The sequence below is a fragment of the Neltuma alba genome, unplaced genomic scaffold (assembly GCF_004799145.2).
Source record: "Neltuma alba isolate B1F8T4 unplaced genomic scaffold, ASM479914v2 tig00007703_pilon, whole genome shotgun sequence".
Classification (NCBI taxonomy): domain Eukaryota; kingdom Viridiplantae; phylum Streptophyta; class Magnoliopsida; order Fabales; family Fabaceae; genus Neltuma; species Neltuma alba.
Window position 1 is genome coordinate 13,174 of NW_021634849.1, and position 72,089 is coordinate 85,262.

Genomic DNA, 72,089 nt, shown 5'->3' on the forward strand with positions numbered 1-72,089 from the left:
CCAAATTAACAAAATTGTTATTCCTTAAGGATCTCGAATGTCTAAAATTATTGTGAAGGGACATGACCTTGTTTGTGAAAATTAAGTAATACATGAAGATCAAACTGTCCTTATGTTAAAAAAAAAAAAAGGGAAATGGTATATAGAAATTCTTGGCCGAAGCTGGAATTATAAATTTGTGGTAACAGCTTTAGAATCTGCATGATTTAGACCCCCAACTGACAAATTCAGGGTAGCTATGAAATTAAATACTTTATGAAACAGAGCGGGGAGAAAAACACGCACACACACAAACAGCTTTTCACTTGCTTAGGAGCAACTTTCACAAAATGAATTCTCAGTAATCAAAATGCTCTGTTTCTGAATGGAAAAATGAGTAGCTACGGAGCAAATTAAATGAGGTATTTCTCAATTGAGTCTTTTTCAAAACTTCCTTCCTAATTGTATTTGGTACTTCACAAATAAGGAAATTGTCAATTTTGTCACTTACAACATTGTCTTCTCAATTATATTTTCAAGATATAGATATTTTCAATCAAGTCCACCCCAAGTAAAACTATCATAAGTAATGGTCCCTCACATATGAGTACATCTGAATTTGATAGAAAAAAGAGATGTTCAATAATAAATAGGTTTATGTAAAGAACCAATTGAGAAATGATCATAACTGAGAAACACTTTATGCACGAGGTGAGGGTGCTGAATTGAAAAATAAACAAGGAGATGGATTTGACACAGTGATTATATAACAGTATTAATCTTGTACCACTGTACAATAACTTCCTTCGGGGTTGCTTCATTTAAAACGGGGTGTAATGCTTTCATTTAATGAGTTATATTAGGAAATAGCAGAAACATGGACTCGATAAATTATAAAACATTTTAAGTAAAATATAATCTGAACTCCGGTGCCTCAATCAATCTTTTATTTAAAAAAAAAAAAGTTATTATCAAGAAGGTTGCGTCTGGTTCACCGAATACTGCCTACATGTTTTATTTAAAAAAGATAATTATCTAGGACGACCCTACCTCCTCATCACGAAACACGTTTTTTATTTAAAAAAGAAAAAAGAAAAAATAAGCCGTACCAAACGCTATCTCATTAATATTTTTAATGATTAATATAATCTTTGAACATACTTATCCTTTCTTGCATCAAAATTCCCCATTCAATATGTGACAAGGTAGATTCATTATGTGCTAATTTTTTCTGGGATTCGGTAGATACCAAGAAGAGGATGCATCATTGGGCTAGGAATAAACTTTTCCAGCCTGTGGATACGGGTGATTTGGGGTTAAGACCAGCTAAGATTTGTGAACAGAGCCTTTCTTGCCAAGTAAATCTGGCGGGTAATCTCTTCCCAAGATTCTTATTTGCTGGCCATAGTCTTAAAAGTCAAATACTTTAATTTAGATAGCCAGTCAATTATTAAACTTCCATATAACTCATCCTAGATATGGAAGGGCATTGCAGAATATGCTGATATATAGGACGAGCATCCCAATTAACCGCCACCTTTGGTGGCCTATTCAGCAGGATCTGATGCAATATTTGAATATTAAGTTTGTATCGCATCCGTTATTGCATACTCCCCCTTTGTGGAATCCAGTTTCATGGAATTCCTCCCTCATTTTTAAGATTTATCCACCAGATATAGCTCGTTCCAGTCTTGCTCAGTCTATTTCCCTCTTAAATCTTCCTGATCAAATTATCTGGTCTGGCAATAACAAGGACATCTACTAGGTTCGAGATGGAACTTACTTTGGCAAGCTGATTCTCACAATCTGGCTCCAACTGTTGATGATTTCTGGCTACTACTTTGGAGGTTGAAACTTCCTCTCAAACAATTGTTATTCATTAGGAAATTGCTGCATAAGGCCTTACATTCTGTTGATATTCTAAGGCAGCATCATCTTAACATATGAAGCCTCTGTGTATTTGGCTGTGAAGAAGAAGAGAATCTTTTACATCTTTTTTTAACTGTTCTTTTACTTGGGCTCTTTGGTTTGGAAGTTTATCCATCAGAATTTCTTTCAATTCTTCTGAGAAATTTGCTTCTTGACTAAAAGTTACCTTGGCACAATTGTGTCAATATCAATTGCAGGATGTTGCTTATAAAATTACATGTCTGCTCAATATTATCTTGAAGACACGGAATGATATTCTTCATCAAGGCAAAGTGGCCACACTCTTCTCAGTACTTTATGATGTCAAGCAAATTTGTTCCATTTCCAGGTTAGCTTTTCTAAATTACCACAGCACTCAGCATTATCCAAAATAAAATTCAAATTCTCGAGGATTTTTACTTGCATCCTGATGTTCGGAACATAATTCTCTTCAAATATAGAAAAGTCCAATATCATTTTTGCCATGGAATGATTTATCATCAAGCTACATGTTATTATTTGGAGAAGCAATTTATTAGCAGGTCCAGTTTTTCATTCCAAATGCCTTAGAGCCTCAGTCTACTGGATAAAATCTGTTGGCCTATTGGACGGAATTACCAAAACTTCCATTATTTATACATTGTGTGCAGAAGCAGCCCATTCAGCTTTCAGGGACAACTCTTCTTCTTCTTCTATTACTTGGCAAGAGATCCTTGCGCTTCTCTATAATTTTAGTTCTTACGATGTTGATGTTATTTCTAAATATTTCTTTTTTAGGCTTAACTCTTGTAATGTAGGATATCTTAGTTACTTTACTTTGTAACCTTTCATTATTAATTTTATCATTTTTTTGTGTTTCAAAAAAACAAAAATTTGATCCTTCAAGTTTGTCCTCATTTTGATTTTGATCTCTCAAATTTCAAACAATAGGCTTTGGTCCCTTTAAGACAAAATAGTTCAGGTTCTTATTGAATTATAAGAATATTGTTTTAAATGAAAAGAAAATTAAGAGACCAATACATATGGCTTAAAACTTGAGAAATTAAAATTAAAATGAAAACAAATTTGAATGTCTAAAAATTGTACTCCTTTAGTTCTTAATGTAAGACCTATTTAACTAATTTGATTATATTAAGAACTAAATAAGTTAATTAATTATAAAAAATATGACATCATTTCCTTAATATCCTTCCTCGCTTTCTTATTTGGTTATGATTAAGGGAGTATAAATAAAGATAATTTAGGAAAAACTGATATATATGAGAAATAGATCTCATGTTCAAGTCTAAAATTAACTTAACAATTAAGTCCTAAATTAAGAATTGGAAGCGAATTAACCATTTTCTTTATTAAAAAAAATAGCAGAGCACTAAGTGCTGCAGCTTAGCTTAAACAAATTTAATCTTCAAAAAATGCCTTTACCTTACGTTACCTTACATCTAACTAAAAGACAAAAGTCAATGCTAGAAGGAGCCACCAAATACTACGTCATTTTTCTTTTTAACTCTTCATTGTCATCAACTCACCCTTTTAATGAAAGTTTAACTGCCAAAAGCTTGATGAGTCTTTAATAGTTGGAGAAAAACGATTGCTAAAAGATGGAGACAATTGTATTGAATGAGACTAATGCAAATGTAGAAGGTGGAATCACATTCAACCAATTACGAAGGATCAAACGTACTGATATACCAAGCTTTAAGATGTTTTCTTCACAAAGTCACACATTCAAATTCTTAGAATTATAAAAGATAAACATAACTGGATGCCCTGAAATGAAAATATTTTGTCCAAGACTCTTCAAAACAACAGAGTTGTTTAAAGTGAAAATAGAAGAGCATGATGTGGAATGGGAGGATGAACGATGCTCAGCAAAGGTACGATATGATCCCCCTGACAAATATTGTTTAGAAAAATTTATATTCAATGACCAATGAAATAGAAAATTGATTATATCGTGCGCCTATGCCAACGTCGTCTGTCTTCAAAATTTCCCTTTTTCGTGAGGCTGTAACTAATATTATGATTTGGTATTGCAGGATGGCGTTAACATGTGGAAAGATAAGTCCATCATCCATCTTATGATGTTCAGTTTGTTAATTTTAGGATTTTGTTGCTAAAGAATTTTCTCTTTTCTGAAACTGTTTGTATCTTTTACTTACTCTCTCTCTAGTTTTCTCTTGTAGCAAACATAAAAAGAAACCTTGCATTTTATTTTTAGTCTTCTATATGCCAACTTCTCTGCTCTTTAAATTATTTGTATCTTTTTGCAATGTTCGATTGTGCTTTATCACTAAAAAATAGAGTTTCTCATTGGAATTCATTTCAATACTTATTTTCCAGTTGTGGTTATTGTAACACCAACAGAACAACTTCATATATTAAGGGGTGAAACAGGGGAGCTATCTGTGCCTTGCTTCAAATTGATCATACTACTATAGCTAATGACATGGATATACGTAGAACTTAAACATAGTCTTAGTAGTCTTCTTCTTTTCCTTTCTTGATTAATTTAGGTGCTGTTAGCGATGATGTTGACACTTGAAGAATGTATGCAGACGTTGGTTCAATGATGCTTTTGTTCAGTTTTCAAATTATATATTTTAGTAGTTAAATATATGTTTAATTATTTGATAAACGAGATTCTTTTTTATCACAAACAATATTCCTCCCGGTAAATTGGCTGACGGGTGACTTGACCCTGGTGAAAACTTTACTTTAAGGCACGGTTTCTTTTACTGTGTACTACTCTGATGTGTGAAGGCTTTGAAATTGGTGTGCTGTGATTCTGAAGTTCTACATTAAGCTTCCTTGCTATGATTTTATTTGGAGGTGGAAGCGAGAACCTACTAAGGTACAAGTAACGAACTATTTAGTTGTAGTTTTACTTTGAAACTTTTTTATGATATTTCCTATCGGAATAAATATCCGGTTTGAAAGCACGTCGCAGGAGATGTTTATGGTGGTTGGCGAGATATGAAGTTTGATACTCTACGAGAGAGATCAAGGAAAAACACATTAAAAAAAAGAATTCTCAGTAATCAAAATTCTCTGTTTCTGAATGGAGAAACAGAGAAGAACAGAGTGAGTAACTTATTCTACGAGTTTTCATATGAAGTGTACGAGAAAAACAGATATCTGATGATAAATTGGTTTATTTAAAGAACAAAAATTGAGAAACACCTCACGTAGGAGATGAGGGCTGCATTGAACAATAAATAGGGAGATGGATTTTCCATAGTGATTATATAATAGTGATCTTGTACCATTACACAATAATTTCCTTCTGGGTTGCTACATTCAAAATCGATGTAATGCTTTCGTTGAATGAGTTATCATGTATAAGAACTAGCAGACACATGAATTCCCAGAAAGATTTTGACATAAAGCAATATCATATGTGTACACATGCTTCGCCAAAGCATTTTTTTTTTTTTGAATGATACAAGGCAAGTAAACCTGATTTAATAATTGGTAGCTGACATATTGGCTAGGGCCACATCCTCTTGTAGTCGTGAGAGGCACTCCTGTGGGGGTTCCATCCAGTAGACCAATTCCTCATCTATAAACTGGGCCTTTTTTGCCATCAGGTCTGCACATTGGAGTGCATTCCTTGGTGCATATTTGATGCTAATGTCCCAATCTGAGTAAATTAACTCCCGGATCTCCGTTATCTCCGTGTGCAAGGGATGATTAGCACCTCCTTCAGTTTCAATCAGCCTAATAGCTTCTATAGAATCAGTGAAGACATTTATCCTGCTGAATCCTTGCTGTTTACACATCTGCAGACCCGTTCGGAGGGCCATCAGTTCTGCTGCAGTTGGTGGGAAAACTCCTAGTCGTCTCTAAAATCCAATACGCCACCTACCTGCTGTATCTCTGACTAGTCCTCCACATGCTGCCTGCTAGCTCTGATTGACTGAACCATCTACATCGAGCCTCAAGACACCTTCAGGTGGCGGCCTCTAGACTTCCTCTCTATCCACCACAGACCCAAATATTCTATGTTGTAGTCGTCCTCTCTCCGTAGTTTCCATTAGTTGGTGGAGTATCGCGTGTCTAACTTCCTTAGCTGAGTAGCATCGACCTTCAAGAACACCTCTGCATCTGTTCTTCTAAATGAGCCAGCATGTTATGGTAAAGACCTTAGCCCACATCCACTTTGAGAAATATGTATTACCAGCTCTTTTTGAAAGGTTCTCCTTTATCCAGACCTGCAAGTTAGAACGAAAAAAACTAAAGAGAAGGTTAGGGTGTACAATATTAGTCCATACTTCTCTAACAATCTCACAGTCTCTCAGAATATGAAGTGTGTTTTCCTCACTTAAGCACTCAAAAGGAGACTCTTCACTGGTTTGAATGCCTCTCTGTTTTCAAAGTGCATTGGTAGGTAGTCTCTCTTGAATTGCTTGCCACATGAAAAATTTCATTTTCTCCGGCACCGGGAGTTTCCAGATTGCTTTCCATTGAGCTCTAGTGTCTGTGGAAGCTTTCTTGAAAACCATATTGTAAGCCGTCTTGACACTGAAATTCCCATCAGCGGCTGGGCGCCAACTAAACTTGTCTTCCTCACTGCATCTGGGGACTTTTATCTTCTCTAACATTTCGAAAATTTCTTGAGAAAAGAACTCCCTCCATCTATTTGTGTTCCAACATCCATTAGGGTGAATGAATTGGCTCACTTTCTCACCAAGAGTGATGTTTGTTATGTTTCTCTCCGCCAATTGTATTAGCGGTACATCAAGCGGTGTCCAGAGGTCCCACCAGAAATGGGTTTGATTCCCGCTTTTAATGCTCCAACCCACACCTTGATAGAATTGGTTCCACACTTTTGTGATTCTATTCCAAACTGTTGAGGCATTTTGTTTTTTGCAGACCATAGGATACATTCCTTCCCCACATCTATATTTGTTCCTCAAGCATTGCACCCACAGCGCTTCTGGTTTGGTAAGAATTCCCCAACACAGCTTCATAATGAAAGCGATGTTCTGACTTTGGAGATCTTTCAACCCTAACCCTCCATGCATCTTATCCTGCTTTATTTTGTCCCACGAGATTAGGTGCATTTTCCGCCCTGTTGGTGTCTGGTTCCATACGAATTTCCTACTAGCTTTCTCTATTTCTTTGAGGACGCCTTTGGGCAGAAGCATGGTTTGCATATAGTAACTGGGAAGGGCGGAGATGACTGACTTTATAAGAGTTGATCGTCCCGCCATTGAGAGAAGAGTACTCTTCCAGGAATTCAATCGGGCACGAATTCGCTGGATGATAGGGAGATACAAGGCTTTTGTCACCCTTTTATGTAGCAAGGGAATCCTTAGATACTTCCCTAAGTCAGCTGTAATCCCCACTCCCAAGTTGTGGCTGAGCTCTCTAGCTCTATTGAAACAGACATTTCTTGAAAAGTAGACGTTAGACTTGCTAAGACTGACTTTATGCCCCGACACAGCACAGAAAAGACTCATAATGCTACTCATCAATTCAGCTTGTTCAGTAGAAGCTTCACCAAACAACAACAAATCATCCGCAAAGAAAAGATGGGACAGAATAGGTCCTGTAGAAGTGAGGCGCAGTCCTTTCCATCTTCCAGTCTCGACCGCTCTATTAATCATTTGGCTTAGTCTTTCCATACAAAGTACAAACAGGTAAGGGCTAAGAGGGTCCCCTTGTCTCACACTTCGTGACGGGAGAAAAGTGTGAGAGCACTCCCCATTCCAGAGCACTTGCATGGTCGTAGAGGAGATACATGCCATGATCAGATTCACAATAGGTTCTTCTAGTCCAATACTTTGAAGAGTTTCTCTGATGAAGTCCCAATCCAATCGGTCGTAGGCCTTTTCCATATCAATCTTGACTGCTACAAATCCTTTGTGTCCTTTCTTGGTTCTCATGGTGTGGATTGCCTCTTGCGTAATAATAACATTGTCACTACTCTGCCTGCTTGAAATGAAGCTGCACTGTTGGGGAAGTACCAAATACTGCATTGCCTTCCTCATTCGATTTGCAAGAATCTTTGTGACAATCTTAAAGATTACATTGCATAGTGAAATCGGCCGAAAGTCCTTGAGAGTGGTAGGATGGTCCACTTTAGGAATCAACGCTATGTTAGTTTGGTTGACCTCCTTGATTTTATTCGGATTTAACCAAACCTCCTTGATAAAAGAGCAGACCGCAGCACCAATATGTTGCCATTGTGATTGAAAGAAGTGGCCTTGAAGCCCATCTGGTCCAGGTGCTTTGAAAGCCCCCATGACAAACGCTGCATTCTTAATCTCCAGGTCTGTTACTTCACTATGGATACTCAGATGGTCACTAGTTGCAAGTTGGGGAAATTCAGTATCCCAATTATACCTACCTGTTACAGCATTGTCCTTGGTGTAGAGTTTTTTGAAAAAATCACTAGCCATCTTTTTCAACTCTTCTTGGTTAGATATCCAATTTCCATGGGCATCCTGTATAGCTTCCACCCTCTGTTTCCTTCTTTTGATTTTGGTAGAGGCATGAAAGAATTTTGTATTTCTATCTCCCCATTGCAACCATTGGCACCTAGACTTCTGGTACCAAATAAGCTCTTCTTGTGTTGTGAGTTTGTTGTATTCCCTCCATAATTGCTTCTCTAATTTAAAGAGGCCTGAAGAGATTTTGTCACGCCTTGCTCGATCAATTCCTTCTAGCCGCTTCATTACCTCCTGCTTCTTCTTTGGGATACTGCCCAGATTCTCCTCATTCCACTTTGTGACTTTTTCTGTGAAAGTGGCAGCTCCATCACACCAAGTTTTGTCCCCTCAGGAGTCTTGTACCACATTTTAGAAGCTGTCTTCGAGGGCCCACGCTGCATGATATTTAAACTTTCGTGTGGTTCTTCGTGGAACTCCCTGTTCTTGGACTGTTTTGATCACAACTACTCTGTGATCAGACTTCAATTTTAATTGGTGGCAGCATTTACTATTTGGAAATTCGGTCTCCCAGCAAAGGTTTCCAAAAGCCCAATCTAACCTCTCTTTCACATTTCTTTTTTCCCAAGTGAAGTGCTCACCCAAAACTAGAAGTTCAAGAAGCCCCACTAAATTAATACACTTTGCAAAGCTTTCCATTGCACCCAGTTGAGGTGGAGAGCCGCCTATTTTATCGGAGGGAGCTAGGTAAGTGTTAAAGTCTCTAACCACTAGCTAAGCCTTTGAGACTGAATCAGCAATTTCTTTAATGGAGGCCCAGAGAGAAGCCCTTCTAATGCGCGAAGGTTCCCCATATACAAACGTAGTCAGGAAGTCTTCTCCAGTATCCTTATTGGTGATCTGGCAATGTATCAACTGGGTTGTAGAGCAGATATAATTAATAGTGCACTGACTCTCGTCCCACAGAACCCAGATGCCACCAGCAAAACCCGTCGCCTCTAAACGAAGCCAATTATTGAACCCAAGATGGCGGACAACATTATCAGCTCTCTCACCACTGATTCTTGTTTCCAGGAGACAAAGCACGTCAATTCTGTAGATTTTAACTATGTGTTTGACGGTGCTAGGAAAATTCCTATTTCCGCACCCCTACAATTCCATGCAGCAACTATCATTTTTAATAAAAGGATAAAGAAGCAGAGGTACTTACTAGTCAACTGACTCTCCATCTATCCACGTAGGCTCAGGTGGCTCCTCTACAATCTGGTCTTCATTCCTTTTATTCACCACAAAGGGTCCCTCTATCTCTGTTTTCCCAGCCAAGTTCCCTATTTCTGTTTCTGGGTCATCAGACACATTCCGGCTGCAGTAAGGAGTTGTGATTGGTTGGGCGTTTTGGATATTTCCATTATCTTCAGCCACAATAGCCTGTCCGCTTGTCCTCTATAATAAGCCCAGAACGGGCCTTACTTCATGGGAGCCCACTTCCTTCAGGTGTCCACTCACCACCGTGTGTGGTCCCTTTGCTTGATTCTGTTTCCCTCCTTCAAGCCTCTTTTCTGTTTGCCCAGCATTGGTTTGGGCCTTCCCCATATTTTTCTGCCCATTAATTTTAGATCCTCTATTTTCATTCCCTTTAAATCCCACGCTTGGCGCTTCTTTTTGTACTTCTCTCTTACTTTCCCTTTTTTTCGCAACTCTTGTAGTTGCTCCCTGCCCTGCTCCAGATCTCCTTTCTCCATTTGGGGTTTGATTGTGGTCACCAGAAATCATGGGTTCAGAGCTGGCTTTCCCGCCGTCAGTAAACTCTTCTGACATTAGATCATGTTCTTCCATATTTGCCAGTACCTCAAAGCTCGTCTGCAGCCCGCTACTTCTGCTCTGTCTGATATACTTTTGTCCTTTTTCTTGATTAATTCTGCTTATTTTCAGCTCTTCCTTCTTCAAGTTACGCGCTCTGTTACCCCTTGCAATCATCCATGCGCCAAACTCTTCCTCCACTACAGGACTTTTCTTCTCCGGCACCGGCACCGATGAGGATGATGGTTTATTATTTTGCGTTGGTTCTACATAACTCCAGGAGCAGCTCTCTTTTTTGTGCCCGTAGCGCCCACAGGCAAAGCAAATTAAGTTTAGCCCTTCATATTCAACATGGAAGAGCCTGTTCGCAGCCATTACTCTGGGTACCAACCTTTTTTGCAGATCCAGCTCCACGCATATCCTCGTGTAGCGACCCCTTTCCACTTTTGAGTCTTCTGCCGTTGACTGGGTTAATGTGTTCATATCGACTCTAAGTGTTTTGCCTATTTGGTCTCCCAGTCTGGATATGAACGTCTTGTTATAGCATTGCAGGGGCACATGTGGAATACGGACCCAGGTGATGATTCTGCCAAGTGGGTTACAAAATGGGTCAAATTCCGGTTGCTAGCGTTGTACCAGGATACACTGTTGCTTCACTACCCATGGTCCCTCATACAGAATCTTTTTATAGAGTTCCGTCCAACCTTCCTTTTTGTGGAGCTTAACTACAAAGTAGTTATTTGGTATGTCAATAAAGTCAAAATTCGGTGTTGCCCAAATTTTCATTAGATGGTTTTTCAAGGTGTAGACATTATATTTCCTCCCCAGTACTGTAACAATAAGTGAAGAATTCCATGGTCGACACCATTCACTGTACTCCTCTGGCATGATCGGCACAACTGGTATTTGGTTCATGAGTGCTTTCAGTTCATCCGAGAATTCTGGTAGCTCCCATTCTTTACTCATAACGTCGGAGAGCAACTCGTCTTCCTCCATAGAGCTTCCTTGATTGGCTATTCCTTTAAATCCCAATAGCGAATCTCGGTATGACACCTGAGGGCCTTTTGGTCCTTCTCCAGTACTCTTTGTCCCTGCATCATGTTCCATTTCTCCCGCCTTCCCAGCAGCATCATCTTCCTTTTGTGAATCCTGCATCACTACATCACAGATGGGTGGTAGTGCCAGCACTTGCTTTGTTTTCTTCTTGCTTCCACAAACAAGAGCATCAGACAGTCGGTCCAGAGGAACTTTCCGGTGGGAGATGTCTTCCATTTTCCACGGCTCGCAATTCAAGAGAGAGCGTTTTTTCAAACTCTGTCCTTGAAGCACGTTCTCTTCCTTCCCAAATTCTAGTTTATGGAAATCCAATATGTATGCCTTAATATTTATGCCTTAATTGCCGATGAGTGATAGGCTCTACTATTGTCTCATGAATTTTTCAAGCGTTCTTGCTTTGTTTTGCTCAACTTTTCTAGGGCCACACTTCACCGATGCAATGAGATATTCTTGACTTTCATAACAGCCCAACAAAAGAAAGGAAAAGAAGCAGCCTCTTCTTCTTATACTACCTCCTACCTCCCCTGCTTTCTCCTAACTCATTTTATTTTTCATATTTATCTATTTTCTTAAAGTAATTCATGTGATAATTACACATATTAAAAGTTTTTTCTCATAATAATTCTAACTAATACATATTAATATCAAAAAAATTATAAAAAAGATAACACCATTTTATTATAAATAATTAACTTAACAAATTTTCTTAATTTAGTTAAATTAATCAACTAACTATTATATTAAGAATCGAGGTAGTATTTAAAATAACAGTGCATGCGGCACTCTTGTTTTATTGATTTTACAAGTCCTCTATTTGCTAACTAAACTTTTCTTTTGTTCTTTTTTTGTTTTTTCCCCTTCGTTCTGACTTTCAGTTGGTGTAAACTTCTCTATTCATTCTCTTCAATTCTTGATATTGACTTCCAAAGCAAAAGAAAGAAAGAGAGCTCACTTACATAAATATCAGTGTCCATCTCAAAGGACGTGGGAAACAAATTAAATTTGCTAGCATCATTATATTGCCACATATATATCTTTTCTATTATTCGTTTTAATTGGCGCCATTACTCTTCTGCTGAAAAGATTTAGGATTATAGGGTAAATGTGGTTGGGAGACAGCTTGGATATTTGATTTTCTCCGGTGGGAAACAATGAGGGCCTGAAGAAGAAAGTGAAGGACTGGAGGATGAACAAACCAGTGCGCAGCATTCAATTGAAGTCAAAGTTGAGAGTTGGATGAGATGACAAGGCATATATATCTAAAGCCAAAAGGTGTATTCAAATTAATTATTTATGCTCATTTTGTCTCTTGTTCTAACTTGTTACAATACTTCAGACTTATGCTATGAAAATCAATTTCACTAGAATTACTTTGTTGATTGTTCTTTGAAAAAAGGGGGGGAAAAAGAGTTACTTACTTCGCTTAGGATCCTATTTTGCGGCTTTTTATTCTTTTAATTAATATAATGTTAATAAACTTGACAATTTACTTTCCCCATAGTTATAGCTTTAGAATTTCTTTTGCTTAACCCGAATATTTTTGTTTTTTTCAATAGAATCATTCTTTTCAATATTTAAGACGCTTAGATATATCAGGAAACAAATTCCAAAGAATGCTTCATCTTGTATAGATGGTATGGTGTTGGAAGTATTCGATCCAATGTTTTAAAAGCCGGACCGGAAATCAAACCGGAAAGATCAACGGGTCATGGTTCAATCGGTCGGATCGGTTGGACCGTTCGGTTAGACCGGTGATGCAATAATTAATTTAAAACAATATTATATACATATAATTAGTATATATGAAAAATATCAAATTATTAAATAATTTAGAAATGCATTTAAATAATCTAAAATTATAATAAAATCATTGAAAATGGACTAAAACCTTATATATTTAAATTTATGTATGTTTAAAATATTTAATGATATTACAAATTATCAATTTATTCAAATCAAAATATTTTTTTAAAAGATAGACCAAATATCGAAATAAAAAGACTAGCGACTCACGATTTTAACACCACAATATATGAAATTTTCAATGAAATAATACTATATGGTTATAAATAGTCTAAAAATATATTAGGATATTTAAGGGGATCAATTTTTTTATTTTTCTTCTATTTTTTAAAATTTTTTTAGTATTTTTCAGTCAGGCTAAAAAACCGTCCGGTTTTCTGAAAACCGTTCCGGTTTCCGGTCCAACTCCGGTTTCCGGCTTAAGAACGGCTCAACTCCGGTCCAATCCGGCTCAACTATGTGAACGGTTTTTTGGTCCAAACCGAGCCGTTAACGAGTCCGGGTGACGGTTCAATCGGTCCGACCGTCCGGTTCGGTCCGGTTCTTTAATCATTGATTCGATCTATACATCTGAATTAAAACGAGAAATTTTCCTTTTTTTGGGTTACTGAATTAAAATGAGAAGTTGATTAAGAATATGTTTATATTGGATGATTAATTAATTACTGGGTTGATTTTTCTCTCGGACGCAAAAAAAAAAAGTGCTAATAATACGAAAATAAAAATTGTAATAATACAGTTACCATTAATTAAATCATAAAAATTCTAACAATGCTAAGACGTAGTGCATGTTGATTATTTATGTTCTTAAACAGCTCATCGAAGTTATTTTATTTTTATCTTATTTCCTCTTAATAGGCGTGAATTCCAAAATTAGAGATGTTGGAATTATCCAATTTAAACAGCTCAATTCCTTTTTGACCCAAAAAAAAAAAAACAGCTCAATTCCTCATTCATAGTGCAAAACTGTGACTTTCACGCGCTCAAGTCCTTAAGCAAGAATCTGTTGCCCGCTCCTACCTTTGCAGACGAGGATACTCCCAGCGTCCAAACTGCAGCCGTTGAGATTAATCTAAGAGGTCATAATGTGCCACATCATGATGCTATTGAAAATAAAAAAATTACCAGCTTTGAAATATTTTTTAGGAAAAATCGCAAAAGAAACCTTGAAATTATAAAATTACAAAAAATAAACACTTAATAAAATTATTGTCAAAAAACGGTTCTTAAATATGAATTATAAAATGTTGGGAAAAAAAATCAAAATACCCTCTTCTTCTCTTTTTTCCAATCTCATTCTCTTCTTCTCTTTGCTCCTCTTCTCTTACCTCTTCCTTCTCCTACTCTTTCTTCTCTTCCTTACCACCCATCAACGCTCATGATTTTTTTTTTCCTTTTACCATCTATGTTCTTGTATTTTGAATTTTTTTTATCGCTAAGGATATAAACCCGCTTAAAAACTTGTTATGAATATGTTGGTTTATATTCGTTCTTACTGTAATAGTGGAGTTGAAGGTGTTTTACATATTTGAAGGGACTGTGAGTATGCTGGGAGCTCGTGGCAGCAGGGAGTGCATCCTAGACACTATTCTTCTTCTCCCTTTTGTTTTTTTTTTTTTCTCGCTGCTCAACAACGTCACTGGATTGCCATGAATTTAAAAAGACTCGGAATTAATGTAGATGGGCCATGGCATTTGTTTTGGGGAGTGGCTGGAAGTTAGAGACTTCAAGGAATAATAGTACATCTGGTCAATGTAAAAATCAGTTAACAAATTTAAATAAATTAATAAAATTAGTTAAGTTATTAATTTGTAATAAATAAGTGTTATCTTTTTTAAAATATTTTTGTTAATTAAGTATATTGATTAGAACTACTATTATTATAAGAAATATCTAGAGAAAAATAAAAAAATATGAGAGACAAAATGAATTGAGGTCTTATATTTAGAATTAAAATAAAAGTCAAACAATATTTTATATTAAAAATTCAAGGTATTAGTATGTTTCATGACAGTTTTGTTAAGCCTTCGAACACAAACTTGGTGATTATGCAATCATGGAGGGGTTCAACAAATGAATTACTGTAAAATGCTCAAATTGCAAATCATAATTTACTTCTAAAAACATCCGCAAACATGAACAACATTGGAATAATTTGTCTTGAATTGATTTTTATATCTAAAAATCTTGAACTGAGTTGTGATTGAAGTATCAAACTATTGAGATTCTTGTTTTGCTTGAACAAAAAAAATGAAAATTGTTGCTGTCAAACACTTACTGGTTTTTTTTATTAGTGATAATATTGTTGTTATTTTTCAATAAAAACTTGTTATTGATAACTAAATTATGAAAATTAGCACTAACTCATGTTTTAGTAAAAATTGATATTATTTTCACAATTTAATTGCTATTGACAAGTCCAATATGAAAAATAACAAGTATTGAAAAGATATGCACAATAACTTATATTTTAATAGAAATTGACATTATTTTCACAATTTAGTTGCCAATGACGACAAGTCAAGTATAAGAAATAACAAGTATTGAAAAGCTATTCACAACAACTTAAGTTTAGCAGAAATTAACATTATCTCCATAATTTAATTATAAATGACAAGTTTAGTATAAGAAATAATAAGTCTATTAAAAATTAAATACTAACTTAAGTTATTTACTAAGTTGTAAACTATCTTATGAGAATGTGAATGACACCTGCTCATAGTTTAACTAATAAATTTATGTTATTTAGGACAAATTTGAGGTTTTTTTAATAATTAATCTAGAAATTTGTTCAATTGACAAGTATGTCAGCAAAACAGATACGGCAAAAGTTTGGCAAGATGCTAACACTTGGTTATGATAATAAATTTGACTCGACGACTTAGAGATTAGATGGAAGGCTACGGCAAAATCTTCACAATTGTTTATTGAAATTGAAAAAAAAAACATAGGTAACATTAGGGGTGTTCATGGGCAGGGCTGGGCAGGGCATGCCCCCTGCCCGATGCCCGGCCCGAAAAATGAGCGGGCTGCATTTTGCGGCCCGCTGCCCTGCCCTGCCCATAGAAGCCCTAACCATTTTCGGGCTGGGCAATAACCGGCTGGGCAGGGCGGGTTTCCAAGCCCAAATAGTGATACTTTGGTAAAAAAAAAAAAATTTAGTTAAAATAAGGGTATCTTATAACAACTATAAAGAAATAAATATTTGAATAAACAATAAATTCAACAAATCAATAACTTTGATTTGTCTTAAATTGATATATCTTTTAATATAACACTAAAGTAAGCTTGCTTTTGCATCTTTGAAAGACAACCAACAATAAAAACAAACTAAAAGATACTAAACCAGATTAGAAAACAATTAAAAAGATACTAAGAAGGAAGAATTACGCATACCACTAAATGTATCTATGGCAAATGGAAAAAGGGAGAATAATATATATTATTATATATATTATATATCATTATAATAAGTATTTCTAGCAAAAAAAAAAGAATTATAAATATATATATTGTGGGCAAGGCCAAATGGGCAGGGCAGCATATCGTGCCCGCGGCCCAGCCCTGTCCATAATATGCCCAGCCCAAAAATGCCCATTTTTCTTTGGGCTGGTTTATTTCCGGGCTGGGCAGGGCCATTTTCTCGCGGGCTCGGACGGGCATACCGGGCTAGCGGGCTTGATGAACACCCTAGGTAACATAAGGTAGTTTACAACTTAGTGAATAGCTTAAATTGATATTTAATTTTTAATTAAATTTATTATTTCTCATATTAAACTTATTATTTGCAATTAAATTATGAAAATGATGTTAATTTTTGTTAAAACATAAGTTATTATAAATAAATTTCCGAACATGTATTATTTTCATACCATATTTATTATTTTTGAAGCATTTTTTAACATGAAATATCCAGTTTTTTTTTTTTTAAACACCCACCATGGGCTCATGAGAGGTGCAACTCGTCCATGAAAACACTCAGATGGGTTCAGAAGTCAGCACTGTACTTATTTTTTCTTTTCCCTTTATGCCCTCGCATGTGATATTTAATTATATAGCATGTGTTTTGCTTCTTTTTTAGAGAATTATTTAATGATAAATTTTAAGATAAAAAATATTTCTGAAAATTTTTTTATAATTAATTTTTTAGGATTTTATTGTAATTTTTTTTATTTCCTATTGCTTGTGTATTTTTTTTATTAATATATAAAAGACGACCACTTAAATTGATATTGGATTGATATCTATGTAAAATTTGAATTTAAATTTTCATAATTAGGTAGCATTATTTGATTTAAGAATTTTATAGTATTTCTAATTTAAATATATTTTATCAAATATAATTTTTCTGCTATTATGATAATTTAAAATTATTATATTTGTAAATCTATATTTTTAATTATTTTATAGTATTTCTAATTTAATTATTTTTTGTTATTTAATAAAAGTCATACTCATATTGGTCATACAAAGTAAACTTATTTATTCAACTATAACCTAAAGAACTTTTCTACTTTATAAGTTAATTTTTTATAAAAGTTAATCCAAACATAAATCACTTTACTCAATCTAACTTTTCTAAAAATTAGACTGAAAATAAGTTACTATTTCTACCACCGATCTAAATAGAACCATCAAAAAAAGCCAAGCGTTAAATATGAATTCAAAGGGGATTATAGATTTTTTTTCAATTTAATTTACAGTAAAGAAAGGGGGCTATGAAGTTAACTTAAAGGGTTTTTTTTTTTTTAAATTTTAATATATGGATGTAATTTTAATATGAAATAATAAAAATTTTAAATATTAGCAAAAGATGAGTGATCCATTTACAAGTTCTTGAAATCAATATTCTTCAAGGTTAAAAAAACCAGACCAGGTACTAAACCGATTGAGGTAGTAGTTTATGGGTCGGTGGGTCAAATTGTGGTCAGACCAGAATCAAACCAATAATTATTAAAATAATATAATTTAATTAAAATGTATAAAACATTCATATTTAAATCCAAAAAAAATAAAATTTAACCTTATTTAAGACATACTTTTTTTATTTTAAATATAATACCTATTTTATAGTGTAATAGGACCAGAGAAAGTATAATATAAATTCTTTCTTCTTTTGACCTTTTTCCTATCTCCTTCACATGAGCCACCCTTATTTTTTTTTTGACCTCTTTTCATTTTCTCTCTTACTTTATGGCTTGAGTCTTTAACACTCTACAGGCGACACAACCTATTGTCCCAAAATTTTCTTCCTCCAGCGTAGAGGTGTTCAGGGGACAGGACGGGACAGGACTTTTGTCTCGTGTCCCGTCCTGTCTTAGTCCTGACGGGATCAGGACGGGACATCCTGTTTTCCCCCCTTTTTCCAAAAAAAAAAAACTGTAATTTTTTATATAAACTTTTTTTAATGTTATAATGTTGACTTTTCATTGGGCTTCTAAAGATAGAAACATTATTAAAAAAAAAAAGTATTATGTAGAAAGCTCAAATATATAGTATAAAAAAAGTGTAAAAAAAACACTATATAATAGCTTTATGAATTATTTTATTGAGGAAGAAGATTTTGTTGAGATAATACTACAACTTAAGAGCTAAAAATCACTATAAAAATAATTATTATTATTAAGTAAATTGAATAATCAAATAATAATTATTAATAAATAATTTTTTTAAAAAAATATCCTGGGGCGGGACGAGATGTGGGACAAGCCCATCACGTCCCGTAGTTGTCCTATCCTGAAATTTTTTTTGTCCCATCCTGTCTCGTCTCGAACTCACCGAGACCAAAATGGGACAAATTAAACACCCCTACTCCAGCGTTAGTTTGTGTCTTTATTCTTCTTTCTTGTGAGGGTAACCATTTCTCGCTCAGCTTTCATGGCTTTTCACTTCAGATCTAATCAGCTCTAACAAAGAAAAACGACGATGATAGAAGAACTATCACGGCCTGTGAACGACAATGACCGTCACTTTTCTTCCTTCTTACTTTGGTCTCCTTTATCTTTCAGATCTATTCTTCCATCTTCCTCCCCCCCCCCCTTTTCTCCTTCCTCATAAGCAACCCAATGTAACTGGCCAAACGAACAACTGGCCAATTCACCAGTTTCCTGTCTAAACCGGTCCCGTCTGGTCCAATTTTTTTAACATTGATATTCTTGGTGTAATTTACTAAGTCATCTACTCATTATGGTAATTGTTTTATTAATTATAATCTTATAGGTAATTTTTGCAAGCAAAAGCATCGCTTTAAATGTGGAGATTATCACAATGATAAGGAATATTTTTCCAAAAGTGAGAACTCTTTATGTAGAAGGCTTTCAGAATCAAAGAATAACCTTTCCCTGTAATTCTCAATGAAGATTTCCCAAGCTGAAAAAGCTTTATGTGAAACATTGTCCGTTTGAGGAGATATTACCCTCACATGACCATATTCTTGATTTTAGGGTAAAAATCCCATCATTTTAGGAATCATGCATTGCCTATTTGGACAGTCTCAAGAGCATATGGAATGATTCTCAACTACAACTAGTTCATCAACATCTGACATACATTGAAGTCAAAAGGTGTTGTAATTTGGTCAACTTGGCACCATCTTCTGCTTCATTTCAAAAATTGAGAATGTTGCTCATATCCATATGTAATTGGCTCATCCATTTAGTGACAAGTTCGACTGTTAAAAGTTTGGTGAGTCTTATATTTTTTAAGATAAATGATTGCAAAAACATGGAAGAAATTGTTTTGAATGAGACTGGTAAAGATTTAAAAAGTGGAATCACAATCAGCCAACTACAGAGAATCGAACTTATTGATACGGCAAGCTCAAAGATGCTTTATTCACAAAGTTGCACCTTTGAATTTCCATAATTAAAAGTGATACAAATAATTAGATGTCCTGAAATGAAGCTTTGTCTATAAGTGTTGGAAACAACAAAATTGTCTATAGAAGAGCATGAGATGGAATGAAAGGATAAAGGAGATCTTAACAAAACGGTAGAAATGCTATCCTCAGCGAAGGTATGGTATATCCACACTAACGAATATTGTTTCAAAAAATGTTTATTTAGTTATTAAGGAAATAGATAATTGATTATATTGTGCTTATGGCAATGTCGTCTTTCTTCAAAATTACATTTCTTTAGGCTGACCAATGCTGTGATTTGGTATTGCAGGATAGTGTTAATATATGGACGGTTGAATCCATTATCTGTGTTATCATTTTCTGGTTGGTTAGTTTTATGATTTTTTTTTTCTGCTTATTGTCTATGTTTTTCTCTAGTAGTTATTATGAAATCAATAAAAGCCTCATATATGAAGGGAGAGAGCATAAAAAAAAACTGGCATTTTTTTTTCAATTATTTGTATCTTTTTTCTACATTTGTCTGTGCTTTTCTATCACTAAAATTTTTTTTTTTCACTTTTTAACCCAATTTTTTTCACTAATATGCTACATATCTGCAGACTAGAATCATAAAAAACATAAATTTTTTTGACACATTGGCTACAATATGATTATGCTACTATATATAATAACATGGATATACTTGCCTTTTTTTTTTTTTGGTGTACATAAACTTGCCTTTTTACTTTCCTTGCTTGATTAATGCACGCATACGGAGTTGGTAGTGATGTTGACATTTGATGAAGAATGTGGACTGATGTTTGTGCAATGATGCTTTTGTTGGATTCGCAAATGATATGTTTTAGCAGTTATATATGTTCAATTATATTTAATAATAAGTGAGACCTTTTTTCTGTCATAAACAATATCCCAGTTTCCTGCCAATAAATTGGGTGATCAAAGGCTTAGACCTGGTAAAAAAAAATCTCCCCTTAAATCGCGGCTTGTTTGATTATGAAGTTTTTATTCAACAACTGTGTGGTTTCTATTAAATAATTGTCTAAGGTGCGTCCAGTATGTATACTTGTATTCTTATTATTATTTTGGGTTTATATTAAATTTCCCATTTGCCAAAACTAATTTGTTAATCATAGATGAAGTATTGATGCCACTATATGCTAAAGGTTGACATGTTTTGCTGGCTACGTACAGAGGAAATTATGTTCAAGGACCAAATTAACAAAATTTTTATCCCTTAATAATCTTTATGAAGGGATATGGCCTTGTTTGTAAAATTAAGTAATGTATGAACATCAAGTCCTTTTGTTAAAAAATGGAAGTGGGGTGTACGTGTGTTTGTGTCTGTGTAAATTCTTGACGAAGTACGAGTGTTAAATAATGAAAGCTGTAATTATAATTTTTTTTGTTATAGTGTTAAATAATAGAATTGGTATAATTGTCATTTTCCCTCAAAGTTATTTCTATAATAGCGTTAGAATCTGATGCAGTGTGAAGCATGACACGCTGCCCTCTCCTCCGATTACTCCCTGTGAATCCTCTACAAGAGAGAGCAAGGAGAAACATACATATACATACATACATATATATATATATATATATATATATAAAACAACTTTTCACTTACTTAGATGAATTCTTAGTAATCAAAATGCTCTGTCTCTGAATGCGAAAACAGAGAAGACCAGAGTCGGTAACTTCCTAGAGATGATGATCGCTGATAAGAAACTTGTTATGAATGGGAGTATTATTGCATTTGTGGCTACAAAATAAAAGTATGGGGACCAAATTAAAAATCGAGGTAAACTACAAAGACTAAAATATTAATCTTCCAGAAACACAAACCGTACAAGAAAGTTGCTTCCCAATATGATGTTTAAAATAAGGTAGTCCAGGACTGCCCGTCCAGTTGTATCCTCTTCCTCTTTACACCAGTTGTGAAATTTGAGTTCAAAAGAATACTAGTTAAGCGTACGTGGCAATCTTTATTTTAATTTATTAAAAAAAGGTAATCTTTATTTTAGATTTATACGCATAGCAATAACTTAGTTTTCTGACTAATCGGCATTCAACATATACAAATCCAAGTCATCTCAATAATTTAAAATATTTTGAGAGCCATCGTTGGCCCTTTGATCTTTCTGATTCGTGAGACTTAAGGTATGTGCCGTAGAAAATAATTCTCATTTGAGTAGTTTAACCAGAATCTCAAAATGAATCGGAAGTCCTAATTCTAAGACTTAATATAAAAACTTGTTTTACTTTTATGGGAGAATTAGAGAGAAGGACCTAATATGTATAATATTTATTGGAAAGGATCTTAAAAACTATAATTGTTTAGAAGGACCAAATAGTAAAACGTAAATTTAAAAATACAGTTTTGCCCCTAAGTAAATTCCCCACGTTCTATCTCACCACATCCTATAATTATCCTTTTTTAAATAAAATAATAAAGACTTATCCGTATTAATTAAACTAATTAGAATTACAAAATCAGAACCAATTCTAATTAATCAAATAAATTAATGACCAACACTACTTAATTTATTTTTCCATCATTTTTAACCAATAAAACTTTATTTAGGCTTTCTTAATAAGGAACTTACCAAAGTCATAACATGCAACCCTATTTTTATTTATTTATTTCATACTCTTATTTTATTTTTTTTATACCAAAGTACTCTTATTTTTTTTCAGGACATTATAAATTTATAAACCCAACCCTTAAAAATAAATTGAATCATATTGGTTATCAAAATTACAAATTTCAAATAAAAGTAACATATAGAAGTCATTATGTCAACGGGTATTTATCATAATAAAAGTGGCTACAATAATTTAAATGCCATAGACTAATAAAATTGAAAGAGCTATCTCTATTTAGGATTGATAAAAATTTGACCTAATAACACCAAATATCAAATATTAAATAAAAGATCTTTTTATTTGGGTTCAATGTTCATTGTGTTTTTTCCCTCTATTTTTTTCTTAATAAATTCTTAGTGTTCAATTTCGTACATTAAAAAAAAAAAAAAGGAACTTGCATTATTTTAATGATTAATCATATCAAAGTCCAAGAAAAACATACATGACATGGCAACATTTACCACATGATGTGAATATATGAAGTGTTAACATTCATGAAAAAATTGCTACAATATTTCTTTACTTTTATAAGTTATGAATAAGTTATATATTGTTTATTATTATATTATTTTTAAAATTTGTAATTGTATTATTTAACAGGATTCAATTTAATCCTAAATTAAGGTTATAAGGCATGAAATAGAATAAGAGTATGAAATAAATAAATAAATGACCATTAAACTTCGTAACTTTAATAGGCTCATTATTCTAAAAAGCCAAAAAAAGAGTTTTGTTAATTAAAAAATGATGGACAAATAAGTTAATTAGTGTTGATTATTAATTTAATTTTACTAATTAGAATTGCTTCCTTACTTTGTTATTTGGGTCAGTTTGAATTCTCAATTATTTCATTCAAAAATAGGATAATAATAGGATGTGGTGAGAGAGAATATAGGAGATTTAGTTAGGGGCAAGTTAATATTTTTAAACTCATATTTGAGTAGTTGGTCTTTCTAAATAATTACAATTTTTAAAATCCTTTTCAATAAATATTATCCGCAATAGGTCCCTCTCCCTAATTCTCCCTACTTTTATTTTGATCTTAAATATAATATCTCAATCCACTTTTTTTTTCATATTTATTTATTTTTTAAGGTATTTTATGTAATAATGATAATTATAACAAATACATTTGATTAGCAAGGATATTTTTTAAAAAAAACAATATTTATTTATCAGAAATGACTGACATAACTAATTTTCTTAATCTACTTAAATTAGTTATCTAACTCTTATACTAAAAACCAGACGTAATATATTTTAATATTTGTTAGGCTTACACGCATAGGCACAGCGACTACTTCTTTCTTTGACTAATAATCAGCATTCAACATGTATACTCCTACCTTCAATTTTTAATATAAGAATTAATTGACTAATTTGAGTACGTAGATTAAGAAGGTTTGTTAAGTTAATTATTTATAATAAATAAGTATTGTCTTTCTTAAAACGTCTTTATTAATTTAGTGTTAACTTTAACATTTGATGAAACTTTTAAAATGTATAATTACTATAAGGATTACTTGAGGAAAAAAAATATGAGAAACAAATTATATTGAAGTTTTATATTTAGGATCAAATTGAAAGTCAAACTAATTTTTATATTAAAGATCGGAGTAATAATAATTATGGTATTTTGAAGACAATTGCAATGATGCTCTTCTTAAATATGGATAATTCAACTTTAATTTGGCGAAGATAGTCAAGAGAGTGGAGAGCGTTCCAAACTATAGTATTTTTCAGTTACGTGAATATCAAAAGAAGAGAAATATTAATGTTGGGTTTTTATTTTGCTTATTTAATTATTATTCATTTTACAATTATTGAATAACCGATGCATAAACATGATTTAAGAGGGTTTGGATTAGGTTTTTAAAGTTTAAACATTATTTTATGATGTATAAAGTAAGCATATGAGATCAATTTTGTTTCCATTTATATGAATTTTTTTCCCTTCAAAATGATTTTGGGGTTACCAAACTCTCCCTTATATAGGAAGAGACAGAGATATCGATTTTATTATGCAAAAGAGAAGAAAAATGGTAATCCTATGTACAACGACGGGGAACAACAAAGAACAGCATGAAATTCGGGACGTTCTAGGACAGCGAAGAAATCCCATGGATCCCAATTGAAGGATCATGTATACCTCAAGATTGGACAAAGGTCAGCCAACTGATTAGGCCCATGCACTGTCAAACTTTACAGACATAAATGCTGCTGGCAAACATTGTCAATCAAACAATAGTAACATATTTATCGATGGTCCCTGCCAAAACAAATGCATCACAAAATGGGGGGAAAAAAAAAGGTAGCAAAATATATAAACCAATCAAAAACCAGAAACAAATATCGATTTTCCTGATAAAGTAACGATGCAATACACAAGACATCAAAATTGCTCCATCATTTCGCCTGATGGCGTGGAGATATACGATTAAAGTGAAGTTAGTTTCTCAAAAAGAAATTACAATCAAGTCCCATAAAAAAGAAATAATTATCAAAAAATCATAATAACAACTTTAACGGCCTATAATAACAAGTTCTATAGTGAGAATGACAACTTTTGGGATTTGTTTTTTTAATTGTTTTTCTTACTTAAGACCTCATTGTAATCCTCCCGTTTCCCAATCATAACATAGGACACATTTTTCAAAATTCATGATTTGATACTTAGACCCAGATAATTATAACGTACTTGATTCCACGATCAATATGTGAGATATTTATTATTATTATTATTATTGTTATTATTATTTTGTAGATACTTAATTAGGAAATTAATAAAATATCCCGACTATAGCCTGTGGTTATAGGGTAATTAATTTTAGTCTGTAAATTCTAATTTCTCTAATAGTGAGAAACACAATTATGTTTCTGGCAATTGAAAACATTCAGTAAGAAGAAAAACCCTATTTACTCATTTGTGGTTCTTTGACTGGTAATAGCTAATATCAATTGCCATCACTGTGCCAGTCAAAAGAAGAGACTTGAACAATTACTTTCTCTTGACTCTTGTTCTATTTTGCAGTTGTTATCTCTCATCTTAGATCCCAAGATAACTTAGTCAAAGTTATGGCTAGAAGTATTTATGAAGTTTTCTATTGTATTCTTATAAGGGGGTTCATACTGTTATCATCCGGATCAATTACTTGTTTATACGAATCTGTCTTACACTGAAGACCAAACCCGAAAAATCCAGTTTCACTGAAGTTTTTTCACAGTAATTCATGCTCCTTCACCATCAACCCACTCTCTAGAAGTTGCATCGCTTATCACCCCTAAAGGTGACATGGCAAGAAATCTTTTCATTACGCCTGATTCCAAATGATCTCACTGTAATGCATAAACAAAATAGTTTAATGCCAAACTAAACTAGATCGATCATATGGATCTTGGTAAGCTTACGTTTCGAGAATACTGGGTTCGTCCAATTAGTTGCTTCAGCACCATAATATTGAAAAAAATGAGTGATTACAGAATGAGGCGTATATTTCTCAATTTCATCATTGGCAACATTGTCTTAATTAGATTTTTAAGATATAGATATTTTTCAATCAAGTCCCTCCCGAATAGAAATATAAATAATGGTCCATCACATAATGTGTACATCTGAAATTGATAGACAAAAACATATATTCGATGATAAATAGATTTATTTAAAGAAACCAAAGTGAGAAATAATCAGAATTGAGAAACACCTTGTGCATGAGATGAGGACTGAATTGAAAAATAAACAGGGAAATGGATATTACATAGTGAATATATAATAGCAGTAATCTTGTACCATTGTACAATAACTTGCTTCTGGATTGCTTCATTTATCGTAGGAACTAGAAGAGACATGAACTTGTAGAAGCATTATGATTTCTAGAAACCCAATATTCATCTGAACCCAACCAGAAATAGGAAGGGGGTACAGAGCCAATCTTAGCAACTAACACTACTGAGAAGTTCACTCCAGGAGAGATGTTGAGGGCGAATTTCTGGAATTTGATTTCCCTTGTTGGGTTCGAACACTTCTTTTCCAAAACCTACATAAACATTCATATAACCATATTCACAAATCACTCGATTTACAAGAGAAGTGTACCATTACTACGGTGATGCAGAGAAAAACACAGATGAACAGAGGGAAGGTTGAAATCAAAAGTGAGACGGCGGAGTGCCGTGAATCACACGAAAAGACTATAATGCCCCCGGTTCATGTTTGTAGCTAAGGCTATTCATACCGAGATGGGACAAGATGGAAGCTAGGATAGGACAGGATGCGGCACGGCCTTGTTCTGTCCTAGGATATACATTCATATATATATATATATATTAATTTTTGTTATAGATTATTTTTGTTTATCTATTCTAACAACAACAAAAAATAAATATTAATCATAAAAAAGTAAATAGAAGTCACATAAAAATTTAAAAAAATCTCGCGAGACATCTCAGTCCTATTCCATCTTGATTAGAACCTGAACAGCTTTGGGAAAAGACGAGATATGAGACAGGGTCGTCCCGATTCCGTCCTATCCCGTGAGCATCCCTATTAGTAGGTAAAAGTGTGAAATACACGAGACACGGGTTAAGGTCGTCTCAATTTTGTCCTGTCCCGTAACCATTCCTATTGGTAGTTGAAAGTGTGAAATGCAGAAAACAAAAACTTTCCATTGCCGAGAATCAAAGTCTCTTGGGTGAGAGTCGAGTATCCTAATCGGCCGGACTACAACGGATTGAGGGTTTAAACATTGGATAACTAAATTCTGATTATAGTTACAAAGCATATAAGTAGCTGGCCCACGCTAATATGAGTCCAAGTTGTGCAATAGGAAGTCGTCTCTCAGTCTTCTCCTGAACCTTATCCCTAACGTTTGGCTAACCCACACACTACTTTTGTCACTTTCAGACTCTATAGTCCACGCGCTATTCTTTACTATCTTCTCTCAGAAAAGCCAAACTGAATGGAGAGAATGACAATAAAAAAGGATGAAGTCTTAACCTCAAGCTCTAGAGTCTTTGAGGTAAAAGTGGCTTCAGAATAAAAATATATTCAATCTTAATAATATTTAATATTTCAGAATTATTAAAAAAATAATCTTATAAGAAAATCATTAGTAGGTAAAAGTATGTTGTTAATCCTTCAACTTTATATAAATTTAAGTATGATCTCTCAACTTTAAAAAGTATGCTTTTAGTCTTTTAATTCTAAAATTGTTAACGTAAAATAATAACAATTAAAATAATCTTAAATATTGTATTAAGTTTGATTTTTAAAACAACCATGATTGTTAATGAAACACATCATGTAAGCCTAAAAATTTAAGAGTAAAATACTTTAACCTCCTTTGTATTTTGTCTTAATTACACATACCTCATCTCTATTTTGAAAACATACATTCAAATCCAAACTATCAACTCTGTTAAGAATATTTCAAAAATATTTTTTTAATTCAAATTTATCTTGAAATACTTTCTATTTAATAAATTACCCTTCATAATACTAAATCCCAAGATCTTGATTAAAACTATATCAAAGAATTTAAGATTTTCTCCTTTACCTTAATTTTATTTTTTTATTTTTAAAAATTGTTGTTTGTTTAATGTTTTTATCGTATACTTAATACAAACATAAATTCAAATGATTTGTATAAGTTTCCAAACTTGTATAATTTATATTATGTGATAAGAAAATAAGCATTCAAAATATTTTCTAGCCATTTAAAAAAAATCTTGAGTTTCAATATTTCATGAGAAACTAAAATTATAAAATTTTATAATCTAATTGGAATTAAAAATTTTATAACATTAAAAATTTTGAAAATAAATGTATTATAACTATTTTTTGTTGTATCAAAATTTTTTTATAAATATAAATGTTTAAATAATATTTATGTTAAATAGGGATATTTTAGTCAAAATAAAAATTTAACGATCAACTAACGATTGGATGGATGGAAATTGAATCTTAAAAATATAAGGAAGATTTATGTAACATATAGTTTAATTTGAAGGGAAGTTTATATGTGCTTTCAAAATAGAATGGAGGTTTCTATAATTTAAGTAGAATAGAAAGATAGTTAATGTATTTTACTCAAAATTTTAAGATTAAAAGACTAAATACACACTTTTGTCAACCCATATTTGTCGCCATAAACTTGGGTTAGCATATGTTGATATTATTAATTACTTGGTGGGGGGGGCCCAATAAATAAAAATCTACGACCAAATGAATTCATATATAATTACGTGATGATGGGATGACAGTGAAACGAAGGGTCGTGATCAACATCGTGCTCCTTTTTTCAATCAATATATTGTAATTTTGGCCCACTTCAATAATTCTCTTTGGCGAAAATTCAAAGTTGGTCCCCCGCACAGCTAATTGGATCAATGAGAATATTATTATTATTATTATTATTAACACATGGCTCGTTGTGGTCCTTCATACTTAAAAATATCTGCAATTCCCTCATGGGGGTCTGAAGTTGCTTAGAAACCGTACAACAAAGTAGGGCCTCAAGTTTTTTTGTTTTTTGGTGAGTTATTTTTTCCCCTTGATAAGTACATCAAGAGGTCACCATATAGAACGGCAATAGTTCATAAAAAGTTAATGTTAAAATGGGATTTTTTTAAAACAAAAAGTACTAAATATGAGGAATCTAAACACACGAGGAGTTTGAAAATTTGAGCAGCCATATTAACTTGTTGTATAAGGACATAAATTGTCATGCATCATCCCAATAATGGAAACCCCACAGCATTGATCCAATTACATAGACTTGAATCCTATCTAAACCAGTGACTTTGCAGCCACTCCTCCCAACTAAAGCTTCTGATCTGCTTTTTCGTTTTCTTCTCCTCCATAGTTTCACATATATCCTACTTTCTTTCCTGTGCTAATTTCTACTGCTTCCCAACTTCTTTCACTTCATCTTCTCTGTAGTTTCATTTGTGTTATATATTCGGCTTTCTGATCCCTTTTTTCCTTTGTCTTTTCTCGGAAAAAGAAAAAAAAAAGTCCTGAATTTCCTGCTTTTTTGCATTGTTTGTGCTGGCACTTCAATTCTCTACTATTGTGATCATTTTTAACTTTATTTTGCTGGTTTTGTGATCTTTCTTCAAGAAGAAAAAATCCCAAGAATAATTTTTTAAAAAAAGTGCTCTTTCAATTTGTGATGGCTCATATCTCTTAAAAAAAAATCGCTATTCTGGATGATTTTATTTTTGGTGAGTTTGACGTTTTTCTTGTATTTTTATTGCTTAGTTGATGTTGTTTTTCCTGTTTGATTTCATAAATTCATCATCTTTTTTTGAAAACTTTAAGATTTTATAGTTGTCTTGGATTTTGTGAAGCATTAGTTTCTTAAAGTTGTCCAAAACACCATTTAAAAAGAAAAAAAAAAAAAAGAGGTCTCTCATGCTTGATCTCCATATTGGAACATTGAGGAAAGCTGATTACTGTTGGGAGATCTAAGGATTATATAGCTTGAATTGCAAAGTTTCACATCGCCCACTACTGTAAGTTTGAAAATATGGATTTATGCCAAAGTCAATCTCTGTTTAATTGATTTGTATTTACTTGTATTTCAACTTTTGCAGCATATTTATGTGTTTCTGAATACAGGGAGCAGCAGCAAGAAGAAGAAGAGAAACGTGTTCTAGCCATAGTAAAGATACCTAAGGTCTGGCTCCCTCACTTGAATATTTGAATTTTCTTTTTCAAAGTTCTCATTTAAATATAGGTGTGACTCCCTCAGCTTTACATGATGTCTATTGGTTTTGAAGATACTCTCTTGTGTGTTTTTTTTTAAGTAAAATATAAGGGGTTTTCTAACCAAAAATATATAAGGCTTTCGTTCTAAATATATATATATATATATATATATATATAAGCTAAAGTATGTATTTAATCCTTTAATTTTATATAAAGTTTCAATTTGGTTCTTTGACTTAAAATGTTTACTTTTAGTCTTTTAATCCTAAAATTGTTGATTTTAAATGATGATTTTTTTAACAGTCATAATGGTCTTGAAAATTTCACTTAATATATTAGCATTTAATAATACTTTATCAATATTCAATAGTTGAATATCATCCACTAATTTCAAGGTTAGAGGATTAGAAGTTTATTTTTTAAAGCTCAAAAACCAAAATAAAAAATTATGTAAAGTTAAAAGACTAAAAATATACATTAGAACTAAATAATTAATTTTTCATAAAAAGTATCTTTTTACCTCTTGGTTCCATTTTTAACACCATTAAAAATATTTCCATATAAATTCGAACGTTTTCATTAAAGAGAAATATTTTGGTCCAAAATGTGTAATTAATATTGTGGTGTGCGAAAATATAATCTTAAAAATATAAAGATGGTTTGTTTTGCACAAATTTTAATTCTATAAGTTTATAAATTGTTTAAAAATAAAAAGAATTCTTCCTAAATGTAAAATAAATGGGACGTTCTTACCAAAAAACTAAAAAAAAAATAAATGGGACCTCATTACATTTTATCTTTCCTTTAATACATTCGTAAGTTTGTTTCGTGTTCGCTTAATAAATTGGTCTTAAAAAAACAATATATTAATTGCAAGTTATAAATACATCATCTCGTACTTAAATCAGGATTTTTTTTAACAGTTTCAACAAAATCCTCGAAATGTTATACATGAATTGAGAGTGTAAAATGGATTTCATGAAATTCTGATGAAACTTGTTGATGAAATTATGAATAAATGAGAAAGAGAATTTAAAATTTAAATTTTGAAAAAGAGAACTTTAGGGTATGATACTACAGTGGAAGTTCAGAGATTAGAAAGGGAGGCAACGAAAGACAGAAAGAAGATCAACTGATCAAGAGATAAACTGAATTAAAAAAAAACGAAGAATATAATTAAGATAATGAGAAATTTTTAGTTCTCAGAGAGCGCCACGTAACTTGTGCACAATCTCTCTCTCTCTCCTCTCTCTCTCTCAACTCTCCCTCTTTCTTTTTAATTTAATTGTCTCTCTCTTTCCCGAAACTTCCTCCACTCATTTTAAATTTGTTTTATTTCTCTAATATTTCTTTTTTTTTTCGGTTACAAGAGAGGGGATCGAACCCCCCGCACACACCCCCACCACTAAACCAAACGGTTCGGTGGTTATTTCTCTAATATTTCTACATGTTGTATACCCTCACTCACTCTCTCTTCATTTTTAATTTTATTTACTCTCTCATTTAAATAATAACACTTCTTCCTCCCCCCTATTTTAGACTTTATGTTCATGTTTTGAATTTCCAAATCAAAAATACTAAAAGAATTATATAAAAATTTTCTACAAAAAATATATAAATATTTAAATTTTAAACTCTGATGGATATGTTATTTTATATTTTATAACCTAACCCTTGAATTCTTTCTCAGATTTTAAAATTCCCTTCTTTTTGATGATTTATTTTATGTTGACATGTGAAAATTATTCGACCAAAAAAGACATGTCAAAATCTTAAGCAGATTTTGATAAAGGGAATCAAACTAAATAAAATATCCGGTTAGGACTTTTTTAACTTCAATGACATGCCTTTGCTAATAATAACTTGTGTTTATAAATTTCTTTTTATTTTTCTTCATTTTTTATGAGATCGCTGGTGTATTAATGTTCTAAGAAAAAAAATCCATCTTGAACAAAAAAGTGAATTTTCAAACCTTTTTTGCAGCTTCAGTGATATTTACTAATGATAGCTTATGTTTATAAAAGTATTTCATTTTTTCTTCTTTTTGGTTTAAAATGTAAACCTTCGGCATTTCAATGTCTTTATTAATGCTATTTTCTAACTCCAGTTAAAGCTTAAAATGCAGTAATATTATTTAAATGAGAGTAAATAAAATTAAAAATGAAGAGGGAGGGCGAGATTATGAGAAATTAAATAGAGGGATAAAACTTAAAAAGTCATAAACTTACAATAGGGGGAGTTTGATCATGAAGAAAGAGAAAATTAAATCAAAAAGAAAAGAGAGAGTTAAGAGAGGGGAGGGAGCGCGTGTGCAAAAGTAAAAAGAATACATAAATGCTTGCAATAAGTATAGGTCCCAAGAGGTGTTCATGGGACAGGCCGTCTTGTGTTCTATATCTCGTCTTGTCCCGGTTCTGATAGGATCGGGATGAGACTGGGACGTCATGCTTTTTTTTTATTAAAAAAATATTATAAATTTTTATATGAATTTTTTTATATTATAATGCTTATTTTTTATTGGGCTTTTTAAAAAAATATGATGTAGAAAATTTAATTATATAATATAAAAAATATATAAAAATAATACTGTAAAAAAATACCGTAAAAAAACACTATATAATGACTTTATGAATTATTTTAATGAGGAAGGAGATTTTGTTAAGATAATACTACAATTTAAAAGCTAAAAGTCACTATAAATAATAATAATTATTAATAAGTAAATTGAATAATATAATAATAATTATTAATAAATATTTTTTTTAAAAAAATATCCCAAGATGGCACGGGACTATCCTATTCCACGTTCTATTCCGTCCTGGTTATTATCTCGTCTTGTCTCATACTTGTCCCGTCCCGTCCCGTCCTGAACTCATCGGGGGATCGAGACAGGACAAAATGAAAATCCCTTCCCGTCATGTGATTTGGAAGATATTAATTAGTCAAGCATAGATTATGTGACACTCTTATAATAATTATGAATTTCTCAAGAAAAACGTTTTTTTTTAGCTTTTTTGGGCCAACGAAAAGCGGAGTTTAATGCTTATAGATAATATATAAGACTTTGATATTTTAAAAAATTTCATATACCATTCTGTCTTTTTTTTTACTGCCAATAATTTCATATGCTTCTAAAATTGCGATGATGTTTTACAAAATATATAGTGTTAGCTAAAAAGAGCAGCTAATGACACTTTTGGATTTCTCATTTTTCTTCCCTGACACTTTGATATGAGAAAATGGATTGGTTCCTCCAACTTTTAGCCCAATTTTCCCCCTAAAGTACCAAGTAAAAAGTACGATCACTTAAACATAAGTTGCAATCAACGTCTAGAGTATTTTTTTTCTATTGTATCTTAAAATAATTTTATATGCAATTATCATACGAGATATAAGCTATGTTATAATTTTTTAAATATAAAAAATTAAAATAAATTATATTTTAAGAAAGTTAATTAGCGCACGTTTTTACATGTAACCAACTCACCTCATCTTTTTAATCCATGCGCATTATCTCAAAAAGATCCTAGCAAAGCAACAATTTGTGATTTTATTTATTCTTTTCTATGTTTCTCTTAAAAAAAAAAAAAAAACAGAGCTTAACGAAGGGAATAACAATGAAAAACAATGAAGTCCCGACCCCTAGTCTTTGGGGCAACCTGGTGGAAGTAAATATGCTTGTGTTTAAACCCTCGAGCTTCTGGCCACTGTCTTGTGCTTCAAATCGATCTTTGGAAAAATGCCGTTACTGAACTTATTACTCCTTTTATTGGCACTTTTTATTAATGTCTGCTTTATTTTCATTTGCTCTCGTTGTCTCCCCTTCTTTCATAATTTCACAGCATTCTTTTCTTCTTCTGTGTTTCTTGATTTCTTAACTTGTTACTTTCTGTTTTGGAACACTAGGGAAAGCTTCTTACTGTTGGTATATCGAAGGATTATATACATTCAGATTGCAAAATTTCATATTGGTTATTGTTAGATCAAAATATAAAAATTTATGCCAATACTTCTGCATGAACAACACAAGACTAATTGAGTTTTGGCTACATCTTTTTAACAGAGCACAAATTAAATGGATATTACTTGCGGATCAGTGAGCAGTTTTGTTGACAAGTTCTGGGACCTAGTGCTGGACCCAACTTGCGAGCAGTTTCATCATCTGTTTCATTATCACAGAAATATTAAGCAGCTCAATGAACGACTTGTGGAACTCATCGATGAAAGAAGCTCCATAAAACATCAAATAGATGAGGCTACAAACAATGCAGAACCAATTGAAGACAAAGTTCTTCATTGGTTGCGCAAAGTAGATGAGGTTTCAGAACAAATTCAAAAGTTTCATGAAGAAGAGAGTCAAGCAAAAACAGAGTATAGCGTCACTTCATGTCCCAACCCGTGGCTACGCTATAAACTAAGCAAAAGAGCAAAGGCAATGGCACAAGAAGTTGTTAAAATCTGCGGAAAGGGAAACTTCAATACAGTTTCATATCGCGTTCTTCCCCCGTCCATGCCAGAATTATTCAACAGAGAAAGCAATGCAGGGATTGGTTCAAGAGTGCAAATTGTGAATCAAATTATAGAGGAATTACGGAATCCAAGTGTTAATATGATTGGATTGTGTGGGCTTGGTGGTGTTGGCAAGACCACTATAGCTAAAGAAGTAGCAAAGAGTCAAAACATGTTTGAAAAGGTAATCTTGGCAATTGTTTCTCAAGAATTGAATGTTGAGAAGATTCAAGGCCAGATTGCTGTGAAACTGGGTATGCAACTCAATGAAACATTTGAAGAAGTAAGAGCTTGTCATCTGTATGAGAGGTTGAAGCAAGAGAAGAATTTGCTCCTAATATTGGATGATCTCTGGGAGGAACTTGATTTGGGCAAAGTTGGAATTCCTTTTGTTGACGTTGAGAATTATAACAAAAAGAATGAAGGCTGCAAAATTCTACTAACTTCAAGGAACGAAACGCTGCTATCAAACCGCATGAAATGTCAAAAAACTATCAAAGTGGGTTTTTTGTCAGAGGATGAATCATGGGAGTTGTTCAAGAGGATTGCTGAACTGTCTATTGACTCAAGTAGTCCTGACCTGATATCTATAGCTAATGCGATTGTTCAAAAGTGCAGAGGCTTGCCACTAGCGATTGCTACAGCTGCCAAAGAATTGCTAGGAAAAAATCCAGATGACTGGAAAGATTACCTTGCCCGATTGAATAATCCTTTAAGGAGAAACATCACAGGAATTAGAGAGGTAGATACCATTTTGATATCAAGCTATGATCGTCTAACCTCATTAGAGAACAAGCATATTTTCTTGCTTGGTGCCATGTTGTCCCATGATCCCTCAATCGAAGACCTTCTCATGCACTCTATGGGGTTAGATTTTCTGAAACACACAGAAAACATGGAGGAAGCCCACAATGGAATCTCTGCTATTGTAAGTAAGCTAAAATCATCAAACTTATTTCTTGATAGCTTTTCTAATCATCGTTTTACAATACATGATGTCTTTCGGGACATTGCATTATCGATTGCATCCGATGAATTACATGCATTCATTGTGATGCATAGAAAGTTGACAGAATGGCCAGACAAAAATACGCAAGAAGGCTATAAAGGAATTTGCTTACGACCGAGTGAAATTAGTGACCTTCCAGAAGAGTTGCATTGTCCAAGATTAGAATTCTTTCTACTAGATAGCACAAAACGTGATTTGACCATACCCAACATGATTTTCAAATCTTCAAAGGAGCTGAAACTATTGGCATTTAGGAATGTGCATTTTTCATCACTACCATCACTTAGTTTTCTAATAAAACTAAAAACATTGTGTCTACACTCGTGTTTGTTAGAAGATATAACTGAGGTTAAAAGCTTGAAGAATTTAAAAGTCCTAAGTTTTGCTTACTCTAAAATTGAATTGCTACCAATTCAATTAACAGAGTTGACTTCTTTACAAATGTTGAATTTGGCCCATTGCTCCAAGCTCAAAGTGATTCCCCCGAAACTTCTATCTTGCTTCAAAAAATTGGAAGTGTTGCACATGGGAAACAGCTTTAACCAATGGAAAATTGAGGGATCTAGTGAAGCTAATGAAAATGCAAGTCTTGATGAGTTAAAGGATTTGCCCATCTCTTCTCTCGATATTCATATTCCTAATGTCTCTATGTTGCCGGAGACTTTGTTCTTAGATTTGAATTTGAAGAGATATAGAATATTCATTGGAGAGCTTTGGAAATGGCAAGGCAATCATCACTACAAAAAATTCGACTTTCAGCGGCGACATTTGTCGCCGCTGAAAGTCCAAAAGTCGCCGCTGACAAAACACATTTTGTCGCCAAGTCGTTGCCGTAGCGACCGTGGCTGAAACTTATCAGCGGCGACAAAAAAAGTCGCCGCTGAAACTGGACATTCGGCGGCGACAAAAAGTCGCCGCTGAAACTACTTTCAGCGGCGACATTCTGTCGCCGCTGAAAGCTGATGAGTTTGCCGCTCAGAACCGTCGCCACTAAAACATGAGAATCGGCGGCGACTAATGTCGCCGTGGAAGCTTGCTTCGGCGGTGACATTGTTGTCACCGCTGAAAGTTGCTTCGGCGGCGACATTGTTGTCGCCGCTGAAAGTTGCTTCAGCGGCGACATTGTGGTCGCCGCAGAAGCTTGATTCGGCGGCGACATTGTGGTCGCCGCCGAAGCTTGATTCGGCGGCGACATTGTCGCCGCTGATTGTGATTTTAATTAATTTTATAATATATTAATTCTGCAAAAACTTTTATTTATATTGCTGATAAATATTATTAAAAGGTTTAATAAAAATAAAGTAATTAACACACAAATATGGTATATTAAATAATAAGATTTATAACCATGAAAGTGTTCTTTATGTCTCTAACTGAAAAAAAAAATTGTTCAATTAAAAGATACATTACATAATACAGAAGAAAAATTACGTAGAGGGATCAATATTAGGGACGCTAGAAGTAGGGGTATCTGCAGGAGCATTTAACTGCATCTTTTGCATGAAAGCAGTGAACTGAGCTTGTATTCTCTGTTCCATCAACTGCTCCATCCTTTGTTCAAGTTGCGTACGCTCTGCTTCCATCTTTGCTCGCTCTACAGCACGTTCTGCTTCCATCTTTTCTCGCTCTGCTGCACGTTCTGCTTCCATCCTCTCTCGCTCTGCAGCAAGATTTGCTTCCATCTTTTCTCGCTCCTCTTGAAATCTTCTTTCAAACTCTTCATACAATTGGGTGCGTACATTCTCAAGTGAATCACTAGATTGAGTGTGAAGTCTCTTCCTCCGAGGCTCTGCTCCATAACCTTTTCCTCTAACATATCCTGACCTCTCACCAAGAACAGCTGTCAATATCTCATCAGAGGTCATTCGAGCATCACTCTCTAAGGATTGCTGCTGAACGAGCTCATGCATGCGATCCTATAGTTACAAATTACAAATTACATTAATGAAAAAAATATAATTATTTAATTAAATATAAAGGACAGATATTTATACATACATGAATCTCTTCAGATCGCGAATCCACCCACTGTAACTGGCCATCTGCAGTCTTCCTAGTATGTGTTATCTCCCAAACCTGATCTGGGGGGGCAGGCTGTCCAGTGGTGGGGTCTCTCTATAAAGCATGATATACAAAAATAACAAATCTTGAAAAATAAAAATTGGATAAAAAAATAAAGTGTAGTGAAGAGGCAACTTACTACAGAGAACTCAACCTCCGCAAATGATCGGGGACCACATGTATGCTTTGTTACTTGTTTTGCTCGGTTTTGTGTGTTTCTAGCACTTTTGTTCTACATCAAATTTGAGTAACTACTAAGTATGTTGAATGATATAATTATATTATTCATTTAAATAGTTAGTATTTAGTAAGATACCTTAAATGGATCTGACTGAAAATATGTCAATAACCACTCCCAATCTTCAAAACTTACAGTTTGAGGTGGATTTGCCAACCTTTCTTCATCAGTGTCAAATTTCTTATAGTGGGTATGCAAGTTGGTCTTCCAATTTCTGAAAGCATTTTGCAATGTGGTCACTATCATCTTTTGGAACTTCTCTTCATCTATTGCAACAGCAGGTTGAAATTTTTCCTAAAATAAAAATCAATATCAGCATAAGTACTTGTTTTGAAAGCATAAATAAAGTAGGATATACATTTACTAAACATAAATTGTACCTTCACTTTTAAAATCATAACATCAATATAATTTGTGTAAACATTCCTCCATTCAGCACAATCCTTCAAAGATATTGTGGTTCTAATAACATAACCACAATAATTAGCTAGCTCTCTTGCTCCTTGCCCTACTGCTCTTGTCATGTCATCTGTGAAAGTAAGCTGAATCTTTCCTCCAAATTTAGTCATTAAGTCCACATTGAGCGACTTATAAACTCCTCTACCTTTCTTAATTATATTAGAAGAGCCTATCATTCAAGTGAACAAATAATATAGTCAAAAGTATGTGATGCTAATTAGTTACTTGTATTATATAAAAGTAAAGAAAATTTACCTGCACTACTGTTTTGAGTAGGGGGAGAGTCGGCAGGCAATTCCTCAAATTGTACTTGGAGTGGTCGAGGTGAAATGGTATGTCTAATTGCAGGGGTAGAGCTAATACCTCCACTACTTGTGCTGCCATGTCGTGTGAAGGAAGAGCTTCTCCTACCCCGTCCTCTCTTTAGCCCTGACATATCCTGCAATAATGTACAAAATTTAGATTGTTTTTTATGTTAATAAAACTACTCTTTATGAAGATAGTATATATTAAAAAAATTACAAAATCTAACTTGTTAAGAATATATTAATAAAAACTACCATTTATGAGGATTGTAGTTTCATTCTGTTGAGTCCTCTGTGGTACTATCACTTGTATCATCATCTTCTATTTCACCTTCAATGTCACTTTCTTCTTCAGTATCACTATCATTACCATCAAGCACATCTTCTTCATCACTATCGTCATGAACTAGTGAATTAGATTCACTATCATCAATAAATCCAATCTCCATATTACTTCTTTGTGATGGTTCTCCTACTTGAATGAAAGTTTGGGGTTGTACATCATCTCCACACAAGTCAATAAAGATATCATGCTGTATAAGACTTGCATTTAAATCAACCACCAATTGTTGATAAGGCTCTTCATCAACCATTGCAATATTAACATCACTACCAACATTAACATTCTCAATCGGCATATTGAACAAGTCACGTGGATTCGTTTTGACAACAACAATCCAACCCGGGTCAACAATATCATCCACATAAAAAACTTGCTCTGCTTGAGATGCTAAAATAAATGGTTCATTAGTTTGTAATGAACATTGAGTGTTGATACTTGTGAACCCATACTTATCCACCTTATATCCTTCGCCATAGTTAGCGACATCCCACCAGTGACACTTAAACAAGTATAATTTTTTATTCTCTATGTAAGATAACTCATAAATATGCTCTAACACACCATAATATTCTTTATTAGCATCAGTGTCATCACCCTTGGCCATGACTCCATCATTTTGAGTTCTTTTTCCTATTGCCCGATCTTTTGCATGAAAACGAAATCCATTGCCTATAAACATAGAGTAACGATTGACCACTCTCGATGGACCAATTGATAAACTTTTGAGTTCAGGACTTACAAAGCCTTGTGTGGACAATGCTATCACCTATTAAAGAAGACCCATTCCTTCAATATGCATTAATATTATTAATATAAACTTCAAAGCTCAAAGTCTAGAACTTACTCGTGAACGGAACCAATCAGGAAACTCTTTATATTGCTTTTGCTCACTCATTAATCCCCGAGCTTCAAGTTCTCTCCTGTGTTCCCTACATGTTTTTACACAAGTGAGAAAAATATAAATTATAACAAATTCATTCTAGTTAAATTAAGTTGACGTACTCTATGAATGGCCAAGTTTCTTCACAATTTTGGAGCACATACATTCTTGCCTGACAATACTCTTCATAAGAAAGAGAGACTGACTCAAAATGTCCTCTAGCTTCACCACTTTTCTTGAACACCGAAAGCTCATTACTGATATTATTATCACTGATGTCATCATTCCGATGCTGCACATTAAATTTAGTGGGAATGTCTTTCAAGTATCGTGAGCAAAAAGTTAGACTTTCATCTGCCAAATATCCTTCTGCAATTGATCCTTCAGGTTGGGCCTTATTGCCAACATATGACTTTAGAGTTCGCAAATACCTACAACAAAAAGTCAAGCCTTATTGAATGGTTTTAAATGATAGATTATAAATATAATTGTAAAGTAACCTTGTTAAAGCGAATTACCTTTCTATGGGGTACATTCAACGATACTGAACTGGCCCACCAACTTTTGCCTCTCCCGCCAAGTGTATAGGCAAGTGAACCATTACGTCAAAAAAGGCAGGTGGGAATATGGTCTCTAACTTGCACAGAGTTATTTCTATTTGACTTTGAAGTTTGTCAAGTTCTTCACATGTTAAACACTTTGAACAAAGATTTTTAAAAAATCTTCCCAATTGTATTATTGGTTCACATACTTGGGGAGGCAGTAACCCACGTATTGCAATTGGAAATATTTCCTGCAATAGCACATGGTGATCATGACACTTCAAACCAAATATTTTTCGCTCGTGAATGTTGACACACCTTGAGATATTAGATGCAAAAGCATCAGGTACTTTTAAGTTAGCCTAGAATTTGCAAAGGGATTGTTTCTTTTCAGAAGATAATGTGTAAGGAGCAGGAGGCTTATAAACATCATTACCATTCTTAATCGGGTGCAAATGACTCCTAATGCCCAAATCCACCAAATCATACCTACTTTTTAATGTGTCCTTTGTCTTTCCAAGTAAATCCATCACTGTCGATACAATATTATCAGAAACATTTCTTTCTATATGCATCACATCAAGATTATGTCGTATCAACAAATTTTTCCAATAAGGCAATTGGAAAAAAATGCTTCTTTTCCTCCAATTATAAGCCTTACTATTTGTAGGGCGTTTTCGTTTTTGGCCTTTTCCAAATGATATATTACCCAATTGTTCTAATTGCATAAGTGCGTCATCTCCAGTTAATGGAATTGGTGGAGCTCTGAGTTCTTCTTTTCCATCAAATGATTTTGCATCTTTGCGCCATGGGTGATTTTGTGGAAGAAAACGCCTATGACCCATATAAGATAACTTGCTCCTTAATAAAATGCAATGCGTGTCTTTGTGACAACAAGGGCATGCAAACTTGCCTTTAGTTGACCATCCTGAAAGATTTCCATATGCGGGGAAATCATTTATCGTCCACAACACTGCTGCATACATCATAAAATTTGATTGAGAAAATGCATCATATGTTTGCACCCCTACTTCCCACAATTGTTTCAGCTCCTCAATCATTGGTTGTAAGTAAACATCTATTTCATTACCTGGACACTTTGGACCAGGAATAAGAAGTGTCATCATAAAATATGGGCTTTTCATGCAAAGCCATGGTGGCAAATTATATGGTACCAAAACTACAGGCCAAATGCTATGATTGGCACTCATATTCCCAAAAGGTTGAAATCCATCACTTGCCAAACCTAATCTAACACTTCTTGGATCAGTAGAAAAACTAGGATATTGTTGGTCAAAGTGTTGCCAAGCAAGAGAGTCAGCTGGATGTCTCAATACACCATCATTTGTGTGCTTCTCCTCATGCCACCTCATTTCTTTAGCAGTGTCTCTTGCCATATAAAGCCTTTGTAACCTAGGTATTATCGGAAAATGCCTTAAGACTTTCTGGGCAATTTTTTTCCCTCTTTGCCTGTTCAACTTCCATCTAGACATCTTGCACTTAGGACATGATTCTTCTTTTGCATGTTCCCCCCAGTATAATATGCAATCATTTCCACAAGCATCAATTTTATTGTAATCTAAACCCAAATCACGAATTATCTTCTTAGCTTCATAAAATGAATTTGGCACTAAAGCCCCTTCTGGAAGAACATCTTTCAATAGGGCCAACAATGCATCCATAGATTTATTGCTCCAATGGTTAAGACACTTTAATTGAAGCAATTTTACAATAAAAGACAATTTTGAAAAATGTGAAAAAAAGATTAAAAAAATGTGAAAAAACTTTTACAAAAAAAAGATTAAAAAAATGTGAAAAAACTTTTACAAAAAAAAAAGATTAAAAAAATGTGAAAAAACTTTTACAAAAAAAAAAAGATTAAAAAAAAAAGAAAATTTTTACAAAAAAAAAGATTAAAAAAATGTGAAAAAACTTTCAGCGGCGACATTGAAAGTGAGCTTCAGCGGCGACACCAAGAGTCGCCGCTGAAATAAGATTCAGCGGCGACAGAAGGTCGCCGCTGAAAGATATATTCAGCGGCGACAGGAAGCGTCGCCGCTGAAACAGGATTCAGCGATGACATAAGGTCACCGCTGAAAGAGACATTCAGCGGCGACAATTTAAGTCGCCGCTGAAAGAGGATTCAGCGGCGACAGTTAGTCGCCGCTAAAACCACATTCAGCGGCGACTTAAATTGTCGCCGCTGAAAGTGTACACTTTCAGCGGCGACTTGAATTGTCGCCGCCGTAGTGCACACTTTCGGCGGCGACAAATTTTGTCGCCGTTGAAAGTTGAAGTTACAGCGGCGACAATAATATGTCGCCGCCATAACTCATACTTTTGGCGGCGACATACTTGTCGCCGCAGAAAGTCCGACTTTTAGCGGCGACAATAATTGTCGCCGCTGAAAGTCATATTTTCAGCGGCGACTCCCTTTGTCGCCGCTGAAAGTGGTCGCTGAAAGTCCAGATTTTTGTAGTGCATGAAACTTCAAAGATATTAAAACTTGAGCTAGAGGGTAGTATCCATTTGAAGCCTGGGGTACGAAAGTTGATAACAGGAGCTGAAGATTTGTATTTATATGGATCTAATGGGCTTGAAAATGTTCTTCATGGTCATGATGGAAGAGCATTTCCACATTTAAGGCATCTTCAAATTGAAAGTAATGATACTATTAGATACATTGATTTGAACTCAGCACATCTTGAAGCTGCAACAACTAACATATCCAGCAAAATGTCTGAGTTAATTTTCAACAAGGTATTTGCAGATTATTTTGTTTACAATTTTTTTTCTTATTTTATCTTCTTACAAAACTTCAAAATTATATGCAAAATTCATTTTCACTAGAATTACTTGCTCTACTATTAGGCAATTATGGAAGTTTGCAGCTTTTTATTTTTTTTAATTACTTAAAATCAGCTAATAGTAGAGAAAAGCCAATAACTTCAAGTTTTAAAATAAATAATGAAGCCTCAAATTATTCATTTTACATCCTAAAAACACGTCAACGTGATATTTTAGAGTATCTTAATATATGAATTGTTCCTATTACAAAAACAGCATTTATGAGTATTTTGGATGCTGTGAATAACGACCTGGTTGGACGGGGATGCCAGACGCTTGTGCTGTTCATTACTCAAAAAAAATATTTATGAGAATGTAGCTCATGGTTTTCCAATCCCTTTTCAGCAATAGGTTATATTCATATTATTTTAGTTACTTTTTCTTGTTTTAACTTTACCACAAAACTTCAAACTTAATTACCTGCCAAAAAAAAAAATCATTTTCACTACAATTACCTGCTTTGCCGGATTCTTTTTTCTAATTTTTTCTAACAAAATCTACAAAAATTACATTCACTGGAACTACTTAATTTGGTATTAGGCTAGTTACTATAGCATTTTATAGTTCTTTCACTTTTTTAATTAATTTTTATTTTGTGACCGTGAAATTTGAAATTGAACTTTTAGCAATGGCTTGAAAAGTATTGTGATAGATGAGATTTTTATTTAGACATTTAAACAATCTTTCATGAAAAGTAAGCCTATAGGTTATAAGTTATTTGTGTTTAATCATATTTTCTTTCAACAGGTGTTACTTCCAAAATTAGAGAGGTTGGAATTGTCCAATTCAATCAATTTGATTCCAACGATATGGGACGACCAACTTTCACACACCTCATTTAGCAATTTGAAAATATTGATTGTGAAAAACTGTGGCTTTGTGAAATTAGTGCCCCTTTGTGTGCTAAAATCTTTATACAATTTGGAAGAACTGGAAGTCAGGAATTGTCACATGTTGGAGATGGTGCTTGATTTTGAAGATTTGAACGAATATAGAGAGACGGTGTCATCATCAATCCAGGTTGTGCCACTGAAGAAGTTAAAGCTATATGGATTGCCAAAATTGAAGAATGTGTGGAGCAATCACTACCAAGGAAATGTCTCCTTCCCATGTCTAAGGAATGTCAATGTTTTTAGATGTGAAAGTCTCACAAGTATATTTCCTGCATCCATAGCCAAAGGCATGCTTTGTGATCTTGAAGAGCTTCAAATAGATCATTGCGGTGCGGATGTAATTGTTGCAAAAGACCAACTTTCAGAATCTGCTGTTGCTGCATTTGAGTTTCCTAGGCTGACTTCCCTTCAGCTTTTTTGGCTTGAAAATTTGAAGAACTTTTATCCACAGAGACACACATTAGAATGGCCACAACTTCAACGATTATCTATTAGGTATTGCGATGAGTTAGAGATATTTGAAAAGGAAGCCTCAAATTCATTTGAAATACATGAGGAAGAAAGCACACTAGACTCAAAATATCATCTACTATCCCATCACAAGGTACATTTCTAAATTAGCTATTCATGTCTTATTTGTTTTAAAAATAAGCTAATAAAAGAGCAAAACTAACTTGAAGCATTAAAATAAATAATGAAACATCAAATTATTTTGTTTTAGAACGTAAAAACACTTGAATTTGATATTTGTGAGTATACAAATATGTGAATTACTCCAATTACCAAAATATTTATTAGAATATGGTGCTGTTTAGATTTTTTTAAATTTGGCTTTTAAAAAAACAAAAAATAATTCATTATAATTATTTTAATTAATAGATTTTGTAAATAATGTTCTGTTCTTTCTTTTTCAAAGAGGAACTCCAATCCTCAGCTTTCATCCTCACATAAAAGAGGTGTGTCGTTGAATCAAGGGCGGGGATAATATGGTTCCCCCCCTCCCCCTTAGACATTATAAGCTTTAATATAATATTTTATTTTCTAAAAAGAAGGGAGGTATAATGTCTGTGTCATCCTAACCAAATCGTAATTCCAGATACCGAAAATTTATATTATTTATTTTAATTTATTATAATTCATATTTGAAGTTCATAAAATATACGTATGTGAAAATTGTGGATGCATCAAATTTTAATCTGAAGATCAGTTACCCTCATGAAAATCGCATATGGCTTTTGACGTACTAATTAATTGGTACAGTTAGTTATTATTTATGTATTGTGCAGGATATTCGTAATTTGGAGGAGTTGAGATTGGATGGTAAAGGGGCTGAGATGATAGGGAGTGGCCAGTTTCCAGCGTACCCCTTCCCCAAAGTAAAACTGCTTCATCTCTCTGTAAAGAAAGCCACAACTATATCGTACAAATCATTGTTGAAGAGCTTTCCAAAATTAGAGGAGTTAGAGTTGGGTGGTGACATTAAGGAGGCTTTTGGAGGGGACGAAATTCCCTTTCCAGTAAAATTGACTCTTCAGAATCTTTACAAGATGAAAAGCTTGGCACCATCCTTGGTTTCTTTACCAAATCTCACACATCTTACAGTGAGATATTCTTATGGGTTGACCACTTTGATGACGTCATCAACTGCTCGAAGCTTGGTCCATCTCACACATCTCTCAATTGGTCGCTGCCGTCAAATAGAGGAAAGGGAAAATTACACTCAGGTCCCACATAGTACAATTAATATCAAAAAGGTCCCACGAAATCGCGAAATGATTCTGAAGTCCCAAGGGACCTGTGTGTAATTAATTCTAATTGTGAAATTACCTACTTACCCCTGTTAATTTTATTGCAACAATTCGTTTACAATCTCAACAGTGGCTGTTAACAACCCGAGAAGACGTGATTGACAACTTCGGCAGTGCTCATGACAACTCACTCTGTGGAATGCCAGGGGCGTTGTTGAGGTTGTTAACCACCTCTTCTCGGGTTGTTAACAGCCACTGTTGATGTTGTAAATAGGTTCTAATTTTATTTACAATCTCAACAGTGCTGTTAACAACCCGAGAAGACGTGATTGACAATCTCGGCAGTGCTCATGACAACTCACTCTGTGGAATACCAGGGGCGTTGTTGAGGTTGTAACCACCTCTTCTCGGGTTGTTAACAGCCACTGTTGAGGTTGTAAATAGGTTCAAATCAACAGGGGTAACTACGTAATTTCACAATTAGAATTAATTACACACAGGTCCCTGGGGACTTCAGAATCATTTCGCGATTTCGAGGGACCTTTTTGATATTAATTGTGTTCTGTGGGACCTGAGTGTAATTTTCCCTAGAGGAAATCATCTCGAAGCATGAAGGAGAGGATGATGAGGATAAGGAAATCTTTTTCAACAAATTGCAGTACTTGCAATTTGACAGATGTCCAAGATTGAAGAGATTTTGTGGCCACGATTATACTTTCAGGTTTCCATTATTGGATACTCTAATCATAAGAGGATGTCCAAAATTGGAAATATTCTCTCCAGGACTCATTGATACACCATCTCTTCAAAGCATTCAGTTGTCAGACGATGAGGGAAAACGTCATGAAATTTGGGACACCAACCTTAACAAAACAATCCACCAACAGGTGCGTCCACCAGCATGCTTAATTCTTTCTATTTCCATATTTTACAAAAGTACTCATCTATAAAAGTTCCATTTTTATGATATTTAATATAAATCTCCCTGCGCATATTTGGTTTAATCAAAGATTCTGCTAAACTTGTAAGTATAATCTTGTTGCATCAGTTTAATTACAAATTAAACACCACAAAAAGTTTCGTCATAATCAATTAATGGAATATATAGCAGAGTGTTTTAGTATTATTATTCTTCTTTGTCGTAGTTGATATCGTTATTTCTTTTCCAATATTAATAATAAAAATTAATGAACTCAAAATGTGTGACTCTTGTTTGATTAGGAAGATAATGGGCGACAAAATTGTTCATAGTTTTCTTTCCTCTGGCTCGTGAGCGTATTTGACTTCGGGACTCAATAAAAAATAAATTATTATTGCTACGCTACTGATTCAATATGAAATTACGCGATATAAAAATAGGAATTATTATTTATAAACGTTTCTCAGTACAAAATATTAAATTATGTAGTTATAGTTGAATAATATATCTTTGCCTATAACCGTTTTACAGCGATTTGTCTGTACAAGAGAGCTGGTGTTAGATGAGGATGATGTCAGCATGATAAGGAATGACCAATTTCCAGCGGACTGTTTTTCTCACGTGGAAATTCTTCGCATAGAAGGATTTGTTGGTGAAGGGGTAACATTTCCATACGCATTGCTTGGAAGATTTCCGAAACTGAGTGAACTTCGTGTGGAGAATAGTTTTTTTGAGGAGATATTCCCATCACATAATGCACACTTTATTGTTGATCAAATTCCATCATTCAGGGAACTCTGCATTGCCAATTTGACAGTGCTCAAGGTGTCTGAATGTGATCGGCTCGTCTATTTAATGACATATTCAACTGCCAAAAGTTTGGTGAATCTTGAAACATTGGAGATAACTTTCTGCGATAAGATGGAAGAAATTGTAATGAAGCAGGATGGAGAAGATGATGAGGACAAGGAAATCTTTTTTAGCAAACTGAAGCTTTTGGAACTTGACTATTTACCAAGATTGAAGAGATTTAGTGGCCACAGTTATACTTTCAGGTTCCCATTATTAGAATGTGTAACTATAGCACGGTGTCCTCGACTCACAATGTTCTGTCCAGGAGTCATTTATGCCCCGCGTCTTCAAAGCATTCGAGTGGATAGCTATGATCACCATAAACATATTTGGATGACCGATCTTAACAATACCATCCAACATCGGTTCATGACTCACGAGGTATGTCCAACATTCTGGCATTCTTATTTTCTAGTTTTTAAATAATTCCTTATCATCTACAAAATTTAGGATAAGGTAACTATTTAATACAAATATTGAAGTCGTTCTGTTGTCTCCCATAAATTATACACTTTTCATGTTACAAGACTCTAATTGCGCGCAAATGATGATAACTGAATGTGGTAGGCTACAAATAGTGTTGCATTGTTGAGTACGTATTTTTTACTAAAAGGGAGCTATAAAATGATTCAAACGAATTTTTTTTAATTTTAAAATATGGATGTGATTTTAGAGAGAAAATCAACAACAACAAGCCTTAATATACATATTAGAAAAAATTGACCAATTGTTGAAGAAAGATTTTATCTACAATAAAGAAGAAAAATTATTAGTTTAAAAAATTTTCTTGACCTAATTTATTAAACTGCCGTCTCATAGTAATAATTTTATCAATTAGCTTTTATATGTAGTTTTCACTGTCAAAAGCCTAAAGATAAATGTGAATTCGAAGGAAATGATAGTTTTTCTTTATCCTAGTTTAATTAAGAGTCAAAAAGCGGGTAATAAAATTAATTTATTTTCTCTCTCTCTAATTTTAATGCATGGATGTGATTTTTGGGGAAAATGATGAAAAATATACATATTAGTCTGAAATGATATCTTGATCTAATTTACTATATCGCATACTAATTATAGTAATTGTTTTATTAATTTTCATTTTGTAGGTAACTTCCACAGCCCAACACATGGTGTTAAATGCGGAGAATATCACAATGATAAGGCATGTCTTTCCTAAAGTGAGAATTCTTGATGTAGAAAGCTTCCGTGATGAAGGGGCAACCTTTCCCTATATCTCCCTTGAAAGATTTCCTACATTGCATTCGCTTAATGTGCAGCATAGTTCCTTTGAGGAGATATTCCCCTCACAGGACCAGGTTATTAATTTTATGGAAAAAATCCTTCCATTTAAGGCATTACACGTTTCTAATTTGGATAAACTCAAGAGCATATGGAAGGATGATTCTCAACTGCCACTAATTCATCAAAGACTGACATACCTCAGTGTCAATAATTGTTGTAATTTGGTCAAGTTGACACCGTCATCTGCTTCATTTGAAAAGTTGAGAAGCCTATCCATATCAGGATGTCATCAGCTCGTCCATTTAGTGACAAGTTCAACTACCAAAAGCTTGGTGAGACTTGAATGGTTGAAGATAAATGAATGCAAAAAGATGAAGGAAATTGTAATGAATGAGACCAATGAAGATGTAGAAGGTGGAATCACATTCAACCAGTTGCATAGGATCAGACTTATTGATATGCTAAGCTTGAAGATGTTTTCTTCACAAAGTTGCACTTTCGAATTCCCAAAATTAGAAGATATAGAAATAACTGGATGCCCTCAAATGAAGAAGCTTGGTTTAGGAGTGTTGAAAACACCAAAGTTATCTAAAGTGAAAATAGAAGGATGTGATATGGAATGGGAGAATGAAGGAGACCTTAACAAAACAATAGAAATGCTATCCTCAGCACACACCAACAAATATTGCTTTCCAAACATGTGCAGTTAATGACCAAGCGCAAATAGAAAATTGATTATATCATACTTAAGGTAATTACATTTTTTTTTATTTTTTTGGTGATAAAATTACATTTTTTAGACAAACTAATCTTATGACTTGGTATTGCAGAATAGCGTTAAGTGATAGAAGGATAAGTCCATCAACCATGTTATCATTTTCAGGTTAGCTAGTTTTATGATTTTTCCTGCTTATTGTCTATGATTTTCTCTAGTAGTTATTACGATTTCAATAAAAGCCTCATATATGAAGGAACGAAGCATTTAAAACAAGAAAAACAAAAACAAAAACAAAACTCGCACGTATTTTTGCCCCTACACGCCAATTTTTCTTTCTTTAAATTATTTGCATCTTTTTTGCTACACTTGTCTCTGCTTTCCTCTCACTAAAAAATAGAGTTGCTTCTGAAAATTTATTTCAATATTTTTTCCAATATTAATTATTATAATAATATGAACAACTTCTGCATATATTAATTAAGGGATGAAACAGAGAATCCATCTTTGTGTGTCTGTTTTAAATTTTTTTTAAAACATGTCAATTTTCATTTGTTTGTGTACATTTCCTCTCAACTTTTGCTTATTTAAAGAGATTGACTATGATTAAGGAGAAAAGAAACAAATGGCATATTAAAAAAAACCAAAAAGCTGATTTTAATAATTTGATTCCCCAAGTATTTTAATCCAGTTTTCCCACTAAATAATTAAATATGATTTATATTTACAAAATAGAATCATAAAAACATAATTTTTGAGCCATTGACTACAAAATGATTTATATCTTCTTTTTTTTTTTTTAATTTGATCAAGGGTATCTCATTTTGAGGTGTAGAGTGCAAAGAGTTTTCGTCTCTCCCTATAAGTGCACTTGAACTTGTGCTCTTCTCCTTACAGCGTGAGACCACTTACCAATTCAGCGGACAGCTTATTAGTACAAAATGATTTATATCTGATAACATGGATACATGTAGAATATGAACATAATCTCAGTAGTCTTTTTATTTTCGTTGCTTCGTTAATGCAGGTGCTTTTGGTGATGATATTGACACTTGATGAAGAATGTGAACATATGCCTGTGCGTTGATGCCTGTGTTGAATTCTCAATTATGTGATAAATGAGAATATGATACTGTTTTACGATTAACAATATTCCTGCCAATAATGACTTGGCCCGCCAGGACAAAACTCTACCCTTAAAACGTGGTTTGTTTCATCGTGTATTGTGACTCCAATGTATGAAAGACTCAGAAATTGGTTTGTTGTGATATATGAAACTTCCATTCAACAACTGTGTTGTTTGCTTAATTATATTATTAAGATTATTAATTATTTCACTAAGATTGGTCACAATTGACCATAGAGTTCTTGACAAACGTATGAAACGATATTCATGTTTATGATCTGTAAAGGTAAAGAAAAATATTATATGAATTAAAACGTAAGGTTCGTGTCTATAATTTAAAATGTGTAATTAATCAAGAATTAACTGTTAGCAAGTTGAATTAGAGATTTTTTTTTACATCAATTTAGAGATAAGATTTAAATAATACCAATTTATTTCGATCCAAATTTCAAAAGATAATGGTAAGAAATAATGAAAATAACTTTATTACGTGAACATTGAACTGTTATCTAGAATGAATAAAATACTTAGTATTTAAATTCGTGCTAAAATTAGGAATCAGTCACCATCGTTATTTTTCCCTCACCATCATTGGGTTAAAATTTTAATGGTTAGGATTTAATGTTTTAATTTATGTTATTATTAAGTAGATTTTCCTTTTTGAGGCCAAAAGATTTTCTTTCCATTTTCTTGAAGATTATGTGAAAACTCCCCAAAAATAAAGAGGGGGGGGGGGGGAGAAGGAAGCAGTAACAGTTATGAGACACAAAGTTCTCCGCTCAGGTGAAAGCCTTTATTTATGTCACGCGAGTCAAGAACGATATTTTAAGAGACTCAATTTGTACTCGTCATTGCTACGAGGGGAATGACCTTTCCTTCCTTTCGTCTGACCTTCGCTCCTCTGCCTCTCCTCGTTTTAGCTGCCTGTCCGACATTACAACAATGGTCACAGCGTCAAACATATCTCATTTTGTTAATTGTTTCAATTGTAATAATTTGTAATCAAGTAATTGAGGGTAAATACAAAATCAAGTCATTTTTTAATAATAGGAAGTACACCAATACTACATGATCCTGGGACTCTGCAAAATAGATCCTTGCTAGTCTCTGTCACAAACACGCAAAAAGTTACCGAAACCTGATCAATTATCATGATATACCTTAGTAATGGCATCCTACTGCCAGCTCTGAGTTTGGCTTCGAATTCACGAGCCCAAGAAACTGGCAACGGACACCAAGAGGAACAAACAGAGACGACACAACTCAGAAACAGAGGGCGACGGTGATGGCTTCACAACTTAAAAGAAATACCCAAACTTGGAGACTTCTTGAACTTCTCCACACAAGTTGCGTGAGAACCAACAGAGGAGTATGCTGAGAAGGGGTCTTAGCCGTCATAAACAAAGGCAAAACCACCGGCGACTTCTGATCTTCAACTTGTGGAGTGCAGAGTTCGAAATTCTCCGACGTCGAACAGTAGCCAAATGAGCAACAAACAGAGTACATGTTTGATAAACACTGAAGAGCACCAATGGCAATAGTTGGATCTTTCTGGGGTATGCCATCATCCTTTGAATAATGTCTGTTGACTACCATAGGTGGAGATGGGTGTGCCATTCCGGACCTCTGAGGCAGATTCTGGATATATTTTTCTTGCTCTAGATACAACCCTGTGTCATCTCGAAATCTTCCATACCCTAAAATGATGTATGAGTCCCAAGTCTTTTAAAGCAAACAGAGTATTGAGTTGGTTGATGAATATATTCAGTAGCCTTGATGAATTTCCAGTCACAATAATGTCATCCGCATGGATATAAGATATGCTTTATTCAGCAAACAAACATAATGAGGAAATTTTGAATTCACAAATCCCTCTGATTGCCTCATCAAGACAAGACACCTTCTTGTAAAAGTCCATTTAAGAAGGCATTTTTAACATCAATAGCAAGCACAAATCTCAGTGAAGACGCTTTCAAGACTGGGCTAAATGTTTCATCAAATTTAATCCCCTGGCTTTGGTTGAAAACCTTTCACTCCTAGTCTGGCTTTGTGCTACTGAGAACCATGTGGCTTCTCCGTTAACCTTAAACACCCATTAACGATCATCTACATTGCCTTGTCTTGTGTATGGTACGATTAACTTAAACAGAGCATTGTATTCTTTCCTCGCTGCAGACAACACCAGCATTGTATTTGATGGAGGCAAAAAATACTTTTGCCAAAGCTTCCTTACCTTCCTATAAACTCTTAATTTTCCAATATTATAATATTAATATCTAGTAAACACTCCTCCGCTTTGAAATATAAAATCCGTTTTATAATATAATTTACATTATAAAATAAATCTTGTATTTAAAACCGGAAGAGCATTTTTTTGAAGATTTCTTTACCATTTGACCAATTCAAAACCATCAAAAACTCACATTTATTAGGAAGTAGTTCTCATATCTTTCTCATATTTAAATTTGATCTCTAAGTATTTTTTTCCCCCCACAATTTCAGGAAAATGCCTTATTCTTGGATAAAATTCACTTAAAATATTCTGTAAACTAAATTCTCCCTTTCTTTCTTGGTACATATTCTCATTAATCTTAAAATATGTTTTTTTTTTTGCCCAATTATTGAAACCTCCTGGTATTTTTCATATTTAAATTGGGCTAATTATACTTTATTTGTCCAAAATTTAATTTGAAAATTTTGAATTCACAAATCCCTCTGGTTGCCTTATCAAAGCATGTTCTTGTAGAACTGCATTTAAGAAGGCATTATTAATTTTCCACCCAAACGTAACAGCCATAACAAGCGCAAACCTCTGGATTAGGTTAAATGTTTCATCAAATTGCTGAAGGCTTTGAGCTTTATTTTGAGAGTCACTTGGCTTTTCCTTTAAGCTTAAAGATCTTTTTACAATCAACCACGTTGCCTTGTCCTGTGTAACGTACAATTAACCATGTTTTGTTTTTTAATCACAGCGTTGTATTCGGCCTCTTTCGTTGATTGTCTCCGCTGGTCTGACTTGAGAGCTTCTTTAATCCTATGTGGCTCTTTGGATTCATCTATTACTAGAGCTGCACCAACACAAGGTAATTAATGTACGTTTGCTTATTTAAATTTTCTGCTTGTTATATTTTGTGTTGAAGATGAGACAGTATCAACACTGGACTGGCCATGTGGAATTCTTCATCATTCAAAGGGCATTGAATGCTTCATTCGGGACGTAAAGACGAAGTGATTGGCTTAAGACAGACAAACCTTTGGATGACCTAGTTCATCAGGTACAGCATTTTTTTTTCCGGTCTAGTTATAAACCAACTAGACAGAAACTTGATTATTCAATTTTATACTTATGCCATTGTTTTGTTTTTTATGTTTTATTTTTTGTTACAACCATGTTTGGTTTTTTAAACAGAGCATTATATTCTTTCCTCGCTGCAGACCACGCCAGCATTGTATTTGATGCAGATATATAAACCTTACTTCAAAAGATGGGAGAAAAGTCAGCAAACCGAAGATAGATTTGTCAAGGCTTTGATTGGACATGTATTCATATGTGAGAAACTTCTCTTCTCCTTCCAAGCCACATCCCAACAGCTTCACCAGATTCTTATGCTGAAGTTTTGCAATCAGAATGACCTCATTTTTGAATTCTTCTGTGCCTTGCCAAGACTTCCTTGATAACCTTTTGACTGCTACTTCACTTCCATCGGGAAGAACACCCTGAAGTTCCCCAAAATCAAGCCATAAATTGCATAATTGCCTGCTTGGAGAGGCTGAAATGAAATTCAGAGACTATCTTACCTTGTATACAGAACCAAAACCTCCTTGTCCTAACTTGTTTGAATCAGAAAAGTCATCGGCGGCCAACTTAATTATTGCAAAACTCATAAACTCAAGTTCTTCAGAGCTAATTAATTCTCCATCTTGTGTAATTGTTATGCTCTTGGGGGTCGCCAATTGTTGCAGTAGCATCTTTTCGCTTTTTTCTTCATCTAATTCATTCTTTTTTCAAAGAAAACGAAAATTGAAAAATTAACTGAGGTTGGTAATTCTCCCACTACTTCTTTAACATAGTCAACAGATGAAAAATTATAGAAAAGATTCACCTCTATCTTCCCTTTGTTTTTAATGGAAATAGGCAATACAGAAACCAGTAAGAACAGCTAAAGCCGCCTTGACCAAACTTATTTGAATCAGAAAAGTTTTTGGTAGCAACAAAGACTTTCAAGATCAAAGTAAGGCAAATCCTCAGATATCTTATCATTTCTTCCACGAAAATCTTGGTGACTTTGGAACACTGTTTCACCTCTCTGTCCAAAGGCATGAAGATCCATCACATGACTGTCTTTTCCTCCCTTACCTAAGCATAAGAACCCAAGCAGTTAAACAGAACAGAGAGAAAAATTCAGAAACATGAATTGACCTTATATCAGCTTATAATCTTGCATACTTTTCTGAGTTCTCTTCTTCATCCTAAGGAAGTAAACGCTGAAACTTGAAATCGCTATTGCCAAGCCAATCGCTGCTATAATTCCTGTAATCATCCCTGCCTTGTCTGTTGTACCTACATAAAGGATCATTTAAATCATCAAACTCAAACAGTTTAAGACTTATAACTTGATGCAATATTATCGATCACAGTTACCGGCAACTGAAACGCTTACTTTTTCCCCTTGTTGTAAACGAACCATTTGGATCAGGTTCACCATTATAAAATGCGTATAATTCAAATCTCAAGTAGCAGCTACGACTTAGAACTCTAGCTCCGATTGAGGAATAACAACAAATAGGTAGAAAACTTATCGCACTTTTCAGGCATGTACCACAATCACTAGCTGATAAATCTCTGGTGCATTGAACTAAGCCATATACTGTTTTCTCTTCAAAGGTTGCCTCTCCAATAGCATACAAGTATGAAGGAGCATTGAAAGATACCTTCTCAGCAAGACTATACAATAACCCATTAACCCCAGACTCAAACTTCTTGGGTTCTGAAATATTCTGTTGATTATCAAACAACTGCTTCTTCTGCTTGGGGACAAAGTTTAAGAATGTCTTGTGTTGCCGTGGCTATGCAATCTTGGCATGTTTGATTTGAAACATAGTCGAGGCACAAGAAGAGGGTATAAACTCTGTCTGGGTTTTCTCCACAAGAGACGTTGTAAGATTTGGAGATTGAAGCACTGGAAGATAGAGAACCAAGGATGTAGTTGAGGTTGTTCTGAAAGGAGCTTCCTTTGATGTAATTACTGCTCGTTGAACAATTTTTATATGGTGGGTCAGCGAAGGAAACGCCTGAGAGGAAAGAAATAGTGCAGAGAAGAAGGAATAGCTTTGGAGAATCAACCATTTCCGCTAGTGAGTACCAATCAAAAGCACAAGAAAATATGATGAATGATATGATTAACTGATTTAGAAATATGAATTAGGCAGTTTTTACTTATAAAAGTTTGAACTTTGCACCATCGACAAGAGTGGGAATGATTCAAACTGGAAGCAGATGTACTGTTTACCAGAGTTGAATACAACTATAATATTAGGATACAGGAGCTTTGAGCCAAAAAAGTACATACAACAGTTTATCAAATCTGGCCCAACTGACTATTATTCCCTATAATTGACGTTAATTATTTCTATCGAGTGTATTGCCACAATACAGCTTGAAATCACGTTAATCCTATTTAGATCTTAAATTTGTTAAGGGATGTATCTTGATCTATAATACTCTCTCCGGTCGCTTAATTATATAACCTCTCTTAAAAGAATGGGAAAATTAATTAATTTATCTTTATAATTTTGACTCAATTATAATGTAATCCCTAAATTTTAACTATAGTAGGAAAAACAAATATTTTTTATATTTTTTAATAAAAGAATAAAGATTGCAAAATTTGGATTAAAACAAGTCAATAATAAATATGCTTTTTGAAAACGAAATGTAATTATCCTTGTTTAATAAAAATATGAGAGTAAAGAAAAATACGCCAAGTCAAAATATAAACCCAAACAAGGTTTGGGTCAAGTAAAATTGACAATTAATTACCCTAAATACTAGATAATAATCAATTTTCAAAACATCTTTAAAAATCACTTGATGTGCGAATTAAATTGAGTCGATAAAACCCGTTTTCCTAATAATGAAATAATGAATGCTGACGAAGACACTCAAATGCAATACATTTTAATCATAAAATTCAACAACATACCAGATAAAACAATCTCAATGAATACAAAAAGAAATATAGATAATTCAAATCCCAAGTCATACAACTCAATTCAAATGCAAATATCTAACTAATAAAAATTATAACATATAATTTTAGTTTCTATTCAAAATGAAAATATTTCTAGCACAGGAAAAATCAAATAAAGTTCAAAGGATAATTAATTGGATAACTAACAAAAGATAATTAATTGGAAAAATAATACTCATCTAATTATAGTTCCAAGCTCAAGCTACTGTTCCAAATCCAAAAAGCATAATAGGACTAGCCTCTTAAGGCTTTCTAGAAGCATCCGCAACACATCATGGAATTAAAAATCGGATCGGACCGGCCGGTTTAGACTGGAAACCGGCAAACCGGTCACTTGTCTGGTTTGGGTGATCACAAAAACCGGAGAAAAACTGAACCGGTATGACTCAGTTTAAACCAGGATAACCCGGGACTAAACCGGATAACTCGCTGGGCTAGGCGGGTTACAGGTTTATTTTGAAAAAAAAGGGGAAGGAAAACTCAGTCACCGGATCTCGCTGCTGTTCTCCTTACCTACCACTACCATACAAAATGGCTTCTTGCTTGTGCTCCCTCTTCCATTCTAGTAGTTAGATCTCCCTTTTGGATCATTGCAGACGCAGACGATGTTAAGTTCAAAGAAGAGGGACCGATCAGATCTGGGCAAAGAGAAGTCATGGAGGCTGTTGAAAGTCTCCAAGCCTTAAGGTGCACTCCTTCTAGCTTGTGGGTGAGCTGAGACTTGCCGGCGGGTACTCCTCTCTTGTTAGAGGAAATCCGAAGACACTCACGGGCTGCTCCTCTCTGGTTTGAAGATATCTGAAGATGCAACTGATAATGGGTTTTGATTGAGGAAATGACGCGAGGTAGAAAGTGATTATTATTAATTCATTATTATTTTTATTAGAGAAAAAGAAAGTCAAAAAAGGTATGAATGGAGGAAAGAGACAAAAAAATTTGTCAATCTATCAATCATATTGATTGTTGCGTGTGAAAAAAAACAGAGAGAAAAGACTTGTTGTGTTGAAGAAGGAAAGAGAATAAATCATAATTAAAATAAGAATATATTTATAAATTTTTATTAAATTATATTATTTTAATTATTACTGGTTTGACTCCGGTTTGACCCCGATCTAACCCACTGACCCTTAATCCACTGTCTTAACCAGTTCATTCACCGGTTCGGTTTTTAGTACCTTGCAACACACGGTTGAATTTCAAAGAATCCATGAGAGACAAGATGAAGGACTGGATATGAGAGATTCTACAGGAGAGAAATGAGACGGGGGTGGTCACTAATGAAGAGTAGAAGTCGATGATGGTAGTGAGGATTAAAGGATAGGTGTAGATAATGGGGGGTTGAATTAGAGTGAAGTCGTGTTCTGGGCCTCCAGGAAAAGGGCGATGAATTGTGTGTTTGTTGAAGAATTGGTGGCGGCGTCAAATTGGAGGATGGACGGCGGCCTGCTCTCGCCCTGTGTACGATGGATTCGTCAATTCATATCCCTCCACTTTCCTATTCCAAAACGGTGTGCTTGGGTTTTCTCGTTTTTTTTTTTTTATATACTTTTTTTCTTATTTTATTTCCAGCTTTTCAATTCTTTCCGTTTTCTTTTGAGACCTACAAAATAAATTGAGATAATATAATATCATAAACCCCCAAGAATCAATCACTTAGGTAAAATTTCCTTTTTTTAACTTTATTTTAATGCAATCAATATTTAATTCAAAATAATCATAGTCAATGCAAATTATCCCTTTTTAATTGATAAAAATCCTCAAAAAGATATAAAATGATATGATAAAATATGGATTTATCACTCCCCAAATAAGATTTAATGTAATTAATAATAATGATTTGATCAGTAACACAAACTTGTGAATTCAAATCATACTGTCTATTATAAAACTCTTTCCCCCTAATTTGTTTTTCGTTAAAGTTCCCCAACACATTCAGATTCTAGTTAACCACTCTTTTTTCATATCTTAATCACTAAAATGGCGGCAAAATAATACTATTTATTCAAAAAAATAATAAACGATACAATAACTTATTTCCAAACTCAAGCTGTACAACCCACATCAACAGGGCTATAAATGAACTTCATTTGGTCGAGAAATAACTTAATGAACAGAAACAACAACAGTTGATACATCTCACGACATGTATAAACACATACACACATAGAAAAGATGAAGTTCATTTCATCGAGGCAAGAGCTAAGACCATTCATTTGAACCAGCTGACTTGGAAGTTGAACTCTGAAGAGTCGTTTGATCCAAATTCAATTCTGCAACTATAGTTGGATTGGAATGCAAGAAGTATGCAGGTTCTCTTGGAGATGGTAAGTCAATGGAAAGATTGCTGAGATATGAAACAATCTGAGCCATTGTTGGCCTATCTTCTGGATTTTGTTGAACGCACAATAACCCAATTTGGACACATTTTATTGCTTCAGTTTGAGAACATGATTCCATCAGAAAAGAGTCCAATATTTGTAATGGTGTTCTCTCATTCCACTGCTTCCAGACCTTGTCAAATAATTACACAATCAAATTCACCTTAGCATCTTAATCTTCGTCAAATAGATATGACAACATGATTATAAAAAGAGGAAAGATCAGCACAGATTTGATACTTACATTTGTTAAGAGGTGTGATTCATAGGATTTGGCATTTCTCTTCCCACTAAGCACTTCTAAAACTATGACTCCAAAACTAAATACATCAGACTTTTCAGAAAATTGTCCATGTATTAAATATTCAGGAGCCATATAACCACTACAAAATTTAACCCAAAAAAAAGTCAAAGAAAATATGCGCTTTAGTATAATATGAAAAACATATTTAGATCAATTTGGGACAATTAACCACATAAAGGAAAACTGATCATGGTAACAAATAGCACGTATCAAGCAATGTTCACATAGGAATAGATACAATCTCTTTTTTTGTTTCTCATGGAATTGATTAATTAAGATAACCAATTAAAAAGGAGGACATCAATGCTTACTGTGTTCCGACAATTCTAGTTGTGTTTCCTTGGTCTTCATCTGTAGAAATCATTCTTGCCATACCAAAATCTGATATTTTTGGATTCATCTTGTTATCTAATAAAACATTGCTTGGTTTGAGGTCACGATGGATAACTTTAAGACGTGAATGTTGATGTAGATAACAAAGTCCTTGTGCAATTCCCCCAATGATTTTGAACCGCTCAAACCAATCGAATGATCTTTGCTTGTCGTAATCTATATAATTAAGAAAATAAAATGAAGAAAGATAGAAGAATCTATATAATTAAGTGAAATAATCATGAAAGCAACTACTAGTAACAAACTAGCTGGGAAAAAATGCATATGAAAGGATGTATGCATAGAAGTTGAACCATATGTGATATGAGGAAATAAGGTTAGAAGTTTGTACCAAATAAGAAGAAATCAACGCTCTTGTTAGGTATGTATTCATAAATAAGAATTTTTTCTTGTTTTTCCAAGCAAAATCCCAATAACGTCACCAAATTTCTATGCTGGAGTTTGGCTATAAGCAAAACTTCATTCTTGAATTCTAATGGTCCTTGCATTGAACTTCTAGAGAGTCTCTTGACAGCAACTTCTCGTCCATCAGGAAGAGTGCCCTAAAAACAAAATTGAATTATTATGATTAGGAATATGATATATAATTAGTTATTGGCAGTTAGTTTAGTATATCACCTTGTAAACTTCTCCAAATCCTCCTTTTCCTATTTTGTTCTCTTCAGAAAACTTATTTGTTGCAGCTTCAATTGTAGCTAAGCTAAATTGCAAGGACCTCAGATTAAAACCTTCTTCTCCAACTACACCACAGTATATGTGAATACTAATTTAATAAGCATGCTATGGTAAGATATAAACATTCTCAAGTTTAACAGTGAACAAACAATAGATTACAGTTTTCTTTGAGAATGGATTGGCTTCTCTTCCTTGTTTTTCTCCTCAGTAAATAGCAACCCACCAAACAAGAAAGTACAACTGAAATGCTAACGGGGACAATAATTTTGATAACAGTCTTTGATCCAGTGCTATCACTTCCTCCTGGTTATATATGTAACACCAAACAATCAGGTCACTTGTGTCATTGAGAGCTCAAGATGTACATTTAGGGCCAAATTAAAATCAAATGCTTAAGTAAGGAGTCATTTGGGTTGGTTTATTTAGACTTTGTTTGGATTCACGATTGGAAGGGTAATAAGTAGCTTTTGAAAGGCATAAGCACTCTTGATATTTTTTTCAACTATTTGGATGTATGGGCCAAAAGCTGCTTTTATAAAGATGATTGCAAGAGCACCTAAAACCTACTTAATACTTATGAGTCATGCAAAAACAGCCTTTTGAAATCAAAAGTCATTTTTGTCCTTTTGTCTATGTCGTCCTTACGTTTCTATTCGCACATTCGGATATTCCTGATGCTTCTCAACTCATTTTTAATTAGTTATTTTTAATGCTCTCTTGAATGAAAATAATTTTACCATAGATTGTAAAAAGTATATCATCCAATTTTGATGTAGACATTTTTGCTCTTCTATTTAATTTTTAATATTATTTTTTTTCGTATTTATATAAATAGTGCAGAGTATATCATCTAATTGATTATGTGATATTATTTAGTTCAAAAGTTTTCACATTACTATAACTTTTACTGCATAAAATATTATTTAAAAAATCATATATTGTTTTTTAAATGCAAAAAAAATTATAAACTAAGTAAAACGGACTGGGCAAGTACCTTGGGGCGGCGGCGTCACGGGGCTGGATGGCGGAGGAGATGGCTGGGCTGAAACAGCCGTGTAATCATAGAAGAGGTAGCTCTCATATCTAATATAGCAGCTCGGATGGAGAACCCTACCACCATTCTTTCCTTCACAGCATAGTTGGATTCGTTGGGAAACATCCTGTAAGCAGGACCTGCAATAATCCTCAGGCAGATCTGGACTGCACTGAGCAAAAGCATACACTTTCCTATATTCGCCGGTACTATCATTTGCTGCTGCAAACTTACGATGAGAATCCCCGATTGGTGCTTGGTTTTTACTTTGTCCAATAGTACCTGTACGTAGTTATCCGTAAGTGTCGTTGAACTTGCCAGGTTCCACAGAGGGCATATCACATCAGAGACGTTGTATATTCCATATATTGAACGATATGAGTATAGAAACGTGCAGTCGTCATAGTATCCAACTGCATCCTTCTGATTTGGACAAAGTCGTGGGAGAAGGATTGTGGCGTTGAGGAGGCAACTGCGGCAAGAATCTGGTTTCACATCGCCTCTGCAGAATCCAAATGCGTGAACGGTGTCAGGGTTTTGGCCGTAAGAGGAATTGATGAAGCCGTATTCAATGTTTGTGTTGTCGGAAGTGAAACCAGAAAGAAGGGTCTTGAGGTTGGCCAGGTAGTCACTTTTGTCTGTGTCGTTACCTCCTCCTAGGTAACAATAGAACGCTCGGAAATCAGGCTGGGCTGTGAGATTAAGAAGGCGAGAAACGAAAACGAGCAGACCGAAGTAAAGCAAAGGCATCGTGTTGAAGGAATGACAGAAGAATCGAAGCATTTTGGGTTGTTTTAACGGATGATTGAGGAGTCGGGCGTGCTTCTGAAGTTTGAAAAGTCAACTTCTTAAAGTCGAGCCATTCATTCATTGAAGAAAAACGGGACCAGACGTACGCGTCATTTCTTAATGGCAGAGAGGGCTGATAACCGTATATTTGGGGGCAAGGCCGCGATGCATGCCACTTGAAATGTTTCAATCTCTCATCTCAAATGTCTTTTTCTTTTCTTTCTTTCTTTTTTTTTTTTTAGCTCTTCGTTAGATTCTAAATAAAATAAATGACATTTTGACATCTTATGGATAAAAATGACACGGTTTTGAATTTTTTTTACAATTTTTTTAAAAAAATGTTCTAAAATTGTGCGTTATTTATTTATTAAAAATCATAAAAAAATTTATAACTGTACTATTTTTTGTTTATAAGATATTAAAATATTACTGATTTTATGTAGAATCTAATAATAATTAGGGGGAACCATTTGGAAAGTTTGGGCATTAGAAGCTCCATACCCATATTTGGGGCTATTTTACGTTCGCACAATCAGTGAAGGCAAAACAAAATGATCAGCCATGATTTAACTGAGTAGCGAACATTAATAATTTCAAGTTTGAATAGTCAAATTCTTGATTAAGTGGAGCTGGTGGGGGACCAAAAAAAAAAAAAAACACAGCCCTCATGCTTTTCCTAGATGTTTCCTTGATTGAGACGCATGCGGTTGCAGACATTCAGACAGACGCAACTAGACATATGATCAAGTAAACCGTGAATCTATATCCGTAGATCAAAAGTGAGTCAGCAGTATGAACGATTGAATATAATATGAAATGACAAAAAATTCAACCTCCTCCTTATTATATGATACAAATTGACTTAATAGTCATTTTCCACCAACAGAAATTTGAGGAAGTTTCCGATCGCAAGACTCGGACCATTCTCTCGTTGAGAATCACACATGAATCTTTTTGGTAATAAATCACGCATAATTTTTTTTTAAATGATACTATATTGGAATCATATTTTGCCTCTGAAGTCAAATTGATTCCATCTGATCATTTTATTTTGTTACCTAGAGTAAACTGGGCTATGTTTTTTACAAAGCTTGATTCAACTATGAATGACTTTTTATTTCAGAAAGTCACACAAGCCCCCACCTTATATTTTCATAGGGAAAATTTTTAAAAAATGATAGTCAAATTTTCATAATTTTAAAAGATCACATGAATTTGCAAAATTTCAAATAATTAATCATAATGACTAAATTAAAATTGTAAAATGTTGATGAATTTATAATGTTACTTTTTAATTTTTTTTAAAAACTCTTAAGTCATCATCGCCGGCTGGCTACTAGCTAAAGCATTGGCACAGATTGCCGGTCAGCCAGCGAGGGTAATTTGTGTTTTTTTTTTAAATAAAATGTTGTTATGAATAAAGAAGAAATAGAGAAGAATCATACAAAGGAAGAGAGGATTGATAAGAGAGAGTCTTTCTCATTTCATTCAAGAGTACACAATACATTATATATGGCCTCTATTTATAGGCACAGCTTTACATCTTTGATAGAATCTCCAGATCACATGATAATATGAGATAATTGTGGGATATAAAGATAATGGGAGATCTTAGAGATTATAGGAGATATAGGAGATAAAGGGAGATATATGGACATCCACAAAGATATTATTATATTCATAACACTCCCCCTTGGATGTCCAATATATATGGATGTGCCTCGTTAAAAAACTTCAACTAGGAAAAACCCTATGGGATAAAAACCTAGTGAAAGAAAAAGAGTACATCATTCATTGATACACTATGCAATGCTGCCTCATTAAAAACCTTGCTAGGAAAACCCAGTGGGACAAAACTATAGACAAGGAAAAAAGAGTACAGCGTGTATCAACTCCCCCTCTTGACAACATCAGTTGACATCTTGGAGCCTGCAAAGTCTAATATAACGAACAACCCTTCCAAATATTGTAATTAGATAAAACGTCAAGTATGAATTTCATAATCTTCTAAACATTATGAGGCGGATAGTCCTTTTATAGTTTACCCACATGTAGATCATGCTGTGATCTCTTAACATGAGAATCAAACAGAAATACTTTATCTACATAGCCAGTAAAATTAGTTGTGGGTACTTTCAGATATCCACGGTATCCTTTAAATGAAAAATATTCTTAATTTCGCTCCATCGTCTTTATATTAGTGACAAACTATATCATGCTAACTAGCAAATGATATATTGAGTTATGTGTGGCTAGATAGATACATATGTGCTCTAGTGACACTAAAGCATGGTACTTCTGGACCAAGTATTTGTTCATTACCTTCTAGAGGTCTAAATCGATCTTTAATCCATATCTAAAGATCTTGTAACTACCGAAACACATAATGGATGTTACTTATCCGCATAATGGATGTAATTTATCCATATGTATTCTTCTTAAAACTTTTATTTCAAACTTTTTCTTTAAGTAATTTGCAGTTTTTGAAAACTCATCAGGAGTTGTGATACTATCATTATAAATAGTATCGATAACAGACTCATTTTGAATCTTTTCATAAACAGACAAATTGGAATAAGTTTACAACATTCCTTCAGTTGATATTAACCACATGTGTCTCATATAGAGACTTACTTCAATGATGTTCTTGAGAACATAATTGTATACTTCTAGAAACTTAAATCCTTCAAGAATTTTCATACATTATGATCCATATCTATTCATGTATTGGATCGTTTATATTTATACAAGAATTTGAATCCTTCTGGGATTCACATATAATTTCACTACATAGTGGGTCATTGTATTTCTAGACGCATATGAGATTTTATCAAACTGCCAGATTGACAATATACATAAAAATTTTAATTCACCACAAGATTCTCTTTCTCTTTTCTTGTACAAATACCCCTTACACTTCAGGTGTTTGGGTTAGAGATACACAAATCTCCTGTTATAATGTTGCGTCTTTTCTTTTATGTTGGTCCAATCATTTTTCTATCTATATCTCATAACAGATTTATATATAAGATCCTCACTTGATCATGTGATATCATCAATCAAATTATTGTCGACAATTTTATTCCTTTGTCGGTCCCGTTTTCTTTTATGACATAATATATCGAGATCTCTTTATTGCTTTCAGACACTTAAACCTCTTCAGGGGTCAAAGAGTTATGTCTTAATCTCTTTTGCAATTCATGCCTCCTTAGTATGATCATCATTATCATTTGCTCCTTTTTTTTTTCTTTTGGAACCGATCATAACATCATGCTTTTAGCATGTCTTCAAGAATAGGAGCATTTTTAGCCGGAATATAAGAATTAAAAATTCTCATTTAGGTCAGTAATTGCATCTGGCAGACATTAGTAATGTTTTACAAATGCAATACTTCATGAACTTCTAGTTCATACTACTATATTTGAGGATCTACATTTGATAATGAAAGTATATTTTATGTGTTCTCTTTTCCAGCTATACATTTTCTCCCCCTCATATTGGGAATATGCAATGTAGGTCTCCCAAATCCATAAATCTCTTTTAGAAACATTATTTTGTTTCATTTAGAGACAAACAAGAATAAGGAGGTTCTTATCCAACATTGATCCCAACTTACTTTTAATATCCACCTATGTCCATTATTACGATGGAATAATAAATATTGCATATTCTAAGATGAAAAATGTCTGACTCCTGACCAAAAGCCAAATATAATGGGAGAATTCACAATACATTGTTGGCTTGATGCATTTATGTGCAAAAATATATAAAATCAATCATCCCAACACTCAGTAGGAATTCTGTTCTCATAAACTCTGATCTAGCTTCTTATAGAGGCTTTTACTAAGCATATAATTATCAGCAACGTGAGGAACAATCACTAGCAATCTCAACAAGAATCGTATTGATTTCATAATCAAGAACTTATATACTTAATGTAATTATCTGAACATATTTGCAAACTTCAGGTTGCAAGTTGATCATAAACACCTGTGACCATTTTATAGATGCATCTTTCACTTATAGAGTATTACTTTGGTCTACATGGTGTCTAAATGGGCCCATATATAAATCTGATACATTATAAATCTGTACGGATCCGATTTTGAGCATAGCTAGTGATGTTCTCTATGAGAACAAACAACACATAAAAATTCTTGAATCACATATCATTTTAAAGAATCTTCTAGTTCTTTAATAAATGACAATGCACATTTTTTATGATATTTTGCATCATTATGATCCGGGATGATCTAACCGGTCATGCCAAACTATGAATGCATAAACTTCTGGTTTATTGTAAAATTATTCTCAATTATTGGTAAACTTCTTGTTACCATGTTATATTATTTATTTATTTTCCTTAATATTCCATAAGGAATATGTTATCAATTATAGATTTTATCTTCAGGATAATAAATAATGATATAACTCTTCTAGAGCATTAGTTTTTATCTATACCCAAATGGTAGAAACCTGTGCACTCATGGAAGGTTGAGCGCTATTGGCTCTTCTGGAGCTTTTTTTAAAAGGAACATGAGATATAAGGAATGAAATTAATATTAATAATAACAAATTCCATCTAACATGATTCACACTTGTATTTCAACAATTTCAACAATCTCCCCCTCAAGTGTGAGTCATATAAATATATTTTTCTTATTTTTGTATTTCAAATACAATGAATAATATATAGTAAGCTAATAACATATCTTTAACTTGAAAATCCAAATGCTTCCTGATTCATATATAATAATAGATTTAAATCTAATTGAGCTATCACTTTAAGACCCTTTAATAAGCAAATATTCTAATATAAATGTTTGTGGGTCATAATTTTTCATTATCAATTTCTTTTCTGCCCACAAAAATAATGGGGGGAACTACATTAGTTATTCAAGAACTATATCAATTTTGTTACTAGTTCTTCATGAACTATATCAACATTTTGCTATTAGTTCTTCTGGAACTATATCAATCTTTTGTTATTAGTCCTTCTGGAACTATATCAATTTTTTGATTACATATAGTTCTTAAAAAAAAAAAGAAGCTATATATAGTTCTTCAGGAACTAAAATATATTATTATTTCACTATATGATATACTTCACTTTTTGTTATACCCCCTTTTTTTAAAAAAAAATATGAAGCATATATTTTTTTTGAACAAAATTTATATATTTTCTCGATATTTCGTTATTCAAAAACTTTATTTCCTTGTATATATTATGTAATGCTTCAAAACTTATTCATAAATTTATAAATTCAACAAAAAAAATCTATAAAGACTAAAAATCAAACTATATAGTTAGGAAGATTTGAATCATAAGCCTTCAGGGCTATTTATAAGCTATTAGTCTTCAAGACTCTATATAATGAATATTTATTTTAAAAATCATCTATGTCCCTTAATATTTGAACCATAAGCCTTCGGGGCTTTAAAAATATCATAAGTTATTATTTTCATATTATTCAATAATATGAGTGTAATGGCTACTGGCCATTTAGTAATAGGAAATTATAATATTAATAATATCAAAATGAATGTCAAGAATATATGAGAATAAAATAAGAATAAAAATTAAATTTTAAATTAATTAAATGTAACATGAAATAAAGAGAAAAGGCTAACTCTTTTACCAACACATTCTTCATATATAGTTATTAGTTTTCTGGGCTACATTATTTACAATTCTAATTGTCATAATTTTTTTTTTATAAACAAACCATGTAATGATCCTTCTCATAATTAAAACTATATGGCTTCAGGCCATAAAATAAAAAAGATACATAGCATCTAGCTATTTAATTTCAAAATAAAAAAAATTAAAGATATATGATTTCTGATCATAAGATAAAAATTTGATGTTATATGGCTTCAGGCCAATTAATAAAATAACAAAATTAAATATTTATAACTTCTAGTCATAAGATAGAAAATCAAAATTATATGAATGCGAACCATTTAATAAGATAAAAGAAAATTTAAATATATATATATATAAATGGCTTCTGGCTATAAAATAGAAAATTCAACATGATATATATAAATAAAGAAAAATTATATATATATGGCTTATGGCCATAAAATAGAAAATACAAATTATATTACTTCTAGCCTTTTAATGAAATAAAAAAAATTCAAATATCTATGGCTTCTGGCCGTAAGATAGAAAATCAAATTTATATGGCAACTAGGCATTTAATAAGATAAAACAAAATTATATATATATGGCTTCTGGCCATAAAATAGAAAATTCAAATTACATGGCTTCTAGCCATTTAATAAGATAACAGTAATCAAATATATATGACTTCTAGCCATAAGATAGAAAATTTATACGTAAATACTTCTAGTTATTTAATAAGATAAAATTTCAAATACATATGACTTCAAGTCATTTAAAAAAAATAGAGAATTAACCCCATATATATATATATGGCTTCTAGCCATAAGATAAAAACTCAAAGTTGTATAGCTTCAGGCTATAATATAGAAAATCAAAATCATATGGCTTTTAGCCATTTAATTTGAAAAGAATGAAAAATCTGAGTTATATGGCTTCTGGCCATTTAGTTACAATAAGATGAAAACTTAAAATTATATGGCTTCTGACCATTTAACTTTAGATGGTAAATCTTTATGGATACTGCTAGTATCTATTGGAACTTCGGGTTCCATCGAAATAGTGATGTCAAGTCAATAAGAAATATAAGGGGAAAAAAAATCTCCAATCATAGCCATGGAACCCGATGTTTAAAACAACGGTAGATAATCCTTTTAATTCCATATAATGGCTTAGATTATCCTAGATAAATTGAATAGGAATACGAATACTCTGAAACACCATATATATGATACTCGAGGTATTTTTATTTGAACAGAGCAAATGATACTCTAGAAAAATAATAAAGATGATGCTCTAAAATTATGATGGGGTAGAAAAGTATATCATACGCACCTTGGTTAGAGCTTCGTGCTGATAACGTTTGATAAGAGAGAATCTTTCTCATTTCATTCAAGAGTACACAATACATTATACATGGCCTCTATTTATAGGCACAGCTTTACATCTTTGATAGAATCTCCAGATCACATGATAATATGAGATAATTGTGGGATATAAAGATAATGGGAGATCTTAGAGATTATAGGAGATATAGGAGATAAAGGGAGATATATGGACATCCACAAAGATATTATTATATTCATAACAAAGGTAACGTTGTAAATTCAGTGAAAAATTAAAATTTTTGAGATTTTATTATGACTAATTTAGAATTTCTTAATTTCAAGTGACTTTTTGAGATTTTTGAAATTCAACTGTCATTTTCTTTTTGGAATTTTCAAGATTGGAAAAATTAACTTTTCATAATATGAAAATTTTAACTTAACATGATGATTTTTGATATGATAAACATCATCTAATAATTTTCTTTTTGAAATAAAATAATACTTTGTAATAAATAATATTTTAGGCATAAAAAATCTTTCTCGCCGTACGAATTGAAATTATGCATTAAATTAATGAGGCTGACGATGGCTAAAAGAATAATTAAGCTGAGTGGATTCACCCCTTTCCTTTCAATGACTTCATTTTATTTGGTAATAGTAATAAAGATAGCAACGAATGGAAAAAAAATGAATGCCAACTTGTGGTAGAAGAGAAGGTTCCATCAGAACAATTATTTATTTCTATTTCAAGATACTTCATCTCTTTTTTTCAAATTCTTTTTTATTTTGAAAAAAAAAACAGAAAAGGAGAAGGTATGGGGATAAGTGACAAAAAGATATTGGAACATAACTTTGAAAGATATGATGGAAGCGGGAGTTCATTTTGGCCATGATATTAGGAAATGAAATCCTAGAATGGCACCTTATATATCTGCAAAGTGTAAAGGTATTTATATTACAAATTTTATTAAAACTACTCGTTTTTATTAAAAACTTGTGATTTAGTTTTTGATACAGCAAGCAGTGGAAAAAAAATTCTTAGTTGTTGATACAAGTCATGCTAATAACGTATAATAAATGACGTCGGCAAAAAAAAAAAATTGCAGTAAATGAAGCCCATGTTGCTATTCATTGGTGGAAGTAAATATGTACCCGTAAGAACATAATCTGAAGAGTTTTGGGACCCGATAAATTGCTCGAGAGAACTTAATTGGAGGAATAAGGCTTCGACGAGAGGTGAGGAGACAAAAAGGGAAATTCATAACAATGTTAAATTCTTAATATGAGAGTTATTTAATTAATTTAGATATACTAAAAAATAAATAAATAACTTAATTTTAACAAATTTGAAACAATCTTCCTGAAATACTCAATATTAGATTATATATCATTTTATAGGTTAAATAAATTAATTATAAAAATCGATAAATATAAAAGATGAAGTATATTATTAAGGCCTTAGATTTAGAATTAAAATCAAGTTTCTAACTAGCTCTAACATCTAAGACAGAAAGAGTATTTGATTATTTATGAGAATATAATATAAATTAATTAGTACTGTTACCTAAACAATTTTTAGAATTACTACAAGGAAGGGAAACCGAACTCATAAGCCATCCACGATCATGGGCTCCTGCAACTATGCCATAATCCCAAGCCCATGTGTGGAAGTCCTTTTTCTTTTTAGGAAGTGGAATTCATAATTTTTACTTTGGCGGCCATATTACAATCCATGACGCCCATGGCCTGTGAGTTCATCGATCGATAGGAACCACACCCTCTTGAAAGGGGTTTGATTCCCATCACAGCGCTTGGAAAAACATCTTAAATTTAGGAGTATTTAAGCTAATGCATGAAGATATAATGTGGGTTTGTCCTCCCTAATATTGGTATTAGTTAGGAGGAGGTGGATCAGGCATTCTACACTTAACTTGGGTTGAGTCCAAATTCCTGCCAAAAACTTTTTTACAAAAAATGGATTACTATCTATGACTGACAGGCTTGGGTTATATCTGATTATCCAGTTTTGATTGGTTTTGGGCTTTCGCCCATATTTTAAGTTGTCACCAAGGGCAGACCTAGCCCATGAACCAATATACGTGAACATGGCGTGAAAGAAAACAAATCATTTCATTGTCTATGGACCAAATAGACCATTCTCAGCTTCAGCCCATAAAAAACTGTTGTCAGCAGGTACACACGAGAAAATAACCCATTCTCTTGTATCAAAAAAAAAAAAAACGCATTCTCAATACCATATAATAATATGAATATTTTGAAATATTCCTGTTTTTTCATATACCAAATATATGAGCTAAACAATGGGATTTATTTTCTAAATATAAGAACTCAATATACCTCGTTTCTCAAATTTATTATTCTTTCTTCCAAATATCTCTATTCCTTGTACATAGTAAGGGGAATTTCATTAAATAGTAATTACTCTTGCATATGAGTAGGGAGGTATTAGAGGTAA

The 72,089-nt window shown here is 33.3% G+C and overlaps 4 protein-coding genes across 4 annotated transcripts; 1 reads left to right on the forward strand and 3 right to left on the reverse strand.

Annotated features, from left to right (window-relative positions):
* Positions 1-5,348: 5,348 nt before the first annotated feature.
* Positions 5,349-5,690, reverse strand: LOC114753106 (uncharacterized). The gene has a single exon (XM_028941773.1). The coding sequence runs from the start codon at positions 5,688-5,690 to the stop codon at positions 5,349-5,351; it is 342 nt and encodes a 113-aa protein (XP_028797606.1).
* A 3,363-nt stretch (positions 5,691-9,053) lies between these two features.
* Positions 9,054-10,562, reverse strand: LOC114753107 (uncharacterized). The gene is made up of 3 exons (XM_028941774.1): positions 9,786-10,562; positions 9,502-9,722; positions 9,054-9,372 (listed from the first exon to the last, which is right to left on the reverse strand). The coding sequence occupies exons 1-3, from the start codon at positions 10,560-10,562 to the stop codon at positions 9,054-9,056; spliced, it is 1,317 nt and encodes a 438-aa protein (XP_028797607.1).
* A 14,952-nt stretch (positions 10,563-25,514) lies between these two features.
* Positions 25,515-49,705, forward strand: LOC114753108 (probable disease resistance protein At1g15890). Its single transcript, XM_028941776.1, has 7 exons — positions 25,515-25,525; positions 34,214-35,585; positions 44,089-44,838; positions 45,521-45,958; positions 46,576-46,869; positions 47,433-48,134; positions 48,860-49,705. The coding sequence occupies exons 2-7, from the start codon at positions 34,224-34,226 to the stop codon at positions 49,703-49,705; spliced, it is 4,392 nt and encodes a 1,463-aa protein (XP_028797609.1). The 5' UTR covers positions 25,515-25,525; positions 34,214-34,223.
* Positions 49,706-55,026: 5,321 nt separating this feature from the next.
* Positions 55,027-56,183, reverse strand: LOC114753109 (cysteine-rich repeat secretory protein 9-like). The gene is made up of 4 exons (XM_028941777.1): positions 55,851-56,183; positions 55,657-55,768; positions 55,284-55,397; positions 55,027-55,193 (listed from the first exon to the last, which is right to left on the reverse strand). Exons 1-4 carry the CDS (start codon positions 56,181-56,183, stop codon positions 55,027-55,029), a joined length of 726 nt encoding a protein of 241 aa, XP_028797610.1.
* Between the last annotated feature and the right edge of the window lie 15,906 nt (positions 56,184-72,089).

Coding starts and splice junctions, on each gene's coding strand:
- LOC114753106 (XM_028941773.1), bottom strand. CDS start 5,690: ATGGCCCTCCGAACGGGTCTGCAGATGTGTAAACAGCAAGGATTCAGC.
- LOC114753107 (XM_028941774.1), bottom strand. CDS start 10,562: ATGAACACATTAACCCAGTCAACGGCAGAAGACTCAAAAGTGGAAAGG. Junction 9,723..9,785: donor CAAAGGGACCACACACGGTG/GTGAGTGGACAC, acceptor GGCTTATTATAG/AGGACAAGCGGACAGGCTAT. Junction 9,373..9,501: donor CCTACGTGGATAGATGGAGA/GTCAGTTGACTA, acceptor TAAAATCTACAG/AATTGACGTGCTTTGTCTCC.
- LOC114753108 (XM_028941776.1), top strand. CDS start 34,224: ATGGATATTACTTGCGGATCAGTGAGCAGTTTTGTTGACAAGTTCTGG. Junction 44,839..45,520: donor ATCTACTATCCCATCACAAG/GTACATTTCTAA, acceptor TGTATTGTGCAG/GATATTCGTAATTTGGAGGA. Junction 46,870..47,432: donor ACAAAACAATCCACCAACAG/GTGCGTCCACCA, acceptor ACCGTTTTACAG/CGATTTGTCTGTACAAGAGA.
- LOC114753109 (XM_028941777.1), bottom strand. CDS start 56,183: ATGGTTGATTCTCCAAAGCTATTCCTTCTTCTCTGCACTATTTCTTTC. Junction 55,769..55,850: donor CCCAAGCAGAAGAAGCAGTT/GTTTGATAATCA, acceptor CTTGCTGAGAAG/GTATCTTTCAATGCTCCTTC. Junction 55,398..55,656: donor TTTATCAGCTAGTGATTGTG/GTACATGCCTGA, acceptor TCCTTTATGTAG/GTACAACAGACAAGGCAGGG.